This window comes from Mytilus trossulus, chromosome 13 (assembly GCF_036588685.1).
Source record: "Mytilus trossulus isolate FHL-02 chromosome 13, PNRI_Mtr1.1.1.hap1, whole genome shotgun sequence".
In the NCBI taxonomy this organism is placed as follows: domain Eukaryota; kingdom Metazoa; phylum Mollusca; class Bivalvia; order Mytilida; family Mytilidae; genus Mytilus; species Mytilus trossulus.
This window is the reverse complement of record NC_086385.1, coordinates 58,544,678-58,616,766: the sequence shown is the minus strand read 5'-3', so window position 1 is coordinate 58,616,766 and position 72,089 is coordinate 58,544,678. Positions and strand designations below refer to the sequence as shown.

At 31.8% G+C, this 72,089-nt stretch overlaps 3 protein-coding genes across 3 annotated transcripts in view; 1 reads left to right on the top strand and 2 right to left on the bottom strand.

Annotated features, from left to right (window-relative positions):
• Positions 1-162, top strand: part of LOC134694526 (heat shock 70 kDa protein 12B-like) — a 16,782-nt gene extending 16,620 nt beyond the window's left edge. Inside the window, exon 5 of the mRNA XM_063555538.1 lies at positions 1-162. This exon is cut by the window's left edge and continues 896 nt beyond it. Within this exon, the coding sequence (XP_063411608.1) occupies positions 1-162 (162 nt within the window).
• A 40,507-nt stretch (positions 163-40,669) lies between these two features.
• On the bottom strand, positions 40,670-54,861 carry LOC134694784 (uncharacterized). The gene is made up of 7 exons (XM_063555835.1): positions 54,798-54,861; positions 54,369-54,494; positions 53,406-53,539; positions 50,803-50,890; positions 48,775-48,885; positions 41,864-41,988; positions 40,670-40,736 (listed from the first exon to the last, which is right to left on the bottom strand). Exons 1-7 carry the CDS (start codon positions 54,859-54,861, stop codon positions 40,722-40,724), a joined length of 663 nt encoding a protein of 220 aa, XP_063411905.1. The 3' UTR covers positions 40,670-40,721.
• Positions 54,862-66,617: 11,756 nt separating this feature from the next.
• On the bottom strand, positions 66,618-69,989 carry LOC134694525 (uncharacterized). Its single transcript, XM_063555537.1, has one exon. The coding sequence runs from the start codon at positions 69,987-69,989 to the stop codon at positions 66,618-66,620; it is 3,372 nt and encodes a 1,123-aa protein (XP_063411607.1).
• Between the last annotated feature and the right edge of the window lie 2,100 nt (positions 69,990-72,089).

Sequence of the window (72,089 nt, the reverse complement as noted above, 5' to 3'; positions counted from 1 at the left end):
TGCACCCTACTTGGGAAATTATCATTAGACATTTTGAATCCAACAAAACATATCCGCTATATTACAGCTATATTTCATTTCGGTGACACAGAATTCTCTGTAAAAGTAGTAGATGATGAATCTGGTTCGCGAGAGAAAAAGTTTTTCGAACTTAAAGATTAGCTTATAAAGTTAGTTACAAAAAGCTGACCACCTTTATTAAACAGAGCTGTAACAATAACGCTGTTTGAATATAACATTATAATTACATTAGATGTAAGTTTCATTATGATACGTTATTCTGATTGGCTAACATGTTATTCCGTTAACAATTGCATCAGACAATAACATTTATCATGCATGTTGACACGAGGTCCCACAAAAAAGTGCACAGGTGAATTAAATCAAACTGGATAAAAACCGTGTTTTCATGATTTCAGCTAAAAAAATGTAATTATAAGTATTGAATGCTTCTTTTTGAAACTTTATAAGGTTTAATTGTAGTAGTTAACAATAGCGTTTATGATATGGCATATATTGCTGTTCAATCCTATCCATATAGTATTTATTTTATTTTATAATTTATTTAGTGTTGAATTCTTCCATTTCAAATAAAAAAAAGAGGCGAAAGATACCGAAGGGACATCGAAATTCATAATTCGAAAAGAAACCAACAAAGCCATGGCTAAAAAAAACAAAGAAGAAATAGACAAACAACAGTATACAAAAATATAAAATAACAAAATACCGAACACAAAGGGGAAAAAAAACCCGGAAAGTCCCTTATAAAATGGCAAAATCATAATCTTAAACCAATCAAACGTATGCAAAACAACAACTCCTGAATTGGTACAGGCCTTTCCTAATGTAGAAAATGGTGAATTAAATCTAGTTTTATAGCTACCTAAACCTCTCACTTGTAAAACAGTTGCTTAATATCATAATTTGTGAACAAAACAAAGGTAAAAATTGCAAACAATAGGGGTTGTCAACATTGTAAAATAATCTTAACGAATATGTAAATAAAATGGAAAATAGATTAAGCACTCAAGAAAACAGGAAAGACAGGAAAACAGAAAATGACCATAGCACAATGGCTGTAAAAAACAACGACTCATTCCGTGCCTACTGTTTGAAATGGGTGAAACGGGAAAAAGCTGACAAAAATCTTTGAACTATTTTTGTTAATTCAGTAATGAAGATAGTTGAATTTTGATAACAACATTTTTAAGAACATTTTACTTTTAACAACAACTATAAAAAAAAACTATTTCGCGTATCAAACATAAACTAAAAGAACTAGGCAAGGCATTTGTTGTTGTTCTAGCTGATAAAGCTACTTATAATGTCATTAATGGTCGACGACAATTTTAAATAGAGGTTCTGTAAAAGGTAAAACGAATTCATCAACATTCCAATGGACTTCATTTTCAGAAAACGACATTTGTCCGAGAAGGTCTACTTTCACATACGTTCTAAATTTGAGGGAATAATTGGTGGTATGACATCTAAAATCGAGTCGGATTATATTATATTGGTCCTGCAAAGCGTCACGTCAAGTATCAAATGGCATTCAAAACATATTGCATCTTAACTGTACCAACAGTGTATATGATAAAAAAAAAATCAGGATACAAAGGAAGCCAAAAAAAACAAAAAAAAACCAATCAGATACAAACATATTATACTATTAAACCTACTATCTACAAATACAGCTGTTTCTCAAAACACGCCAATTGTGGGGAGAACTTGAATATTTATAGAAAATTTATTTTGTTTACATACTGGTTCCCAGTTATGCTCTCTGTGTTCCATCTCACAGAGACATAACTTGGGAATGTTACCAGTAAATTTGCATAAGCACATTGTTTACATTGGAATAAGTGGTAACCTTTCGAGGTAGGGGTAGTTAAGAAAATTAAACTCTAAGAAATTCAGAGCATATAAACGTTGAAAATGCCGCACAGCCCTATATTTTGACCTTTGAATAGATTGTGGTGCATATGAACTTTCAATTCTAGGATAAGATTTTTTTCAAAACTTCAAAGTAAAAGTTGTTAGTTTTAGCCGTAAAAGAAGTTACTAAGGGAAATTGCATTGTCATTATTTACAGAATTGCAACCTATAGAAAGGGTTATATATATTCAAAAGCTACTTGTAGTGGCGAGTTAAAACGTGTTTGCATTTTATATTTTAAAAGAAAAAAGAAGGTGAAATGACCAACACTTGTCTACACGGCACTATATATGAAAGAGACTTAATATAAAATAAGGAGTTAAGACTTGCAGACTAACGGAGGACATGTTATTGCTTATTTTCTTCCATCATTATTTTTTATAAGGTAGAAATTTTCAAACATGTCGTTTTACTTAAATCATATTTAATCACCATGCAAGCAATTGCACCCATAGGAACTAAAAGTGCACCAGCAAATTGTCTAGTCTACTTACTAGTACACTTGGTACAATAACAAACCTGATAATAATTGTCCAAATAAGGCCTTTTGAAATAGTGGAATTAATTGATTTTGCAGTGTCAAAAACTCGTTGGAAGTACTTGATAAAGTACATGTATATATTGGTGATTTTGAATCTGTTCAAAGTTTTGATTTGTCATCTCTAGATACCCCTTTGCATCATATTTTTATTAAGAAAAAAATCACATCCCTTATTAACTGGGTATTTAAAATGTCAGAATGGAAGTACAAATGTTTAACTCTTTTATGTCATTTTAAGTAGCTGTAAATAGAAGAACTATATCAAGTATGTATACTAAAGAAATGTTTCCTGTTGAACTTACTTACATAAAGCTAATACTAACAATTACCACTGCCCTTTCCTCGATCTTAATATCTATATCAGCAATGGTAGGCTTAATTCAAAAATTTATGATAAAAGAGATGATTTTGTCAAATCTTATCGTTAATTATTCATTTGTAGATGGTGACGTTCCCTTGTCACCATCTTATGGTGTTTATATATCTCAACTTGTACGATTTGCTCCTGTATGAAACAAAGGATTAGATTTTAGCGAGAGAAATTTATGTATTACTGAAAAAATATTACACCAGGGATTTCGATATCACAAACTAGTCAAAACATTTATTAAATTTTATCATCGGTATAAGGAAATAATTCGTAAATATAACTCTACATGCAGACATCGTATACGTTCAGGTATTTCACACCCAATCTTGTATGGCAATATTCTTTACAAAACACAAAATTTCTGTATTTACCTCAAACGCTTACAAAACCTCTAAACAGACTTATTAAGAAGTGATATAGTTACGATACTCTTGTCAGGTCATTCAAGGTTGCATATTTTGGCTTTTATATTGATTCCCTAATAGGGTCTTTGCATCGGAACTAAACACATTTATTTAAAAAACAGTTGTTGGCATGACACGGGTTATGTTCTTCTCATATATTTTATGGTGGTATGATACTAAACCCCTAACGGGAAGGATTGTGCCTGATATTCATATAATGAAAACATAATCTTTCAATCAGTTTAATTGAGGTAGTCTGTTGTGATTTATGTATTATTGTCATTTTATTTATTTTCTTTTATTACCTCTTCTGACATCGGACTCGGACTTCTCTTGAACTGAATGTTAATGTGCGTATTGTAAAGCGTTTACTTTTCTACATTGGCTAGAGGTATATACATCCTTGTTTATCGCGACCGTGACTTAATGCAATACATTTTAAACAGATTTTTCTTTTTAAATTTAAATATTTGTCCGTGAAGTAGCCAGTACTTGGAGTCACGATTAATGGCAGATTACAGTCAGTGAAGTACTTGTTTTCAATTCTCCACCTGGGCTACCACAACTGAGTAAAAGGATCGCCCAGGTCATTTTCTGGTCGCCATTTGAGACTGGGCGACCGTTAATCTTTGTCCCTGTAATAATGGGGAGCGTTGAGATCTTATAAACATGTTTAACCACGTCGCAATTTTGCGTCTGTTCCGAGTCAGGAGCCTCTGGCGTTTGTTAGTCTTGTATGATTTTAGATTTGAGTTTCTTGTGTATAATTCGGAGTTTAGTATGACGTCCAGTACCACTGTACTAGTATACATATTTTTAAGGGGCCAGCTGAAAGACGCCTACGGGTGCGGGAGTTTCTTGCTACACCGAAGACCCATTGGTGGACTTCGGCTTTTGTCTGCTCAATGGTAACACTAGTAGCACGATTTCAGTCTGAAACGGTCATTTTGGTCTGATCACATCTTGATTGACTGGATTTACCGCTAGAGGAAATCGTCGAGACTTTTTAGACCGTTTAAGACTCCGTTGCGATCGATAGTCACATCAGGTAAATCAGTCCGTTAAGGCATGTCAAGATTATCAAGACTGAATCTCCTAGCGAGCTGTTAAGATCCGTTACGACAGTGTCAGACCGAAACAGACCATGGATACAAAATTACGTTAAGATGTTGTCAGACCGTGTTTAGTCGTGTTCAGATTTTATTAATTTGGACAGAAAACGGGTGTTTATCAGGGGTTGCTCCCCTTTTAAGAATAAAATTAAAATTGAAAAAAAAGACGGTTTATGTTAACTGAAAGTCTGCCATGTTTTAATTAAATAAAGAAAATAATCAATTCTAATTCATACCTCTTCCTATTTAATTATTTAACATTTTCTATATTAAAAAAAAACATAAGTGGTTCAAAGTCATACTGCTGCGCAAACCGTGGTGAATTGAGATTAAAATCAACAGATTGCCAAAATTATATTTAATAATTATTCATTGAATATACACATCAAAAACTTTATATTTAATGGTTTACAAGTGATTGTAAATAAATATTTATGCAATTACAGACTGGTGCTGTGGAGGAAAATGTGTCAACTTGACGTTACAGATAATTTGTATACCCTTAAAAATTACGGATGTCGGGATTAACACTTGAAAACGTAATCTAAATATGTTTATCTAAATATGTTTAATTTATTAAATTTTTGATGTTACTTTTCTTTAATATTGTAAATAATATGCATTATCATTTAACTTTTCATGTTTTCTATATAAATTTCATTTAAGTTATTGTAAACTTAAGACAGGGAAAAACTATAACAGTACTATGTATGTCTTTTGTCGTTTTCTGTTTATTGTCATAGCATTGTCCGTTCATTTTTGTCAGACTTGTGCGTTTGATTTCCATTTTTTTTTTTATTGTGTCTATAATCCAAAAAACATTTATAACTTTCTTACATACCAGATTTAGAGGCGTTCGTTAAAAAATAAAGGTTAAATATTATTGCAAAAGTCTGTGAATTATTGAAAATATGACGTTCCGAAAACACAAGTCGCTATATTAAATGCTTGTAAATCTCCATTACATGTGGTGCGCTTTTATTCAAATACCTTTCTGTTACATAAAAAAAGTGTAAAAACAGTTATTGAAATCCAGCTGAAAAAAAGGGAAAACGAATAGTGTCTATCTAACTTATTTTTCAAATATATCGAATACACAAATAAATCTCTAACCATCAACGCTTGCAATTTGTTTTTACTGACAGGTGTCTGCTGGCATTCGATTGGATATCAGTTTTATGTAGGCGTATCAATTCATCACACTTATCCAATCAGCTGTCTTGTGTGCGATCTCATAAGGTCCACATAGTTTAGTTTTTTATACATGTAATCAGACATGTAATGGTAGCGATAAAAAATATTCGTGCAGAATATACATATACTATGAAACAAACAATATCCTGTCCAAAAATGACTTACGTGACACCATATTATACCAAATAACTATTTAAAAACTGAGACAGCATACATACATGTATAAACTATTATCATTCATAACAATTACTATTTAAAAGTGAAATATTTTATAGTATCATGGTCCTAGCAATTTAAAAAAAAATATCATAAAAGGACGTTGTTGCAATGGTGTGACAGGGACTTTACGGTGCGTCTAAAAACAACCTTGGCCGCCGTGGTGCACTAAGGTCTCGAAACTGCACTAAGACCATGATGGAACACTATAGCGAACTTTCTATACTTATGAAATGTCCATGTGTGGAAAAGAGATCTTACTATACACTGTACGGACATTTAGACTTATTCACTAGCTGTGATATACAGCAAAAGATTTAGCAAGGATAGCAAGGATACAAAAATTACGATTTTAATAATGCTAGAAATTAAAAGGAAAGTGTACGGAATTCGCAAAAAAAAACGTATTTTAGAATCACGAAATAATTGAAATCGAATTTAGATTAGATTTGTGATCGTTGGAATTTATTAAGACTGTTTAAAATATCGATCTCTTTATAATTATCTTGTTTAGATCGAAATTAATGAGGTTCATAATATCATATATATATATAAGTATATATTAGTATTGAATTGGTCTATACTCATGCAAATAACCCTTTCAATAAAAATACTTATAAACTGATTTTAAAGTAATCAAACGGAACACATACTACAGGAGATGTGGGATATATTTCAATTTGACAGCAACCAAACGACAAGACAAAAAACATAGATGATTCAAGAGCGCATGTTTATTCTTCAACAAGAAACAGGTGTCTATGCAAAAGGTCACGGTCTGAATGATCAATCGTCATAAGTTTGTATAAAATTTGTAAATACAATAAATAAAAACAATTGTATGAAATAGTCTTAACAACTTAATATCCATTATTTACACAAGTTCGAATGATCTAAATAATCTACATTGTTTTTATCGTTAGAGACACGTTTGTAAAGCTCATTTTCTGTTCTCTTAATTTTTTTTACGGTCTTCTCTTTTTTCATTTATAACCCACAAAAGTTGCTCAACCTTTCATTCTGACAGCGTGAAAGACCAGAACCAAGGTAACACACTAATATAAGTTTTCACAAACCGGTAATTTCTTCGCCCAGGGATATGAATTTGACATTTAAAGTCCCTCAACAGCTTTACAATACCCGGCCGTGTCACTTCCGCGTATATTGTAAATGGAACGGATAATATACACAATGAATTTCATACACCAGAAATACTAATACAGGGGAATTTTACCTTTTTGGAGGACTCCGAAGAGGTGGTGCATTGCATGTGCGCTAATTTTGAAAAAAAAAACAAATTTTTATTTTGGGTACGTCTAAACACCGGTAATGACCTCCTTAGTGCACTCAGGACATACAATGTGCACTCAGGATCCTTCATATTCATCCTATTTGCACACGGGACGGGATGGGTGAATATATTCATTACACGCTGCTTATTTAAGAGTATAATAGATTTTTTTTTTATATAAGATGACCGATTGTGCTGTCTCAATTCAGAGATAGAACATTAAAAAACATGATTAAGTATATATATAGTACAGAATAGTATAGAACGTGAAAGCGATTCGTTTGATATAAAATTTGCAGCAATTATCCAGTATAAAATGTCTGTCTATCTATAGCTACATCCAACGCTTTACATGTCATGATATAATGATATTCGTCAACTCTCAATCGAATGCTCAGATTAAACGTGTTGCCGCATGATTCGAAGTGATCAGACTATCGCTAGGCCATTTCAACTCAAAATATATAAAAATATCGTTGCATCGGTAAAACTTTGAATCTTTTTTGACAAAACTATTAGAATTTAAGGCTGCCCTGCTTTTATAATAACTGTTATCTTGTTATCATTTCAATGAATAACAAGTAATATTTGTCGATGAACGGTTGTTGAGTTAATGCACGGTATTGTGATTTTTTTTCACAATTGAATTTATAGAACCTTTTGTTAAGATTCATTGTCCTATGCATCAAATTAAAATAGCTTTCTATTATCAGTTCTTTGGCGTTGCAACACCACTGCATGGTCATCCAATGAAAAAAGGAAAGTCATAATATTTATTTTATTAATAATATAATCTTTTATTCGTAAGCAATACAACTTACAGAAAATAATTATTACAAATATTCAATTACATCAGTGAAATATATTTATATTAGTCAAATAATCATATATTAAGTAAGTATACCCATTTATATAACAGTACAGCACAGTATAATCAAATATAACACATTTTCAAATGAATTTAATTTTGTGCCTTCACAGTCAAAAATAAAAATTTCCCTTTAATTGTTAAGTTGCTTTACATAATGAACAGATACTGGTGAGCACCCAGTCACTTTAAAAGGGGGTCACAACCGAGCATCAAAAAAAGGGACGAACTATATGTCCCTATTCAAATGCATTGATCGTCTAAAAAGTCTAAGATTCGACGGTTTTCTTCAACAATATGGTTTGATAAATTTCTCATTATACTTTTCACATACTAAAATAAAATGATATTCATCTCCAAATACTTGTTTATCACACATATTACAAAATTTTTGATATCTCTCAATATTATAAAATCGACAAGTTTCTATATTCAAACGGTGAGCAGATGTGTGCGGTATTTTCAAATAAATGATTCTATAAATATAATTTTAATACAGCATGATCTAAATAAAATTGTTGGGGTCAAATACATCTATGCAACAAACATTTAGGCGAGTCTTCAAAAAATTAGTTCATTTCACTATTAAAGCTACCGTTTAATCTATCTTTGAATTCAATTAATAACAAATTCACATTTTTTACACCCTGATGTAACCGTACTTTTAAAGCGTAGTCATCCGTATCAATAAATTGTTTATTATCAAAATTGAAGTGCATGAGTATTATTAACATCTGGGATGAGTGTGAGAAATCTCTGTTGATGGGAATAAACAAAATTTAGCTGAATTTGTATTATTCAAATTAATGAAAAGGCAAGCTAGTGTGTGTTTAAAATGATATTGTTGGAATGGATTTATAACATGAAAAATGTGTGAAACCGATTTAACGTTGACTTGGACTGCGAATTTGAAAAAAAATATATTTGTGAAATCACATTCTACAAGATGACATATTTTGTAAGTACTTTAACCTTTGATTCTAATAATTCAATTACTAGTATCTTTGACATGCATTTTATAGCTGACTATGCGGTATGGGCGTTGCTCAATGTTGACGGCCGTACGGTGACATATAGTTGTAAATGTCTGTGTCATTTTGGTCTCTTGTGGACAGTTGTCTCAATCGCAATCATACCACATCTTCTCTTTTATATGTATATAGTTATTACTTAAAACTGTCATATGTACATGTTCCAGGCTCGTGCCGCTGAAAGAGGTCTCCTTTCAAGTTTGAAAATATCGGAAAAACTATCAGAAATATATATGATAAAAAAAATCAGTAAAGTTCCCAATACTCTTTTTGTGAACTTTCTTGCTATTCCCGAGTGTGTTTTAATCGAAGAATTTTCTCTCTAATGACACTATGGTTATGTTAACCAGGATTGCAATTTAATATTTACGGAAGACTTGCGTTTCTTCTTTAAAAAAAGGCTCAATACACTAGTGCGCTCGAATCAAAAAATTAAAAAAAAGGCAAAATAAAGTACGAAGTTGAAGAGAATTGAGGACCAACATACCTAAAAGTTTTCCCAATTTCATCCTCCGTAAGGTTATCTATTCCTGAGATAAAAAGCCGTAGTGTTTCAAAAATACAAAATTTTGTTAACTATAAATTTATAATTATGAACATATCAATGATAACTCTTCCATCCTGCAATTGCAAACCACATAAAACCTAAACAATTCAAGTGCACTTATAAATTAAATGATGAAATGATGTAAAGCAAGACTTTAGTTAGCGTGCTTGCTTTGTTTTTTTTTTATTGTACAATCATTATGATAACACCAAATTTAATTCAAATATAATAATTATATAAATACAGGTTAAACTATGCCGATACATATTGTTTAAAGATGTCAATCTTATTAACAAAATTTGTATAAACAATTATACAAACAAAGCAAGCAAGTAAACCAAAGTTTTGCTTTACATGCATTAGGAAACTAGATGTAAAGCCTTAATTTAGCCGACTTGCTCAAACAATAGATAAAGTAAGAGACGGATTTGATAAAATTTAACATATGGAGGAAAGTTTTGGTTTAAACTATATATAATACTTTAGCTATTTGACCAACAATGTATAAAAAAAAACAGAACGAATTTAATGTCATCTTTCCCTATTGTTTAATGTTATAAGTCTGTTTCAACTGGCAAGAATACCCATAAAGCGGACAAGCAGTTTGTTCTTTAAATTGTTGTCATTGAATATCAAGAAAGAAAATAAATCCCGAAATTGATTTGAAACTTTGATACTCTATAGTTTTCCTGGAAAATATTCACATCCCTTAGGGATTATTAGTGTACGTCCAGTTGCGTACATATAACATGTATGTCGGAACAATTGTGATGATGACGAATGTCTTCCTTTATTCGAGAACAATCTAATTGATATATAAATGTCCATAAATGAGCCAAAGAAAGTTTTATATCGACCTGGGGCCTGTTTATCGAAGCTCTCTTATGATTAGGACGTGTCCTAAGACCAACTTATGACACATCTTAGTCCTAAATGGGTTTATCAAACATGGCGCAACTTAGGAAAATCCTAGGAATTGTCCTAACTTTAGGATACAAATTTAGGTGTCTTAAGATGGTCTTAGGATGGTCCTGTGAACGTATATTTGTTCCACCTAACAGAAGTTCCAGTGGAAACTTTATTATAAACAATGTCATAATACCTGTACCTGTTGGAACAAATATTCTATACCATTTATTCCGTTAGGAACATCTACTGTAATATTTATTCCTGTGGAAATAATATTCCAGAATAGTTTTTCCATTTGGAACTTATATTATGAAGGAACTTCTATTCCGTGACAGTCCTTACTTTAGGATACATTCAAATTTCATCTTTTGTTCATTTCCGCGCGTATTATTTTTACAGCAGTAGTAAAAATAGTTGAAATTCTCCGTAATGATATGAATAATGCACGAGATTTACATTTGAACAGTTAAAGAATGAAAATGTGACACTTCGAATTCAACTCACCCCAAAACATGTTATGAATTTTAAGTATTATATATCTTGTTTACAGGTATGATAGTTTGTTATTTTTTTTATTTGTGTGTCATGTTTTGTTTCATACATTTTAAATGTACAATTATTTTACAAAAAGATATTTATTACCTTTAATTTAAAACTACATATTAGTTTTAGATTCTAATTAACCATATTTGAAATAAAATTATTGATAAAATACATGTATGATATCATAATATATATTTTTTTCATATTCGGTTTATATTTTCTTTTCCGCCAAAACTTAAGACATAGTTAGGACGTCCTAGCTAAGATAATCCTAAGATAGCTTCGATGTGCATGCTGAGACGTGTCGTAAGTCGGTCCTAACTTTATCCTAACTTCTGTCCTAAGAAATTCTTAGGACCGATCTTAGGACAGTTTCGATAAACAGGCCCCTGTATTTATATCTCTTCTTCTTCTTTTGGTATACAATAGTCTTTCGACATTTGATGATTACATACTGTTGGCATACGTGGACTAGTCTACTACATGTAACAAAACTTTTATCCCAATTCATACAAAATGTATGTTTCTTTCTTATGTACAATTTATACATGTATATATTTGAATTTGCGCTATAGTTCCGTAACTTTTTATCCTGGCGTATATACGAATGGTCGACAAGTGCGTACATTTTTTTTAATCAAAATTTCTGGTATAGTCTGATCTGTCCTTCACCATTGACAAAAAATATGTATATAGATTTTTATTTCATCAAATCTGTTGTTTATTTTTAGGTATTATCTATATTTTTATAAATAATTTTCTTTACATCAGAAATGTTATTCATAAACAAGCGTATGAGTTTAGTAATGACTAGTATATATAATATCACTTTCGGACACACAAGATAGAGATGCATATTATACGAATGTAGGAAAAAAAGTCACAGGAAAAAAAGTCACGGAAAAAAAGTCACGGAAAAATAAGTCACAGGAAAAAAGGTCACAGGAAAAAAAGTCACAGGAAAAAAAGTCACAATATATATTTTTTGCATGAAATAGTCATATGTTCATATGATGAAATCATAATCTTTCAGTCAGTTTAATTGAAGTCTGGAGCTGGCATGTCAGTTAACTGCTAGTAGTCTGTTGTTATTTATGTATTATTGTCATTTTGTTTATTTTCTTTGGTTACATCTTCTGACATCAGACTCGGACTTCTCTTGAACTGAATTTTAATGCGCGTATTGTTATGCTTTTACTTTTCTACACTGGTTAGAGGTATAGGGGGAGGGTTGAGATCTCACAAACATGTTTAACCCCGCCGCATTTTTGCGCCTGTCCCAAGTCAGGAGCCTCTGGCCTTTGTTAGTCTTGTATTATTTAAATTTTAGTTTCTTGTGTACAATTTGGAAATTAGTATGGCGTTCATTATCACTGAACTAGTATATATTTGTTTAGGGGCCAGCTGAAGGACGCCTCCGGGTGCGGGAATTTCTCGCTACATTGAAGACCTGTTGGTGACCTTCTGCTGTTGTGTTTTTTTATTTTGGTCGGGTTGTTGTCTCTTTGACACATTCCCCATTTCCATTCTCAATTTTATTATAGGGTCTGCACATACATGTATTAACAGGAGAAACATTCCCAATTTGTATTTTTTTTCTTATGGAAATGGTCGTAAGGCCGCACATATATATGGATATATTAGCGAAACATTCCCAATAGATATTTGTTTGGAAATAGACATTTGTTAATTCATTTTATACGACTAGCTTTGGAAATTTAGATATAAATTGCAAATCATTTAAATGGAACATGTTCATGCTGGTGTACTAGATTGATACATGTTTTCAAGGATTTGTTGTAATTATTTTTGTTTTATATCTCTTAGAGATGTGAGTTTAACAGCAACAATTTCCCCTAATTTTAATAAAAGTTAGAAGTTCAGTATATAACTTGAGCACATGTTTTTTGGATTTTTATAAAGATAAGTATTCTGTAATTTAGTGTTAAACAAACAACTCATTGCCATTAATAATAGCTTAGCATTTTAGACATATATATCTAGGGACTGTTGATATTGATGTGTGGCTTCTTGTGGCACCTCCCCCCTTTGTAGACCTTTTATTTCTTGTCTTCGTAGGAAGCCATATCAATGAAATACAAATTATGCTTAATATTAAATAAAAGGACACAATCAGTTTTCCCTGTTAATTAAAAAAGTCAATTTTGAAAAAAAGAAAATGATTTATTCAGATACACTTTTATTAGTATATATATCACGTATATAATTCCTTTATAGTTTTAAAAAAATAATCCGATACAAATATATTATGACTTTTTCAATGCATTCGAAAACTACAGTTTAATTATTTATTGCATACATGTACATAGTGACTTTTTCACATGCATTCCAACATATTTCTGACAAATAAGTTTACTTAAACAAATTGTGACTTTTTTTCTTGTGACTTTTTTTCCTGTGACTTTATTTCCTAGGGATATTGTGACTTTTTTTTCCTGTGACTTTTTTTCCGTTATACACCTCATAGTTCAAAATGGAAAGTTATAAGTTACCGGTACGTCTAAACACTGCTAAGGACTCCTTAGTGCACTAAGGACTATACAATGCCACTAAGGACTAGAAGGACTACTGTTATACGTGTTATTTTTGCATATTCTGTTAAAGATTGATATTTAATGCATAAATTTCAAATTTTATAGAAAAATAATCATAAATAAAAAAGATATACAACATTTTCTAGGCACGTGCCCATTTTTCTTTGATATACCGAAAATCAATGAACCGATTGACACGTGTCAAATAATATAACAACTGATTAAACAATCATATATTCTTTAATTTAAGAAATTGACAATTGTATCGAAAAGATTAATACTTGATTATCATAATAAAATGTGTTGTTCTTATTTAAAAGTTAACATGATTAAAAGGACAAATAATTTTGCTTTTGTTTCATTTATTTCCCGACATAGTTATTTGCCATAGGTTTTAATGTTGATGTGCGCCAACTAATAAGTAAGAGTGTGGTCAGCTTGGTAAAATGTTTATGTAAGAGACATGAAGACAAAATGAATATATATGTTTATAACTTTTTTGTTTTTATTTTAATTCCGACAAAGATGCGTTACGAGTGGATTCACTAAAACATGAGTAAATTCCGAAAAAAAACCTATAAATCATGATTTTTATTTGTCCACTTTCTATTACTGGTTTTTACGTACTAGTGATTTATCAAACCCACTAGTTTTCAACCAGTTTGATATCAGTTTACAAAGGCGGTACTTATTAATTTGAAATTGTTTGACATTTGTTTTTTTTTCTTCTAAAAGTAAAAGAAGTTTAAAATAATCATTTAACGAATTTTAGTCAGATTAGGTTTTATTTCTAATATATGAAAGAGAAATGTTTTTCAAAATGTTCCACAGTGTTTAGTACATTATTTACGAATAATTTCCTGCATTTGTTAATTTAAAGTTAAAGATATAATGTTGAGAGTGCTTTGTAAAAAATACTCACTGTTGAAGGCCGTATGGGTAACTTAAAGTTATTAATTTCTGTGTCATTTTGTCTCTTGCGAATAGTTGTCTCATCACCAACCCTACCACATCATTTTTCATATTGGTTGCAAAAATTTATTATCGTATTGAACTCGTTTTTGTCCAGAAATATATTGCTCAAACGTGTTCTTCATATGATAATAAAATTTGAAAATGAACCATAGCATACGCACAAAAACATGATTTCTGTCTAAATCCGTCTGTTTACTTGTAGCTTGCATTAAATAAGTTTGGTTACATGTAGTAAATATTTTTTATCAGATGGATTTTTTTGGTCCCCAAATACATTGCTCAAACGTCTTCATATGTAAATTAAAAAAAAAGATAAAATTTTGAAAAAGTACCATATCAAACGCACAAGGGTGGTTGCATGTAGTAAAAAGTTTATTAACTTATTGATTACGTGTTGTCCAGTAATACATTGCTTAACGTCTCCATATAAGAAAATACATTTTGAAAAGTGCACCACAAGAAACAAAATAATGTGTTTCGGCTCCATACATGTTCGAACGCATGTCCGTCGTCGCCCGTATTCTGTCATTTATTAATATATGAACATCAAATTAAAAAACCTTCAATACACTTGAGAAAAAATACTTCTTCATTCTGAAAAAAAACCCATTGATAGTATTTCAACAACAATTCATTTTTTACCAATCTTGTCCATTAAATACAACAAATACCATGATTCCCGTGTAATCAGTTATGTAATATGACACGTGTCAAACGGTTCATTGATTTTTGGCACATCAAAGAAATACGGGCACGTGTCTAAATAATGTTGAATATCTTATTCATCTATGATTATTTTTCTACAAAAATTGAAATTTATGCATTAAATATCATTCTCTACCATAATATGAAAATAAATTGCATGTAACAGCACCCCATCTAGTCCTTAGTGGCATGTAATAAGTCCTTAGTGCACTAAGGACTCCTTAGCAGTGTTTAGACGCACCCATAAGTTACAGGCCGTTTACACTGACCAATACCTTAAGACGTGAAACGATGCACGAATTTGCAAGCTCGACAGGAAATCGCCTGAATACCTGGACGTGTCACACCCCCTGCAATACCTTTGGGAGTAATACCTTTAGCCATGCAGGTGATCAGTGGAACGAAGATCCTAATTTATTTGAATAAAGTTTATTACATAAAAGAATTATGAACTAATTAGATTTCCGAAAACAATTCAAGTTTCACGGAACAATTATTTATGATTTGAAATTTTTACTATTTAACTTATCCAATATTATCATTATTGTTAAAAATAACAGATCATGGTTATTAAAAAAAAAAAGATAAGAAAATTTTCCGTATCAACATAGTGTGTAATATAATAGTTAACTAGTCGGATAAAACAACCGTACGATTGACAAGATATCGACACGCAATTACGACTACATCGGGTTACTGTGGTTTTGTTCCTTAGACATATCTTGGGTGCAAAGCGGAGAAGGTAACAAAATGGCCGACCGGAGAGAATTGATACTCTAAATTCAAAATCGATGGTGATCTCTTATCTAGCAGAATTAAACTTTAATATTCATGCATTTGAGCATTTTCATACAGAATGAACATAATATCATTTTTTTTTGTTGCGAAGTTTCCCTTTAATGAAAATTCCCAATCATCACAATAAAAAGGGTGAAACAGCTTGTATACTTTGAGCTTTCGAACTAAATGGTAACCCCAACCCCCAACATAGAATGGTCCAAATTTTGAGTTGGAGCCGGTAGACTGCTCTATAAATTGATATAATTTGTCTCGGTGGATCCAGGGGGGTTCCGGGGGTTGAACCCCCTTTGTTTGGCCGATCAATGCATTTGAATAGAGCATATACTTGGACCCCCCCCCCCCTTTTACTCTGGGTTAAGACCCCCTTTTTTAAAATGGCTGGATCCGCGCCTGATTGCAGTACACTGCACTGTGAGTATTTGTTAGATAATCACGCGCGATTTTATCATTTAAAGGAAATGCTTCACGAAATAACTAAGATCAGTGTATGTGAACTCGTAACACAAAGAAGAAAAGATTGGGCTGCCTCTCTTCAATTGTGTCTAGTTATCAAAGTAAAATCTAAATTTATAATTCTCTGACAATGCACCTGGTGATATATTGTATATGTCATTCCAACACTTACACTTGTTCTTTTATTTGTGTGGTTATTTAATGACCATTTTAATTCAAAGCTTGGTCAGTTGGATTTGCATCCTTCATTTTCCAGTACTCCAGAATTTCTACATACATATCACAGTAAGTAATTATAGTTGTGTGTTAAACGTCAATGCGAAAGCAAAAAATCCATAATATTTTTTAGAGGGCACATATGTTTCTTTCGTCTGACAGCAGGTATACACCACAGTTATCGTAAATTATAAAAACATATATAAAAAAAATCGAAATGAAACCATTATTTTTTTTAACACAAAACAGAGAAAAGAACTGATAAGTGCGGGGAATCCATGCGCCTTTCCTCCCTGATGTTTCGATATTTTAAAAAATAATTATTCTTTTATCCATGTTAACACGTGAAAACTACACCAGTGAGTTCCATATATGTCATAAACTTACAGCTGGTCCTGAATATGCATGAAGTATTTGCCACTGGACTTTAAACAACCAACAATCAATCACACTACAACTTATAGTATATATAATTGTGAAATACAAAATGTATATTATAATTATACAATTAGCCAAATAAATAGAATACAATGATACACACTACTTTATATACTAAGTAACTGACATAATTTAAAGGAATAATCTCTAAACTATACAAGTAGAGAAGCGAAAAGTTTCTTTTGAATAGTAAACAAACTTCCGAACAGTACATGTTTATTAATGATTTTCCCTACGGCGCTCAAATATTTTGCATGGTCTATTAGTGTTTAGACATATGACATTGTAAGAACCTTTAACGTATAATAGATTCAAATTCGTTATTTTGTTCAATATAAGAAAAACAAAGACATGTATATTAAAAACTGACGGTCAGACATCACTATTTAAATACGTGTATACACAAATTCATTAGTTCTTTATTAACGTTTAGCCCTCCGGCACCTTTTTATTAAGAATGATGATGAGAGTAATTGTAAAATATAATAGGCATGTTCTTTTTTACGTTATGGATCATTGATTTTGTTACCTGTTGACCCGGTTGATTACTAGCACGTGCCATTGAACTCGACCATTTTAACTAACACAGATTTTTTTTTTTAAATTAACGACATACATATATACTAAGTACTATATACATATTATATGAATTAGAAAATAAATTTTATAAGGATACAACATTGTTTGAATGAACATTTTTATACGGTGATACTTTAACACGGTCCCGACAGAGACTGAATGCAGTATCATGATCAGCTTTCGGGATCCGGGAAGTCTTTTTTTTGAATTTCCGGATGTCGAGAATATTTTTTCCAAGTTTAATAGAGTAACTCGCACGAAAAAAACATAAAAAAGCAACAGCTTCCACGGTAAACTATGACATATATCAACAGATAACGAATTAAAGCAACTGTAATACATAAAACAAAAATATGCATGTGTTAATTTGCCTCCGTTGCATTTCTGTGGATTGTCTCATTGGCAATCATACCACATTTCCTTAACTTTTTAAGGTAACGTTTAGGATTGTCCGTTACATTTTAATCTTCAAATACGAAACACATTTTCACCGGTGTTCACATTTTAAGGTTAAATTGATGGCATACATTTTGCTGTGTATACAATAAACATACGTCCTTGCATTTAATTATCAATATATATTTTCATATAAACTAACATTTATTAAAAAATAAACAATTATATAGACGAATAATTTAGTAGTTTTTCAACAAAACAAGAAAAGAAATAAAGAATCAACAGAAGATTTAATCCTTATTTATCTTTTAATTAACCAAAATATACTTCAAATTATAATTATATTAAAATACATGTATATTAATCTAAAATGCATTATCGAGTAGAAAGGGGCGCAACTCGTGGTATCAAACCGATATACTGAACGGATCTAAACAGGGTCTGAAAATTTTGAACGTAATTTTGTATCCATGGTCTGTTTTGGTCTGACACTATCTTAACGGGTCTAAACAGCCCGCTAGACGATTCAGTCTTTTCCGTCTGATTATTTATAGAAAATCAATATAAATTATAACTATATATAACTATATATTTGTCATGTCTATAAAATCATTTATGTTCTGTAAAACCATACAACTACAATTGTCATGTTAAAAATATTTCAAGATTTGAAAAACATAACCATAAATCAAGAATATAAAAAAAACTTTCAAAGAAATCGACGAAGTAAGTAGCGGTCGACAAGAAAATTACAACACAGGAATTGAGAAATCTATGTTGATTAGAAGCTGCAAAAAAAACAATATACAAAACAGAAATGAAATTATTGAGACAATATCATCAAACACAATTCTCTGCTACAACCTTATTAACCACCAACGTGGAAACTATTCAGACGAATTGATGAGCTTAATGTGGATGACCTTATTCATAACACACCGGATCAAATAATGGAAGGTTTGAAGATACATTAGCATAAAACACCCTTGATGAAATTTTGATTTCAACTATATAAAGAGTACAGAAAATGAATATAAAAATAGCATTGAACTCTGCAGTGTGCAATTAATACATGTTAATGTTACATAGAGAGACAGTTTCAATGCTATTAAAAGCCTTAATCAACAAGTTCTTTCAAAAGCAATCTATTTCTGATACTTTTCCTGCATTTGGCAAAACTTTTAGAAATTTTTGGTCCTCAATGCTCTTCATTTTCGTACTTTATTTTGCCTTTCTAATGTTTCTTGACTCGAGCGTCACTAATGAGTCTTTTGACTACGAAACGCGCGTCTGGCGTAAATATAAAAGTTCAATCCTGGTATCTATGATGAGTTTATTTAAACCTCTTTTCGGTATTTAAAAATAAGGGTGAATATAAAAATGCAAAAACTACAGAGGAATCACTGTAACACCAATATTCCCAAAGGTAATTGAAAAAATACTTAAAATGAGAGAGAGCTGTCAATAATGTTATATCAGAAACCATTACAAAGAGGTTTCACAGAAAATTTATCGGCATTCCTTATTTTCGATGCAGTTGTTCAGGCAAACTTGATCAAAATAATTCATTACAATGGCTTTTTGAATCATTGTTGATTATTGATAGAAATTCTTTATCTAAATGCAGTTTCACGTGTCAATTAAATGGGACAATAACTTTTAAGAAGATTACTTTAAAATAAAAAAGGTGCCGACTTATTTAAATTATATATAAAACCTCTTTTGAATTTTCTATGTGATTTAGGACTTGGTGAAAAATTAGAAAAATTTATTGTTGTACACCGATTTGTGCAAACGATGTTGCACTACTTGTTTGTAACCCTTTAGACATACAAGCAAAGGTAGACATTGCCTTAGATAGCAGTAAGCGCAAAAAAATACCATCTACAACCTTCAAGCGCGTCATTTTACCTGTAAAAAGCAAGGCAAAAACTATAGAAAATAAATTAGGATTTTGGAAATCAAACAAAACTGTAATTCCAGTAGTAGACAAACTATACACATTAACGGGATCGCAAATCAATTCGGCACAAACAAGACAAGAAGAAAAATTGAAAAGAAACACAGAAGAGCTATCTTCAGTCTAATGGAAACTGGTCTGCATGGAGAGAATAATCTTGATCCTGAAACATCAATTGCAATATTGATAAATTATATTCTTCCAATACTAAACTACGGACTTGAAATTTTGTAACCAAAAGACAATGTTTTGCTCCAAAACCAAAAGTTACTTAAGCGAACTCTTTCGTTTGTACATTTCTTTGTACATGGTGTACAATTTTTGCAAATACAGGGTTTGGTCTTAGGCACCTGGTGACCACGCCTGGATCCGCTCCGGATCTTTTTGCGATATAATTATTCTAAATATATTGTTGCAAGGTTTATAAGAACTTGACTGACATTAAAATTTGAAAGTAGAAAGTGGTCTTTAATCATGTTAATGTTTGCAGCACACGTATTTTTCTGTTCTCTCTCTTAAAGATGGGTAAAGTATTTTTGTCAAAAAAAAAAAGACGATATTAATTATAAATTGTTGTCGTCATAGACTAATCGAAATAAACAAAAACATAACATTTATTTGATGTTAAAATATATTTTTTAAATTGAGTATTCTTAAAACAAAGCGTTAGCTACGTAATAACAAAAGACATCTACCTTGTTCATTGCATTTCCCGTGACAATCTGGAATATACATGTTATATTATAAACTATTTCTTGTCGACTGGTGCTTTTCAAAACTACTTTGAGATTTAAGAAGCTTAAAATAGAATTGAAAATGAGAATGTTTATTATTGTCAGTTTTCTATATTCCTTCAGAATCCATTTTAGCTATTTATTTGGTCATGACGTTGCTGTTATAATCCTATCTAATATTTTTAAATGAATATAAAACAAATGAATTTCTATCACAATTAGATTAACTATAGCGCATAAGGTAAATAGTTTTCAAAGTCTGAAATTTTTCAGCTGATTTATTTACTTTGGTGTGCTGTACCCACTCAAACAAGACTTATGCGGTGTTCACACCAAACTCCGTGTGCAGTAAACATGTTCATATTGGTTTAATGTAATGTACACTGGTTTCACATTAAATTTGTTCCCGTCTATACACGTTGTTAAGCTACCTGTGCATGCGAATTGTTCACACTTGTAAACTATATGTCATTCAAATGTTTATTTTCAAACATTTTTTCTAGCAGTTAGAGAACGACCATTTGACTTTTAAAAAAGGGGGTGGGGGTATTTTCCCACAATTTCATTTAAAACAAAATCGGGTCATACAGATGATTAGAAGGAACAAAAGTTCTGAATCCATAGTTTCCCCATCCATTATAGTGTTAAATATTGAATTTGTACCATCGAAAAAAAATGTATATAAACCTTCGCGCGAGAAAAAAATCGGACTCAGCCCCCCCCCCCCCCCCCTTTTTTTTTGTTGTGGTTCCTCCTTGTAGAATGTCATTTTTGATGATTTGCAGTAGTTTATAGATGTCTCGATTTCGTATTAAAAAAGAAGGCTGCATCAGCGTATTTACACATGCACGAGAAAAAAAAATTATATCTTCTCTGTTTGTTTCAAATGGTATTTTAACTCCAAGGAGTATTTGGCACAGGGAAGGGGTAATGTTGTTTTTTATTTCTAATTGTATTTTAACGGATATGAGATACTACACAAAGAAACTTTCGTTTCTGAAAGACTTTTGTGTCTAGATAAGAGGTTAATAAGGCCATGTAAAGTTATTTTATAACATATAAATATATCAAGTTTAGACAACTATTTCTGGAAAGAACTTTATTAGTAAGTGTTATAAGTATCAAGTTTACATTTTTTTTTTAAATATACATAGGAACATTAAAGTTCTGAACGCCTAGTGTTGTGTACACTTAACCTACACAAGGCCTACATCGACTATCGACTGCATGTAGACAAAATATGATTTTAACTACATGTAAACATTGATTTTTACCAATAGGAACGTAAATAGGTTTAGTTTACATGTGAGTTACACTAAGACAACACCGAGTTTATGTCAATGTGAACACGGCCTTACAATGTCAATCTGATTTGATAAACAAAAGTAAAATCAACCAAATACTGACAACAGAATAAAACTGAAAAAGAAAAGTCCTTAATTATATTACAAAATCAAAAGCTCAAACACATCAGACAGATATAAACATATTATAATCCTGACTTGGTACATGTATTTTCTCATATAGAAACTGGTGGATTAAACCTGGTTTTACATCTAGTGTATCACAGACGCATACAATTTGAAGTAAGTGCTTTAAAATATGAAGATGGAATTGAAAAGTGATATAAAAAAACAATTACAGTGGGGGGATTGATGTTTAGTAAAATAAAACTCTTATGTGGGAAATGTTTGTAAAATACAACTAGTATGTCAAACTGATAGTGGACGCATAGGTGACTAACTGGTACCATTCGACGAACCAAATTATTCGTGTTTACTTAAAATTATGATATTGTGTCTTACCTTCAATAAATACCTGAGCTTCACGGGTATAAAGCAATGCGACTAAAACGGATAAGGTCACACATATTTTCATAATGTATGAATATCAATAACAAAACATTTAAAAATGAGTTCATAGGCAAATTCGTTGTTAATTTTCAACAGTGAATTATTATACTTCAATACTTTATTTATCATGCACTTGTGCCATTACCGTATTAATGAATCCTTTGTAAATTTTAGAATTCAAATAATTTTACATGTACAATAAATGCATCTACATGCTTTGGGGAATGCGGAGAAATTAACATATATTATGACTATTGAGACTCGGGATTTAAGGATTAATTTATCGAGATCCGGGAAAGAATACTATATTATGTCGTGAATTCTTGATGACAACCTATCCTGACCTCTTCCCCTCGCACCCATAACCATAGATTGCTAATCAAAAGTCTTTGATCAAGGCTTGACATAGATTATCTAATATTCAAATAAGCAGAGCTATCAAACAAAAAAGACCAGAAAGTATAGCCAAAGTTGACGAGGACTAAGAGATATGTAAATTGTATTTTGTTAATCCTTAATTTAGTATAGGAAAATGAAGAAACAAATAAAGGCAACAGTAGTATACCGCTGTTCAAAACTCGTAAATCTATGGACAAAAAAACAAAATCAGGGTAACAAACTAAAACTTAGGGAAACTCATTAAATATAAGAGGAGAACAACGACCCAACATGTAAATGTAACACACACAGAAACGGACTAAGCATTAGACAAAATCCGATGAGAATAACAAATATAACAGCAAAACCAAATTCATGAATTTGGGATAGAAAAGTACCGTGATACGTCTCATAGTAATGTGAATTCACGCTCAAAATATAAGTGGAAACAAACGACACAACGGAAACACAACGTTAAAATGTTACACGCACAGAAACGAATTATAATATAACAATAGCCATTTTCTTGGTCCAGAACATTTATAAAGAAATTATTGGTAGGTTGAACCTGGTTTTGTGGCATGCGAAACCTCGCACTTTAATGTCAATGTTTAATATAACATTAAAATGACAACATAATATTACAGGACTACAATACAAATAAATAGGAGAACGTATTAGACAAAGAAACGCTTGAATAAACAAATTACTGCTGGATTTTATTGTAATAATTATCAATCAGATACAATAGAAACCAACGTGTTGAATTCAGTGTAACTGTCAAGTTTATTTGTTTTTAAATTTATGAATCGCATATAAAATAATTCTACGAAAACAGAACGTAGAACAGAGTTATGTCAGATCCTTTTAATCGAAGCTTGGTCGCATGATCTGCATGTGTTTTTCTCAGATTGGTCACATGATCTGTGTTTTTATCAGATTAGTCACATGTTCAGTGTTTTTTCTCAGATTGGTCACATGATCTGTGTCTTTATCAGATTGGTCACATGGTCTGTGTTTTTATCAAATTACCCATGATTTGTGTTTTTGTCAGATTGGTCAAATTATCTGTGTTTTTTTCTCAGATTGGTCAGATGATCTCTTTTTTAATCAGATTGGTTACATTTTTATTTTATCAGATTGGTCACATGATCTGTGTCTTCATCAAATTGGTCGCATGGTCTTTTTATTTATTAGTTTGGTCAATTTATCTGTGTTTTTCTCAGATTGGTCAAATGATCTGTGGATTTATCAGATTGGTTTCATGATCTGTGTTTTAATCAGATGAATCACAAGTACTGTTTTTTTTATCCGATTGGTCACATGATCTGTGGTTTTATCAGTTTAGTCACATGATGGGTTTTTTTATTAGATAGGTCACATGATCTGAATTTTTATCAGATTGATCACATGATCAATGATGATATCAGATTGATGAAATAGGTCAAATGATCTGATTTTTTTTCAGATTGGTCACATGATCTGTGTCTTTATCAAATTGGTCGCATGGTCTTTTTATTTATTAGATTGGTCAATTTATCTGTGTTTTTTCATAGATTGGTCACATGATCTGTGGATTTATCAGATGAATCACAAGTTCTGTTTTTTTATCCGATTGGTCACATCATCTGTGGTTTTATCAGTTTAGTCACATGATGGTTTTTTTATAAGATTGATAACATGATCAGTGATATTATCAAATTGGTCACATAGTCTGTGTTTTTATCAGATTGGTCACATGATCAGTGTTTTTATCAGATTGGTGAGATTGGTCAAATGATCTGGGTTTTTATCTGATTGGTCACATGATCTGTTTTTCTTTCTCAGATTGGTCACATTATCTTAACTGTGTTTTTCTCAGATTGGTCAAATGATTTTTTTTTTAAGCAGATTTGTCACATTTTTATTTTATCAGATTGGTCACATGATCTCTGTCTTTATTATATTCGTCACATGATCTGTTTCTATCAAATCGGTCTTTTTTTTCTCAGATTGGTCACATGATCTGTGTTTTTATCAGGTTGGTTACATGATCTGTGTTTTAATCAGATGAATCACAAGTTATGTCTTTATATCAGATTGGTCACATGATCTGTAGTTTTATCAATTAAGTAACATGATGGGTTTTTTTATTAGATAGGTCACATGATCTGAATTTTTATCAGATTGATCACATGATCAATGATGTTATCAGATTGATAAAATATGTCAAATGATCTGATTTTTTTTCAGATTGATGAATTATGTCAAATGATCTGATTTTTTTTCAGATTGGTCAAATGATCTGCGTTTTTATCAGATTAGTCACATAGTCTGTGTTTTTATTAGATTGGTCACATAGTCTGTTTTTTTTTATCAGATTGGTGAAATTGGTCAAATGGTCTTCTTTTTTTATCAGATTGGTCACATGATCTGTGTTTTTATGAAATATGTCAAATGAACTGTTTTTCTCAGATTGGTCACATGATCTGTGTTTTTTTCTCAGATTGGTCGCATTATCTTATCTGTGTTTTTCTCAGATTGGTCACATTTTTTTTATTTTATCAGATTGGTCACATGATCTGTGTCTTTATCAGATTCGTCACATGGTCTGTTTTGATCAATTTGGTCGCAAGGTCTTTTTTTTATTAGATTTGTCACATTATCTCTGTTTTTAACAGATTGGCTACATGATCTGTGTTTTTATCAGATTGGTCACACGATCTGAGGATTTATCAGATTGGTTTCATGATCTTTGTTTTAATCAGATGAATCACAAGTTCTGTTTTTTTATCCGATTGGTCACATGATCTGTGGTTTTATCAGTTTAGTCACATGATGGTTTTTTATTACATTGATCACATGATAAATGATATTATCAAATTGGTCACATAGTCTGTGTTTTTATCAGATTGGTCACATGATCAGTGTTTTTATCAGATTGGTGAGATTGGTCAAATGATCTGGGTTTTTATCTGATTGGTCACATGATCTGTTTTTCTTTCTCAGATTGGTCACATTATCTTAACTGTGTTTTTCTCAGATTGGTGAAATGATTTTTTTTTAAGCAGATTTGTCACATTTTTATTTTATCAGATTGGTCACATGATCTCTGTCTTTATTATATTCGTCACATGATCTGTTTTATCAAATCGGTCTTTTTTTTCTCAGATTGGTCACATGATCTGTGTTTTTATCAGGTTGGTTACATGATCTGTGTTTTAATCAGATGAATCACAAGTTATGTCTTTATATCATATTGGTCACATGATCTGTAGTTTTATCAATTAAGTAACATGATGGTTTTTTTTATTAGATAGGTCACATGATCTGAATTTTTATCAGATTGATCACATGATCAATGATGTTATCAGATTGATGAAATATGTCAAATGATCTGATTTTTTTTCAGATTGATGAATTATGTCAAATGATCTGATTTTTTTTCAGATTGGTCAAATGATCTGCGTTTTTATCAGATTGGTCACATAGTCTGTGTTTTTATTAGATTGGTCACATAGTCTGTTTTTTTTATCAGATTGGTGAAATTGGTCAAATGGTCTTCTTTTTTTTTATCAGATTGGTCACATGATCTGTGTTTTTATGAAATATGTCAAATGAACTGTTTTTCTCAGATTGGTCACATGATCTGTGTTTTTTTCTCAGATTGGTCGCATTATCTTATCTGTGTTTTTCTCAGATTGGTCACATTTTTTTTATTTTATCAGATTGGTCACATGATCTGTGTCTTTATCAGATTTGTCACATGGTCTGTTTTGATCAAATTGGTCGCAAGGTCTTTTTTTTAATTAGATTTGTCACATTATCTCTGTTTTTAACAGATTGGCTACATGATCTGTGTTTTTATCAGATTGGTCACACGATCTGAGGATTTATCAGATTGGTTTCATGATCTTTGTTTTAATCAGATGAATCACAGGTTCTGTTTTTTTATCCGATTGGTCACATGATCTGTGATTTTATCAGTTTAGTCACATGATGGTTTTTTATTACATTGATCACATGATAAATGATATTATCAAATTGTTCACATAGTCTGTGTTTTTATCAGATTGGTCACATGATCAGTGTTTTTATCAGATTGGTGAGATTGGTCAAATGATCTGGGTTTTTATCTGATTGGTCACATGATCTGTTTTTCTTTCTCAGATTGGTCACATTATCTTAACTGTGTTTTTCTCAGATTGGTCAAATGATTTTTTTTTAAGCAGATTTGTCACATTTTTATTTTATCAGATTGGTCACATGATCTCTGTCTTTATTATATTCGTCACATGATCTGTTTCTATCAAATCGGTCTTTTTTTTCTCAGATTGGTCACATGATCTGTGTTTTTATCAGGTTGGTTACATGATCTGTGTTTTAATCAGATGAATCACAAGTTATGTCTTTATATCAGATTGGTCACATGATCTGTAGTTTTATCAATTAAGTAACATGATGGTTTTTATTAGATAGGTCACATGATCTGAATTTTTATCAGATTGATCACATGATCAATGATGTTATCAGATTGATGAAATATGTCAAATGATCTGATTTTTTTTCAGATTGATGAATTATGTCAAATGATCTGATTTGTTTTCAGATTGGTCAAATGATCTGCGTTTTTATCAGATTGGTCACATAGTCCGTGTTTTTATTAGATTGGTCACATAGTCTGTTTTTTTTATCAGATTGGTGAAATTGGTCAAATGGTCTTCTTTTTTTTATCAGATTGGTCACATGATCTGTGTTTTTATAAAATATGTCAAATGAACTGTTTTTCTCAGATTGGTCACATGATCTGTGTTTTTTTCTCAGATTGGTCGCATTATCTTATCTGTGTTTTTCTCAGATTGGTCACATGATCTGTGTCTTTATCAGATTCTTCACATGGTCTGTTTTGATCAAATTGGTCGCAAGGTCTTTTTTTTATTAGATTTGTCACATTATCTCTGTTTTTAACAGATTGGCTACATGATTTGTGTTTTTATCAGATTGGTCACATGATCTGAGGATTTATCAGATTCGTTTCATGATCTTTGTTTTAATCAGATGAATCACAAGTTCTGTTTTTTTATCCGATTGGTCACATGATCTGTGGTTTTATCAGTTTAGTCACATGATGGTTTTTTATTACATTGATCACATGATAAATGATATTATCAAATTGTTCACATAGTCTGTGTTTTTATCAGATTGGTCACATGATCAGTGTTTTTATCAGATTGGTGAGATTGGTCAAATGATCTGGGTTTTTATCTGATTGGTCACATGATCTGTTTTTCCTTCTCAGATTGGTCACATTATCTTAACTGTGTTTTTCTCAGATTGGTCAAATGATTTTTTTTTAAGCAGATTTGTCACATTTTTATTTTATCAGATTGGTCACATGATCTCTGTCTTTATTATATTCGTCACATGATCTGTTTCTATCAAATCGGTCTTTTTTTCTCAGATTGGTCACATGATCTGTGTTTTTATCAGGTTGGTTACATGATCTGTGTTTTAATCAGATGAATCACAAGTTATGTCTTTATATCAGATTGGTCACATGATCTGTAGTTTTATCAATTAAGTAACATGATGGTTTTTTTTATTAGATAGGTCACATGATCTGAATTTTTATCAGATTGATCACATGATCAATGATGTTATCAGATTGATGAAATATGTCAAATGATCTGATTTTTTTTCAGATTGATGAATTTTGTCAAATGATCTGATTTTTTTTCAGATTGGTCAAATGATCTGCGTTTTTATCAGATTGGTCACATAGTCTGTGCTTTTATTAGATTGGTCACATAGTCTGTTTTTTTTTATCAGATTGGTGAAATTGGTCAAATGGTCTTCTTTTTTTTATCAGATTGGTCACATGATCTGTGTTTTTATGAAATATGTCAAATGAACTGTTTTTCTCAGATTGGTCACATGATCTGTGTTTTTTTCTCAGATTGGTCGCATTATCTTATCTGTGTTTTTCTCAGATTGGTCACATTTTTTTTATTTTATCAGATTGGTCACATGATGTGTGTCTTTATCAGATTCGTCACATTGTCTGTTTTGATCAAATTGGTCGCAAGGTCTTTTTTTATTAGATTTGTCACATTATCTCTGTTTTTAACAGATTGGCTACATGATCTGTGTTTTTATCAGATTGGTCACATGATCTGTGGATTTATCAGATTGGTTTCATGATCTTTGTTTTAATCAGATGAATCACAAGTTCTGTTTTTTTATCCGATTGGTCACATGATCTGTGGTTTTATCAGTTTAGTCACATGATGGTTTTTTATTACATTGATCACATGATAAATGATATTATCAAATTGGTCACATAGTCTGTGTTTTTATCAGATTGGTCACATGATCAGTGTTTTTATCAGATTGGTGAGATTGGTCAAATGATCTGGGTTTTTATCTGATTGGTCACATGATCTGTTTTTCTTTCTCAGATTGGTCACATTATCTTAACTGTGTTTTTCCCAGATTGGTCAAATGATTTTTTTTAAGCAGATTTGTCACATTTTTATTTTATCAGATTGGTCACATGATCTCTGTCTTTATTATATTCGTCACATGATCTGTTTCTATCAAATCGGTCTTTTTTTTCTCAGATTGGTCACATGATCTGTGTTTTTATCAGGTTGGTTACATGATCTGTGTTTTAATCAGATGAATCACAAGTTATGTCTTTATATCAGATTGGTCACATGATCTGTATTTTTATCAATTAAGTAACATGATGGTTTTTTTTATTAGATAGGTCACATGATCTGAATTTTTATCAGATTGATCACATGATCAATGATGTTATCAGATTGATGAAATATGTCAAATGATCTGATTTTTTTTTCAGATTGATGAATTATGTCAAATGATCTGATTTTTTTTCAGATTGGTCAAATGATCTGCGTTTTTATCAGATTGGTCACATAGTCTGTGTTTTTATTAGATTGGTCACATAGTCTGTTTTTTTTATCAGATTGGTGAAATTGGTCAAATGGTCTTCTTTTTTTTATCAGATTGGTCACATGATCTGTGTTTTTATGAAATATGTCAAATGAACTGTTTTTCTCAGATTGGTCACATGATCTGTGTTTTTTTCTCAGATTGGTCGCATTATCTTATCTGTGTTTTTCTCAGATTGGTCACATTTTTTTTATTTTATCAGATTGGTCACATGATCTGTGTCTTTATTAGATTCGTCACATGGTCTGTTTTGATCAAATTGGTCGCAAGGTCTTTTTTTTATTAGATTTGTCACATTATCTCTGTTTTTAACAGATTGGCTACATGATCTGTGTTTTTATCAGATTGGTCACATGATCTGAGGATTTATCAGATTGGTTACATGATCTGTGTTTTAATCAGATGAATCACAAGTTCTGTTTTTTTATCCGATTGGTCACATGATCTGTGGTTTTATCAATTAAGTAACATGATGTTTTTTTTATTAGATAGGTAACATGATCTACGTCTTTATCAGATTGGTCACATGATCAGTGATTTTATCAGATTGGTGAAATTTGTCAAATGGTCTGATTTTTTTTCAGATTGGTCACATGATCTGCGTTTTTATCAGATTGGTCACATAGTCTGTGTTTTTATCAGATTGGTCACATAGTCTGTGTTTTTATCAGATTGTTCACATGATCTCTGTCTTAATTATATTCGTCACATGATCTGTTTCTATCAAATCGGGCGCATGGTTTTTTTTTCTTTCTCAGATTGGTCACATGATCTGTGTTTTTATCAGATTGGTTACATGATCTGTGTTTTAATCAGATGAATCACAAGTTATGTCTTTATATCAGATTGGTCACATGATCTGTAGTTTTATCAATTAAGTAACATGATGGTTTTTTATTAGATAGGTCACATGATCTGAATTTTTATCAGATTGATCACATGATCAATGATGTTATCAGATTGATGAAATAGGTCAAATGATCTGATTTTTTTTCAGATTGGTCACATGATCTGCGTTTTTTATCAGATTGGTCACATAGTCTGTGTTTTTATCAGATTGGTCACATAGTCTGTGTTTTTATCTGATTGTTCACATGATCAGTGATTTAATCAGATTGGTGAAATTGGTCAAATTTTTGTATCAGATTGGTCACATGATCTGTGTTTTTATGAAATTGGTCAAATGAACTGTGTTTTTCTCAGATTGGTCACATGATCTGTGTTTTTTTCTCAGATTGGTCGCATTATCTTATCTGTGTTTTTCTCAGATTGGTCACATTTTTTTTTTATCAGATTTGTCACATGATCTGTGTCTTTATCAGATTTTGTCACATGATCTATTTTTATCAAATTGGTCGCAAGGTCTTTTTTTTATTAGATTTGTCAGATTATCTCTGTTTTTAACAGATTGGCTAACATGATCTGTGTTTTTATCAGATTGGTCACATTATCTCTGTTTTTATCAGATTGGTTACATGATCTGTGTTTTAATCAGATGAATCACAAGTTATGTCTTTATATCAGATTGGTCACATGATCTGTGGTTTTATCAATTAAGTAACATGATGGGTTTTTTTATTAGATAGGTCACATGATCTACGTCTTTATCAGATTGGTCACATGATCAGTGATTTTATCAGATTGGTGAAATTTGTCAAATGGTCTTCTCTTTTTTATCAGATTGGTAGCATTATTTTATCTGTGTTTTTCTCAGATTGGTCACATTTTTTTATTTTATCAGATTGGTCACATGATCTGTGTCTTTTTTCAGATTCGTCACATGGTCTGTTTTTATTAAATTGGTCGCAAGGTCTTTTTTTTATTATATTTTTCACATTATCTCTGTTTTAACAGATTGGCTACATGACCTGTGTTTTTATCAGATTGGTCACATGATCTGAATTTTAATCAGATTGATCACATGATCAATGATGTTATCAGATTGATGAAATAGGTCAAATGATCTGATTTTTTTTTCTTCGGATCGGTCACATGATCTGTGTCTTTATCAGATTCGTCACATGGTCTGTTTTTATCAAATTGGTCGCAAGGTCTTTTTTTTATTAGATTTGTCACATAATCTCTGTTTTGACAGATTGGCTACATGATCTGTGTTTTTATCAGATTGGTCAAATGATCTGTGTTTTTATCAGTTTAGTCAGATGATGTTTTTTTTAATAAGTTATTTCACATAATCTGTGTTTTTTATCAGATTGGTCACATAGTCTGTGTTTTTATCAGATTGTTCACATGATCTCTGTCTTTAATATATTTGTCACATGATCTGTTTCTATCAAATCGGGCGCATGGTCTTTTTTTTTCTCAGATTGGTCACATGATCTGTGTTTTTATCAGATTGGTTACATGATCTGTGTTTTAATTAGATGAATCACAAGTTATGTCTTTATATCATATTGGTCACATGATCTGTAGTTTTATCAATTAAGTAACATGATGGTTTTTTATTAGATAGGTCACATGATCTGAATTTTTATCAGATTGATCACATGATCAATGATGTTATCAGATTGATGAAATAGGTCAAATGATCTGATTTTTTTTCAGATTGGTCACATGATCTGCGTTTTTTATCAGATTGGTCACATAGTCTGTGTTTTTATCAGATTGGTCACATAGTCTGTGTTTTTATCAGATTGTTCACATGATCAGTGATTTAATCAGATTGGTGAAATTGGTCAAATTTTTGTATCAGATTGGTCACATGATCTGTGTTTTTATGAAATTGGTCAAATGAACTGTGTTTTTCTCAGATTGGTCACATGATCTGTGTTTTTTTCTCAGATTGGTCGCATTATCTTATCTGTGTTTTTCTCAGATTGGTCACATTTTTTTTTTATCAGATTTGTCACATGATCTGTGTCTTTATCAGATTTTGTCACATGATCTATTTTTATCAAATTGGTCGCAAGGTCTTTTTTTTATTAGATTTGTCAGATTATCTCTGTTTTTAACAGATTGGCTAACATGATCTGTGTTTTTATCAGATTGGTCACATTATCTCTGTTTTTATCAGATTGGTTACATGATCTGTGTTTTAATCAGATGAATCACAAGTTATGTCTTTATATCAGATTGGTCACATGATCTGTGGTTTTATCAATTAAGTAACATGATGGGTTTTTTTATTAGATAGGTCACATGATCTACGTCTTTATCAGATTGGTCACATGATCAGTGATTTTATCAGATTGGTGAAATTTGTCAAATGGTCTTCTCTTTTTTATCAGATTGGTAGCATTATTTTATCTGTGTTTTTCTCAGATTGGTCACATTTTTTTATTTTATCAGATTGGTCACATGATCTGTGTCTTTTTTCAGATTCGTCACATGGTCTGTTTTTATTAAATTGGTCGCAAGGTCTTTTTTTTATTATATTTTTCACATTATCTCTGTTTTAACAGATTGGCTACATGACCTGTGTTTTTATCAGATTGGTCACATGATCTGAATTTTAATCAGATTGATCACATGATCAATGATGTTATCAGATTGATGAAATAGGTCAAATGATCTGATTTTTTTTTCTCCGGATCGGTCACATGATCTGTGTCTTTATCAGATTCGTCACATGGTCTGTTTTTATCAAATTGGTCGCAAGGTCTTTTTTTTATTAGATTTGTCACATAATCTCTGTTTTGACAGATTGGCTACATGATCTGTGTTTTTATCAGATTGGTCAAATGATCTGTGTTTTTATCAGTTTAGTCAGATGATGTTTTTTTTAATAAGTTATTTCACATAATCTGTGTTTTTTATCAGATTGGTCACATAGTCTGTGTTTTTATCAGATTGTTCACATGATCTCTGTCTTTAATATATTTGTCACATGATCTGTTTCTATCAAATCGGGCGCATGGTCTTTTTTTTTCTCAGATTGGTCACATGATCTGTGTTTTTATCAGATTGGTTACATGATCTGTGTTTTAATTAGATGAATCACAAGTTATGTCTTTATATCATATTGGTCACATGATCTGTAGTTTTATCAATTAAGTAACATGATGTTTTTTTATTAGATAGGTCACATGATCTGAATTTTTATCAGATTGATCACATGATCAATGATGTTTTCAGATTGATGAAACAGGTCAAATGATCTGATATTTTTTCAGATTGGTCACATGATCTACGTTTTTATCAGATTGGTCACATAGTATGTGTTTTTATCAGATTGGTCACATAGTCTGTGTTTTTATCAGATTGTTCACATGATCAGTGATTTAATCAGATTGGTGAAATTGGTCAAATTTTTGTATCAGATTGGTCACATGATCTGTGTTTTTATGAAAATGGTCAAATGAACTGTGTTTTTCTCAGATTGGTCACATGATCTGTGTTTTTTTCTCAGATTGGTCGCATTATCTTATCTGTGTTTTTCTCAGATTGGTCACATTTTTTTATTTTATCAGATTGGTCACATGATCTGTGTCTTTATCAGATTCGTCACATGATCTATTTTTATCAAATCGGTCGCAAGGTCTTTTTTTTATTAGATTTGTCACATTATCTCTGTTTTTAACAGATTGGCTACATGATCTGTGTTTTTATCAGATTGGTCACATTATCTTGGTTTTTATCAGATTGGTTACATGATCTGTGTTTTAATCAGATGAATCACAAGTTATGTCTTTATATCAGATTGGTCACATGATCTGTGGTTTTATCAATTAAGTAACATGATGGTTTTTTTTTTATTAGATAGGTCACATGATCTACGTCTTTATCAGATTGGTCACATGATCAGTGATTTTATCAGATTGGTGAAATTTGTCAAATGGTCTTCTCTTTTTTATCAGATTGGTAGCATTATTTTATCTGTGTTTTTCTCAGATTGGTCACATTTTTTTATTTTATCAGATTGGTCACATGATCTGTGTCTTTTTTCAGATTCGTCACATGGTCTGTTTTTATCAAATTGGTCGCAAGGTCTTTTTTTTATTATATTTTTCACATTATCTCTGTTTTAACAGATTGGCTACATGACCTGTGTTTTTATCAGATTGGTCACATGATCTGAATTTTTATCAGATTGATCACATGATCAATGATGTTATCAGATTGATGAAATAGGTCAGATGATCTGATGTTTTTTTCTTCGGATCGGTCACATGATCTGTGTCTTTATCAGATTCGTCACATGGTCTGTTTTTATCAAATTGGTCGCAAGGTCTTTTTTTTATTAGATTTGTCACATAATCTCTGTTTTGACAGATTGGCTACATGATCTGTGTTTTTATCAGATTGGTCAAATGATCTGTGTTTTTATCAGTTTAGTCAGATGATGTTTTTTTTAATAAGTTATTTCACATAATCTGTGTTTTTTATCAGATTGATCACATCATCTCTGATGTTATCAGATTGCTCACATGATCAGTTTTTTAAGGAAACCTGAGGTAATCTTCAGTGTATGAAGACTGTTTGAAAGAAGGTGAAATCAGATAATCTGAAGTATATGAAGACTAGTTTAAAAAAATGATGTAATCTGTTGTGAATGTGAATGAAAACTGTTTAATTGAAGTCCTCAGGTAATCTGTATAGGCAGATTTAATAAATAAAAGTGCCCTCAGGTAATCTGTTGTGTATGAAGACTGGTTTCATTAGAGCTTTCTTACAAATTGACGAAAGGAACGTATGCTTGACGAATCATACGTAAGACTCGTTTAAGGGATAATTTATAATGAGATGATCACATAATCGTCATGGCACCTATATGGCATTCACCCTTAATATTAGTCTACTAAGGACCATTACCCTACATGCAACGACACTAATCACATTAGATTTGTCGTGAGATATAGGATTTCCGGACATACGATAGGTAAAAATATAATACCACTGGTTAAAGGAGATAACTGTACAAAGTATACAACATATAGGGATCACAGAAAAAATATACTCCTGAAAACAAAACAAAAAAGGCGTCCAATCCCCCCCCCCTTTACTTCCTTGAGAGAAAAAATAGGAAAAAAAAGAAAAAAACACTTCCCTAATTCAATATTTGCTACGCCCACAATAATAAAATGAAGAAAAAAAGTTGACCTTCATATGATACTATGTCATATACAGGTGTTCATTTAATAACTTGTAAATAATCGCCTCTCCCTGTGGATGCAATGTCACCTTTTAGTAGTGATATGTCCATACATCGGCGGTTTTCTCTTTCTTGGAACCGTTTTTATAGCGTATGATTGCGTGTTGGTACTGAACATTCATGAAATACTAGCCACTGAACGTATATGCGTCTATTTCCCAAGCATGCTGTAATGTTTAAACGTCATTACGAAATCCACAACCATAACCCCCAGCCCCTTTTGAAGTTAAAAGATAGCTCCCATAACTTGCTGTTTGGTTTTCTTCTCTTTTTTTTTTTTAGTCATTCAAGGCTTGTTTAACAATGTGAACTTTGTTATGATCATATTAAACTGAATTTGCAATTAAATATAAGTTTCACTTTTGTTGCCTGCGATCACAAGATTCACATTACTTTTCGTCGTTTAACATAAAATTAATTTTTAAAAACAGTTCTCCTACATTGGTTGTTAAGTTTCAAAAAATTGTAGCATCCTTGTTTTGCAAATCTCGATAATCCATGTTGAAATTTTGCTGAAACGGTACACATAAAAAAATAAATGTGAACTTGTCGTTAATCGTTTAACGCACTACAATAGTGCCATAAACATATTAATCGATAAACTCGTGCTTGAACAATTTCCGCGAAAATATATGTTATCGTGTTTCACGTAGGTATCGTGTTGCACGTACGTGTATTTGACACTAGTTTTCTTTATTTTCTGATACTAAAAGCGTGTATTATTTGCAATATGCTTATTTATGAAAAATAAATTTGATTTAGAAAAGAATGCTGTTATACCGGATAAAACAAAGACCCTTTTTACTGTTATTGTGGAAATGTAATACGTGCTCCCTATACGTTCGTTCGTACCATTCGCCATTTTGTAAGAAATCTATAATAAGGGGACCTCAGGTAATCTGTAGTATATGACGATTTGTTGAAAGTAGGTGAAATCAGATAATCTGAAGTATATGAAGACTTGTTTGATAAACCCCTGATGTAATCTGTTGTGAATGAAAACTGGTTAAATAACGCCCTTGAATGAACTGTAGTGTATTTAGATTTGTTTTATAAAGGTGACCTCAGATTATCCATGTATGCAGACTGGTTCAAGAAAGGTGAACTCACATTATTTGTTGTGCATGTAGGCTACTTTAATAAACAAACCCATGATTTTATCTGTTGTGAATAAAAGCCAATTAAATCAAGTCCTCAATAAATATATAGTGTATTCATATTTGTTTTGAAAAGATGACCGCTGGTAATCTGTAGTATTTTGAGATTTGTTTGATATAGGTGACGTCAAGTAATCTGTTTATAAAGACTGAATTATTAAAGGTGACCTAAAATAATCTGTGTATGCAGACTGGTGAAACTAAAGTGATCTCTGGTTACCTACGGAAAACTGTAGCGTGTGTGCTTGTTGCTTTTATATTTTGCTTGGACTTATGGTTTTGTAAGTTCATTTGATATCTTTTGATTGTTTTTCTAGCATTGTTAACACCTTTTTATTCAATTTACCTTCAATTGTTTTTTTTATGGTAACGTTACTGTATTTCTTTTACTTTATATTACTGTTGTCAACATCGCAATGTTCCTTTTACTATCATGTATAATCGATAGAACGTCGCTACATTCCTTTAACATTGTCTTATTGTTGTCAACATCGCCATATGTATATCAAATGCTGTCTATTTGTTTCATTAAAAAATAGAATCACAAACATATCGAACTCGGAAGAAAATTCAAAACGGAAAATCCCTAATCCAATGTCAAAATCAGAAGCCCAAACTCATCAAACGAATGGATAATAATTATGGTACAGGCATTTTCTTATGAAGAAAAGGGTGGAATGGATGGACCTGGTTTTATGGCTAGCTTAACCTCCAACTACTATGACAGTCGCATCAAATTCTTTTTTTATTGAGTCTATATTGGACATTTGATATTCCCTAGTCATGCATTGTATTAAGGTAGGTTCTCCGGTTTACTGTTCAAGGGAATGTTCATTGAAGCCATAAAGGTCAAAATGTCATGCGTGTCAAACTGTAGTTGGGAGTTCCTGAGTGCTTATTTGTTTCTATTTCTTTTATAAGACACTCGTAGCATTTACATGCATACACTGTTTGCAGCTATATCCACAGGAACATCACCAATTATTTCGTTCATTGTTGATTCATATTTCACAGCATCTTTTTCTCTGTTTGCGGATTTTGGGTCTATCACAGTTTTTCAGTTCACCAAATTTTAGCCATCTTACATAGATTGAATATGATTTTTTTTTATTAACTTAATAAAAAAAGATGATACAAGATTGCCAATGGGACAACTTTCCATCAACGTCACACTTTTTAAGAGTAAACCCTTACAGCTCAAAGTTCGGTCTTCCGAGCAGTACACTAAACCAAACAGCAAGCTATAACAATGCAAAAAGGGTCTGAAAAATGACAAATATTACACTATATAAACTGGAAAACCAACGGTTTTGTTCATATAAAGATGAGAACGAGAAACACTTATAAACCACATCAACAAACGACAACCACTGTACATCAGATTCCTAACTTAGGACAGGCGCAAACAGATGTGCAGTGGGTTTACACGTGTTGATAGGTACGACATTCACCCTTTTATAAAACAATAGTGTTACATCACAAAATAGAAAGATACACTAAAAAATATCAACTGTAATGGCCTTACTCAATCAACATACATATTAATACAAGGGAGCATAGACTTATTGAATAAATTTAATGTATGGCATGTAAACACCTATTTAAAAAAAGATACCAAGTCTAGTTGTTTGAATTGTTTTTTGTGTGTATAAAGTTTTAACTTTTATTGCGTATGAGTTATTTGACTTTAAATTTCCTAAATTTCTATTTTCATTTTCCTTTAGTGTGTTACACCTATAAAAAAGCTTTATAAACCAAGGGTTTTGTTTTAGTTTACGTTTAGTGATTGCAATTGAACGCATTGCAACTGTAGTCATGGCTTAATTTCTCCTTTTCGAATGTTAGTGTCAGCATAGACTACGAATATATGCTATCGACGTGGCCACACTTCTTTGATTTTCTCATCGATTACGGGGATATAACTTTATAAAAACAGCTGAACGTTTTTATTACGTTCTATAATGAAACATTAAGCTTCTCGATGACCAAATAAGTGTGTGTCAAATTTCAATAACATTTTCCTAGGAAGTGTGTGGTTCGCTGGTTGACGTTTGGTCGCCGAGGTTATCATCCTTCTGTGTTGACTTGAATATTAATTATAAGGTTATTTTTATAAATGTCTCGTTAGCAAAATTATGAACTTTCCGAACTACTAAGGAGTTTTACAAACATAGATTACCTTAGCGGTATTTGGCATAACGCTTTGGAATGATGTGTACTTAATGCTACTCAACTTTGTACTTGTTTGGCGTATCAACTATTTTGCTCTAAACGTCCCTCATGAGTCTTATGTAGACGGAATGTGCGGCTAGCGAATTCAATTATAAGTCTAACGTCACTAATGAGTCTTATGTAGTCGGAACGTGTGTCTAGCGAATTCAATTATAAGTCTAACGTCACTAATGAGTCTTATGTAGACGGAACTTGCGTCTAGCGAATTCAATTACAAATCTGACGTCACTAATGAGTCTTATGTCGACGGAACGTGGGTCTAGTGAATTTAATTATGAGTCTGATATAACTATCTATTCTAAAAACAGTTGTTGGCATGACACGGGTTATGTTCTTCTTATATTTGTTATGATGGTATGATACTAAACCCCTATCAGGAAGGATTGTGCCTGATGTTCATATGATGAAATCATAATCTTTCAGTCAGTTTAATTGAAGTCTGGAGCTGGCATGTCAGTTAACTGCTAGTAGTCTGTTGTTATTTATGTATTATTGTCATTTTGTTTATTTTCTTTAGTTACATCTTTTGACATCAGGCTCGGACTTCTCTTGAACTGAATTTTAATGTGCGTATTGTTATGCGTTTACTTTTTTACATTGGTTAGAGGTATAGGGGGAGGGTTGAGATCTCACAAACATGTTTAACCCCGCCGCATTTTTTTCGCCTGTTCCAAGTCAGGAGCCTCTGGCCTTTGTTAGTCTTGTATTATTTTAACTTTAGTTTCTTGTGTACAATTTGGAAATTAGTATGGTGTTCATTATCACTGAACTAGTATATATTTGTTTAGGGGCCAGCTGAAGGACGCCTCCGGGTGCGGGAATTTCTCGCTACATTGAAGACCTGTTAGTGACCTTCTGCTGTTGGTTTTATTTGGTCGGGTTGTTGTCTCTCTTTGACACATTCCCCATTTCCATTCTCAATTTTATTTTGATTTTGTTTTCTTATTTTTGACAAAGTATCAAAGTAAATATTTCGTCAAAATGTCATGAATGTTTTGAAAATTATACGAGCAACATTAATTTAAGTCGAGGTGTTAGCCGAATTTGACATACTATTGAAACACACGTATCTGCAAGAATGGCATGACCATACCAACCAATTGTCATAGAAACTGATCACTCTCGTAATTGATTCTTTTTGTTTTGTTTATTTTGCATTGATCAGGTTGATATAACATTTCCATTTTTGTTTCAAAGAAAAGAAAAATCTGCTTGGACGATTTAATTACATCAAGTACTGCATGCAACGGCATATATCCTCTCTACCGACAAGGTCTCTGAAAAACACAATACTATAAATCAGCAGACACATAAAAATAACTACTATCTGAATTAAAAATTGAGATCACATAATATGTATTTGTACTAATTGGAAAACATATGTCAACAAGTGATTGTCTGCGCTATTGCTCACTAATGATACCCCCCCCCGCCTGTCAATTCATAAAATAAATGATATTTTTTTATCAATATTTTACTAGTAGTCGATTCCCTACAGCCACGACCAAACAAAATAGTTATTTTGTAAATTGGTGCGCTATCCACAATTATTGAGATCGTTGGGCAAATACACCATTTTCGTTCACATATGTTAATAATGAACATCACTCGACCTTGACTTAACTACATGTTGTGAGGATTATTAAAAACAGAGTATCAATACAAAAGGAGATTAAGCATTTATTTCAAATAAAAAAAAAAATGTATAGTTACCAAAAAAATGCCTGTTTATTGGCATACAGTTACATGTTTGATTTTGAGTGTATGAGAGATATAGTATTTTTCACTAATATTCTATATATTGAGAAATGTTGGTAAATGTTTATCAAGGGACTTCAATTTGCCGGAGTAATGGCTAGAAAATACCAAGGTAGATTGGAGGTACTATGTCTTAAAATACCGTAACTTCCAAAGCCCTCAGCTAGACTTGTCATAAGACGTGAAGAATACATGATTACAATGAAACAATTTAGAATGGACATGAGGAATGTGTCAAAGAAACAGCATCCCGACAAAAGAGCAGACAAAAACCGAAGTCTACCAATTGGTCTTAAATTACCATTCCAAAATGAATTAGAAATGCTTTTGCTTAAATTGAAATAACTATATCATGCTTACAAGTCGCATCTGCCAAAAATGACCGATATCGAGGTTAATCATTTTTCTCGTGCCAAACGTTTTTAAAAATTGCTTATAACCAGGGTAATGAAGCAAATACCCCTAACACAAATACGACTTCCAATATTTTATTTCTTACATGGGTATAAAATGCCAGACGATTGTAGCCTGTCTGTAAATTTTATTGAAGTCTTCATGATACATGATAATGAAGCAGTTATATGTCAATATTTTGAAGGAAGTAATATTATTTCCAATTAAAGGCTAAACGGAGGAGTATACGTACTTTATACTCGCATACGTAGAGGTGATAACGACCGAAATACCTATTCTTCCAAAGCCATCTGTTTCTATCTGTGTCGAACTTTATCATTACACCAAATAGTATATCAGGATCAGGATCGAACTCGCCTGAAATAATTAAAAACAAGCTATCTATACAAGTGTCATTAAACTCGATGCTTTCTCCTATAACTATTCATATGTCATTAAACCCGATGCCTCCCCGATTACTTTTCACATGTCATTAAACCCGATGAGTTCTCCGATAACTATTCAAGTATCATTAAACCCGATACTTTCTCCGATAACTATTCATATGTCATTGATCCGGATGCTTTCACCGATAACTATTCATTTGTCATTAAACCCGATGTTTTTTCCAATAACTATTCAAGTGTCATTGAACCCGATGTTTTCTACGATAACTATCTTCTGAATTTAAAAAAAAGTAATTGCATTCATTGTTTATATGGAAATACCATCACGTCATTGATTAAATTCCGAATGTTTATGACGTATTTAACCAATCAATACGCTTTTGTGTCCTCTTTTTAAATATAATGTCATTGAAAAGTTCCCATCTAATCTCTTTTTAAAAAAATATCATCTAATTTGTCTTTGTTATACATGTTATATGTTTATCTTTCTATTCAAGTGAGCTCACGGTTATATAACGAGACAATGTATTTGTAAGCAAAACATCGATAAATTGAATTATATGGACATCAGTGAAAACTCTGCAGATGCTTGGACCTGTTATAAGTTAGAAATCTGCTGTTCAGTAGTTGTCGTTTGTTGATGTCGTTCAATAGTGTTTCTTGTTTGTTGTCTTATATGTTAGGATATACCGATTGATTTCCCATTCGAATGGTTTTACACTTGTTATTTGTGTGGCCCTTTATGGTGAGGTTTGCATGAAACCTGTATTTTTTTCTTAGTGATATTATATTAATAGATATATCATTTTGTTTAGGGATGACTACCCAATCATTTAATGAAAAAAATCGAACATCGCCCGTCTCGTTTTTTCAGGTGAAAAGCTCAAAATTCCGATTTTTTACGATTTTTAGGGAAAAATGTATTTGAATTCTTTTGAAATAATAATGTTTGCGAGTGACTATAGAAAATATTAAAATAAATCAAAAAACATGTATAAGTTATTGTGGTCCTTTCATTAATAAATGTTAATTAGAAATATCATATAAAAAATCCTAATAACAATATTTTTTTTTATTTTTGGGTTAAAAAAAAAACCGTTGCCATTGCAACACAAGGCCAAAAATATCCCTTTCCGGGCCCACCGTTATTGTAAAAAACAGTGAACTAAAGGAATTTCCTATCTGCATTACAATGAGCTAATAAAATTTGTATGTCCCTTAACTCGCTTTTACGGAAATGTACGTTATATGTGTTTATCTGCCATTTCTGTAAAACAGTGATCTGCAAAGAACAAAGTCATCTTTAATAGCATCTTTTTATAAACAATCATTTGGAATTGAACATAATCAATGAGAAAAAACAGTGATTAATTTAGGGAGGACATCCAAAGATCAATGTAGGATAAAAAAACTTAATTCAAATAGTTTTGGGGTGGGGGTTGGGGGAGGTAAAAGTTGCTGCAAGTTTTGTTAATTTGACATCGATTTTACATATAGCCATATCGGTTTCCCAAATTAAGTTATGAGGGGGGTGTGGGTCAGTGAACAAACTATGTGAATTTAGTTGTTTCTCAGTTTTATCCTACATTAAACTTTTGATGTCGTCTCTTACCTTTAATGCCCACAACGATCAGTCGGAAGGGTCGGTGTTTAACTTTGGTCATACTTGTGTATTAATATATGTACAAGACTCTGGTTTTGAAGCAAACACTTATATTCTTTCAGTGGTTCAAACTGTAGTATTTTAAATCTTAGAAAAGCATTTAAATTGTCATTAAAAGTAATGAACATTACTTCATTGCCCCATGTTTGGTAATTTGTTTGTGTGCAGTAATAGGATGAAAAGACATCAGTTTTGATTATAGTTAAGTTATTTACAGTAGCCGTGTTTATTCCATTCATTTAAATCTAGTCATCAACAATTGTTATTCAAATATGATCAAACATTTATGACTAAGCAGCGGAAAGCCTTGCGGGAGAAATATAAGATCACTGGTATATTTTTTCCAATTGTTACACATGATGTTCAGATTTGGGTCTTTGACCAAACACACAAACTACATGCTTAAAAAAGTAAACCATTATAGGTTAGAGAACGGCCTTCAACATGGAGCCTTGGCTCACACCGAACAACAAGCTATAAAGGGCCTCAAAATTACTAGTGTAAAACCATTCAAACGGAAAAACCAACGGTCTAATCTATATAAACAAAACGAGAAACGAGAAACACGTATATATTACATAAACAAACGACAACTTCTGTACATCAGATTCCTGACTTAGGACAGGTGCAAACATTTGCAGCGGGATTAAACGTTTTAATGGATCCAAACCTTCTCTCCTTTTCTTAAACAATAGCATAACATCACAACATAGAAAAACACACGATAAAATATCAATTGGCAGACTTAACTCAATAAAAAAAAAAGCTTGGAATAAATGAATAATGTGTCAATTGGACACTGATGATGCCCCCTCTTACATAAACATGAAACATTATTAATTGTACGTATACATTTTATAACATTTGGTAAAAAGCAAACTAAAGTTAGAGAACAGAAACGCAAAATTCAGAAAACGACCTAATAAAAATACTCTGAATGTCGTCACTACTTTATTATGAATTCTTATATAAGGAGAAAGACTAAACACTAATAATTTCCCGGATTGTATAGTGAGTCCGTATGTAGAGACCCATATTACCATCCTTGTTTTAGATACAATGATTCAAAGTTGACTGATATGCATAGACGTTCGTTTGATTAGAGGTTTTGACATGTCCAGTGGCACATACTTCAGGCATGTTCAGGACGACACAATACAAAAGTTGTGTCTTCATGCATCCATTCAAATTAATATTAAAACACTCTGTCAGATGTAAAAGTGATTGATAGAAATAAAATAAATTTTGAATGATGTAAACGTGTGGATTATGTGCGGATTTGCGGAAAAGACCAAGTTCAACATTCTGTCATTCGTAAAAATTATGCAATAAAAAATATTTGAGAATATATATATATATGCATCCTCTATAAGTAAAACACATGGCGCAATATGTAAATTTTTTAACTAAATTGAGTAAAAGTGTCACAAAAATGTGCCGTTTTCATTCAATCCTGCGTGTCTATAATTTGTATGTATACTGTATAAAAAATTGGAAACGGCGTGCATCAGACTTACAAATTTGATAAATAGACAGCCTAACAGTCAGTTCAAAGTTATCGGGGTTCTTGAAGCAAAATAAACAACACTTCTATATTGTGAAAGGACAAGACGGGGACAAGTCATAAAAACAACACAAGAAATAAGACCGGTTTCTATTGAAATCAGCTTCCCGAACATTAGTTTGTTAGGTTTTATGACAGGAGACAAAAGACAGAGGACGGGAGAACGGTCACATGATCCCCTGTCCGACCATTAATAAATCTAGAACTGTTAAAACGACGACATCAAAATTCAAATCAATGCTGTTGTTTTGTGGCAAAAAGCATTGTGCATAAGTTTTATATTAGTTGGTTGAGGAAGATTAAAGATAGAGAATGGAAACTAATTTTGCAAAAACGGACGTACACTATGATACGTACAGATGGGTGCGGTCCTAACCTTGACAAAAGTTAACTTAGAGTTAACTTGTTGACTGCTTTCTAAGTTAACTTGATAATTTTTAAGCAGGCAAGCAAGTTAACTTCGTCGTTGGTGGACCAGACCTACGGTCTGCTTTTTTTAGGACTGCTGCAGACCTATCGACAAGTCTGCTCCAGACCAGACCTGTGGACAAGTCTGCTTTTGACCAGACCTGTGGACAAGTCTGCTTTTGACCAGTCCTGATGACAGGTCTGCCCCAGACCAGACCTGTGGACAAGTCTGTTTTTGACCAGTCCTGAGGACAGGTCTGCCTCAGACCAGACCTGTGGACAGGTCTACTCCTGACCAGACCTGAGGACATGTCTGCTTTTGACCAGACCTGTGGACAAATCTGCTATTGACCAGACCTGAAGACAGGTCTGCTTATGACAGATTATCGTTATAAGAGTTTTCACATCAGACTTGAGCTTTCATTTAAATATGTAAACAACATTCGCATTGTTTTTCCACAGATATCATTTATTATTTACTCGCTAGACTCTACTAGATATTATACAAATGCTTTCTTTTATTTGATATACATGTATTCTTATATAAATAAAAAATGGTTATACGATCACACAGAGTTTTTTTTTATTAGAAGGCGGATAGAAAGGTTATCCAACGCATCGGAACAATGTTCTTATATCACGGGATATCGGCAACATTGTCTACGTTACTTCGTTCCCCGTTGTTTACCTGTCCCTTCCTAAATTTTACTTTATGCATAAATTTATACGTGCATGGATATTTAATTGACATTCAACTTGTTTGCATTGGATTTACTATTCTATTTCCCGCAGAATATTCTAACAAAACGTGTACAGTGTCCGTAAGCATACGGTGTGGTAAAACTATCAACAATCTCGTCAAATTCGTCAGATTTATTTAGAGATTTGTCATTGCCGATATTTATATGGGACGTCCTAAAATTATACTCAATGCGCACTTTAATGAAATAGTTGCCACTTGACGTTTAACTATAAACAAAATCAATCAACCGACATAATAGATTCCAAGAAGAGAACCTCGTATAATTTTTTTTTATTAAATCATTGAAAATAGTACAAATGAATTCAGACATGTCAGTGTTGGTACTTTGATGATGTGGCATACTAGTTTTGTTTTACATGTACACCATCATGATCTCCTATATATGATGTGACTGTTATAATGAATAAAGAGATGAAATTCTGACATTCTCAATTTATTCAGAATATTTTTTGCATTAATAGTTTTCCAATATTATTGATTACGTGTACATTTACGGTCCTACTAAAATGTGAACAGCAGCGACAGGAGAAGACATTAAGGCGCTCGGTACAATGGTAAGCGGGTATATAGATTTGCAAATAAAAGTGCACATATGATCAGTTTTGGTCAAATAGTTTTGTTGTACAAATCAGCTGGAGGTATCAAAACTACTGAAATTTTGTTACGTATCAATATTTTGAATAAAATGAGGACATGCTGGTATCCTAAATTTATGCGAACCAAAATTTGTTGTTATTATATTGCAATATTGCTGTCCATTGTCATGATTGTATTATACATTAAATCCTGACATAAAAATAATGACTGATTTACTGTCCGGGTATAAAGATTTTTAAATTAAAGTGCACATATGGTCAGTTTTGGTGGATGCGGTCAAATAATTTTGTTGTACAAGTCAGCAGGAGGTATCAAAACTACTGAAATTTTGTTACGTATCAATATTTTAATTAAAATGAGGACATACTGGAGTTCTAAATTTATGTGAACAATAAATTGTTGTTATTATATTGCAATATTGCTGTCCATTGTCATGATTGTATTATACATTGAATCCTGACATTAAAAATAAGGCTGATTTACTATGCTGGTATATATATATTTACAATTTAAAGTTCACATAGCAACGTACAAAAAGACAAGGATATAACTCAATGCCCCCTTTGCTACGGCGGGGGCATAAAAATGTACATTTATGAAATAAAATAAAAATCCGCGAAACTTCGTGAATTGTTTTTGCACAAAGACGTTATGGCTAAACGTGACGTCATATAAATGAAAACTAACAAACTGAAGGCCGTTATGTTACTTGTACGATTGAAATTTTGATTAAATTACTTCAAAACGACAATTATGAGGTAGGTGTTGTTTTATTTTCGATAATATTGTAGTTATCAAACATTGCTTAATGAAAGCAATTTAAAATTGCGGGTCCCTCCTTTTTCCAATTATTTGAATTCGAGTTATCTCCCTGTGTACGCAAACTTTACCTTAAAGCTTACTGTTTGGTGCCGCGTTGAAACCGTACTAAGACCTATATCGATTTACTTTTATAAACTGTATAAATTGACTTGGATGGAGAGGCATCTCAAAGTCACTCATACCACAATTTCTTATATAAATCCATGATATCATTTTATTAAAGAATGTGGTTTAAAATATATAAACATCAGAACAAAGTACCAACATGGTGTGTAAGTACAACATTGAAGTGTACTATTTTAATATGAGGGATCTCACTATAAATTTGGTATCGTAGATGAGAAATTGCAAGATCTTAGTCAATAGCAATGTCGGGAAAAAATTTAAACGCCTACATTTTCGTCATTCAAGTAGATTGTGTGCTCAGATGAAGCATCGTTGATATTTCCCTTTATTTAACAGTACTTGAAATGAGATAAACAATTATTTAAACACTAACTTAAGGTATTTGAACTTATAGCATAGCTCGCTTAATTATTTCTTATGATGTCATTTGGGGTTTTCAAAGTTACTTAACTTAAAGTAGTATATGACGTTGCTCTATTCCAATTTGCAAGAGAACTATTTATGAATATATGAGTATTTTAACATTATTACTAGTATCGGTATTGAACATAGTTATTACTTGTAGGTTAACTCGATTTCCAAAACTGGTAGCAATATAGGGGACGACATCAAAAAATCAGTGAAGGATACAAAAATCCATTCACATAGTTTTTTTGGGGGGCCAAAGTTGCTGCAAGTTTTGTTTTATTGACATCGATTTTATATATATCCTAATTGGTCAATCAATTGTTCCTAAATTATGTTAAGAGGGGGTAGGGGGACGTATGGTGTACAAATATAATGTTGCTTACTTATCATAAAAAGTCAAACATACCTAATCCAAATGGAAGAGAATTAAATGAAAATGGACTGTTTTCTATGTGAAATGTATAGTTCCCAGTCTTGTCCCAATCATTTGCACCAGTCCATATATAAGTATCATTGGCTGAAAGTAGAATTACATATAAATAAGCTCTATTGAAAACCAGTAGATTAGGAACCAACAAAAACGTATCAACATAAATACCAACAATGATCAAAATATTAATTCCGCTCCTCTTTTCCATAAAAACCAGCATTTTAAAAGAATATTATAGATTGATAGAATATTATTGAGGAAAAAAAGTAGGAAAACAAGGAAGGGTCCGGTTGCTTGTTTTCGAGATATAAGCCGTAAACCATTAGCAGGAGTTGAATCTCTTTGCACTTTTCGTGCATATAACTATCTGTTCATGACACTAACTGTAGTTATAATGATTCCAAAAACAACATTAGATACAGACTAACGAAACAGGCTCTTTACAGCCTCTAGCAGCTAAAATAAACCTGTGATCAGTAATCTCACAAAAATGAACGCAGAGGGATATTTAAAACGAAACGTTCCTTATCAAATGTCAAATCAAATGTTCAAACATATCAAACGAATGAATAACAACTATAATATTGTTACTGGGTACAGACATGTTCTTATATAGAAATCAAATTGCATCATATTGACAACGTTGTGTGAACAAAACATACAGTTATAATAGGTAAAAAAAGGTTAATATCATACTTGTATTATATATCCTAATAATAATTAAGGCAAAGTTTGGTGTAATTTGGCTGGGTAATTAATTAAAAGCAGGTCATACCATTGTAGTCTTACAATAGCAGCTGCACCCCCCGTTACTGTTTGCAAAAGTATGAAATATTCTAAATAATAAGGATGTTCTGTCCTAGGCAGGTTACCCTGACCGTATTGGTCACAACTTTTTGGAACTTTTGGTCCTTGAAGGGTTCAGCTTTGTACTTGTTTTGGCTTTCAAACTTTTCATCTGAGCGCCGCTGGTAAGTCATACATGGGCGTGGTGGGCGTCTGGCATATTAGATTTTTACTATTTTTTTCCGGTCCTATATTTGCTCCCATTGTTTTGTATTGTTGTCCTGTCATGTAACATTGTTATCATAATGTTATGTTTAACATTGCCATTAAAGCGGGCGGTGTGGTATGCCACAAAAGCAGCTTCAACCCATCACTTTTTTTATTACAATTCCCTGTTCCAAGTCAGAAAAATTACCACTGTTATATTATAGTTCGTTTCTCTGTGTGTTTTATGTTAATGTTAGGTTTCTGCTCTGTCGTAGTCTCTTATATTTGATACCTCTTCCTCGGTTTTTATTTGTGGTCCGGTTTTTTGTTCTCTATCGATTAATGAATTTCGAACAGCGGTATACTAATGTTGCCTTTATTTGTCATTTTTCAAATAAGTTTTCAAGTTGTGACCATTAGAAACTAGTTTTAAAAGTGTTTTTAGCCTTCTTTAGTTTTCAAGTTCTGGCTAGTATTTTCAATCTTCTTTAGTTTTTTAAGTTCTGACCGTTTGAAACTAGAAATTACTGGTTTTATTTATAACTTTATTACTTTTTAAAATTGTGATCAGTTTTTTAACCTTCTTTACTGTTCAAGTTGTGACCATTTGAAACTAGTTATAATAGTTTTTTTAACCTCCTTTAATTTTCAAAAAGTGATCATTTTAAATAAGTTCTCACAGTTTTTTAACCGTCTTTAGTGTTTTTAAAGTTGTGACCGTTTCTATCCTTCGTTCGAACGTCTTTTGGAAAAGATTACTGTATCTTTTTATAATCTTAAAAACTGATTATAGTCCGTATTACGTATATGTGACAAGGAATATAATCAGTTTTAATCTTCTTAAGTTTTTAAGTTTTGACCGTTTGAAACTAGAAATGACTGGGTTTTTTTTATAACTTCATTACTTTTAATATTCCTTTTTACATATACGTAATACAATATAACGGATTAAACTTCATTGATACTGATTAACTTAAAGTAAAAACAATTGCTTTTACATTCTCAACTTACGCAAATTAAATAAATCTCTAACAGCATTTGCTTCTTGTGCAGTGTTTGGTCTCCACGAGTAACCGTTTGGTGGTTTTGCACAGTGAACCTGAAATTTAGTAAGATGACATTAATTTTACTTTTTACATGTTGGTTTTTTTTTGGATTTCGTGGGTTCAGGTGCACCACGAAATATAATCTTCAACGAATGACAAATTTTCGATCCAGCAAAATTTCGAAACTATTTGTCAAGGTAAATACATTCCGTAGTCCAATAAAACCGACTATTGATTCCGGATTTTACATTTGTTTTCGACATATTTTCACTGTGGTAGATGATCAGGCAATAACGAGAAACCAAAAAGAAGTAAAATTAAAAACCAATTGTTCAGAGAACAATTGAAGGTCTTTCCATCAAAACAATGTATTTTGATATGAAAAGTTGTGAAACTAAGTTTAAAATGTCCTTTCAATCGTCAAATGATAGCTCCCAGTAAGCTGATTCCAAAAATATATTGTTTCCATACATTTTTTTTAAATAAGGGAGATAATTTGTTACTTCCGGTTTGAAAAATGTTACTTCCGATTATATTTGAATATTTACTTGACACTAATTCCAAAAATGTCTGGTTCTATATACTTTTATATTAATAAAGTACAAAAAAATAGCTACTTCCGGTTTGCAAAAGGTCACTTCCGGTTGTTTTTTTCAAGGTTAAATGGTTTGATACCTTTTTCTAAGAGTTGTATATCTTTATCATGTATACATATAGAATAAAAGCAAAGGTCAAAATCTAGAACGTCAAATTAAGCTATGACCTTGAGATCAATTTCAAGGTCATAAACCAAGGACCTCAAATCAAAAGACCATAGGTCTTAATTATATTTAGTTAATGAGTTATATCACCAAACGCGTATTTTTAAATACAAGAGGGGAGAAAACTCCCTTTTTCATTCAACGTACGCTTGCAATCAAAATTTACATCTTATGACATGTCGCAACTAACAATTTAGTAAAAATAATTTGTTGATATCTTATACAGTCTTTGGATATAAGTGAAAATAAGCCAAATTCAAATATTAGAATATGACCTTGACCTTTGACCTTGACCTAATTTTCATTTTTTGGGACCAAGGACCTCAAATCAAAAGATCCTAGGTCTCTTTCACTTATGATTTATAAGATAGAAATTCATATCACTTATATCAGATGCATAAGGGGAAATAACTCTCATATGGAGCGGTCATATCGCTTCGGTCAAAATAGGACAAATCATGCCAAGGATATAACAAGCAATTTTGTAAAATAAATTTGTCATAATCTTTTACGGTTGCGAAGGAGATGCGCTAACAAGGAAAACAGTGTTTGGGGAGATAACTCCTACAAAGAAAAGTATTCGTTTACGCAGGGTAAATTTCAAAAGCGCATAAACTGTTTGATATCATATACCAAATATCTAAGCGACATATTGCGAAACAAATGTTTTTCGCAAGAACAAAATTAGGCGGAAGAAAAAAAAAAAAAAAAAAAAATAATCAGAAGAAAAACAATAGGTCTTTCCACAGAAAAGTGGAAAGACCTAATAAGATATAAAAGTGGTGCAATTTTGGGGCGACAAATTACTGTTTTCCTCAAAATTGTACAGATTGAAATCTTGAATTTACAGATTTTCTTTTGTTTTGTTTGACCGAGAACCAGTATCGATCCAAAATATCATCCAGTTATTTTGTTCTACTATTACTAGTAGGATTTTTTGTCAAAATATCATGGTTAATTCAGATAAAATTTTGTCCAATTGATTAAAGTTAATTTCGACTCCGTTTAACATCACAATAAACGTCACGTGGTTTTCAAATTTAAAAGAAGTAGTTATTAAAAGTACCCGGACTTAAAATAACATACTGTCTAAATGAAATAAAATGCCAATGAAATAATTATATACAATGCAGAAAAAAACTTATACCATTGGGTTTGAAAGTCGTTATTCTTTGTTATAAAATCTTTTATTACACTAATAATGTAATGATAGCATAGGGAATTACTTAAGGATGTTCGCTTGTCATTTTTTTTTAATTTTTTATCAGATATTCGGAATCCTCTGGTTTTATCCATTTGAATTTGAAAATTCCCATTGATCCCTATTTTTCTTTTAGAAATATGTTGCATGTATAATTATAACCATTTGTCAAAGGCTTATAAAATCTTATTTATATTTTAATAGTTTTGAGAACTAACTTGCCAATGATAAAGCTATAAAAAAAGTCAAGAGAGAACATTTTCCTTCTAAATTTCCAATAGCTTATATTTCGAAAACAAGCACATTGACCTCGACATTTCTTTTTTTTCCTTTTTTGATTCCTTAATCAATCCCCTGTCCATATATACTAGTTTTATGAAAAGCTATTTATTTTGAAACTGAGAATGGAACTTTCTTAAGTCAGGAATAAAGAATTCTGAAATGTCACTTGATCAATACATTAAACCTATATCGTTATTTCAATCTTTTATTAATACTATAGTTTCCTTATAGATTAAATTATGTAATGTATACGGTTTGTTATTCTTGTCGGTTTTCGAAGAAGCAGGCATATTCTTGCAAAAAGTGATTAATTGCAATACTCACAGCAGCTTCCACCCATCCTTGATTATGTGTACCTTGATTAAAAACTTTATAGCAATGATCACTACTGGCTTGGTTTGGTAACAGCCTGTAACCCTCTAGGCAAGCCGTTTCTTGAATACACGGCGGTTTTGACACTAGAAAAAACATACGAGTTAAATTTAATCCACAATCGCAATTAAAACACAAAAAGAAACCACAATTGCATAATAACAATAGCGTAGTGAATAAATCAGCGTGATGAAATACAGAACGTCATCAAGAACGAAAACAGTCATAAAAGAAATAAAAGGTACCAATCGTCGCAGCAGATGTGCATTTCGATAGTCAATGTCTCGTCAGAGATGCTGAATGCCAATTAAAGTCACAGTAGTATAACGCTATAAATGAAAAGCCAAACCTTTTTTTCAAAAATTGAACCAAAATAAACACTACAAAGTTGGACAAAGAATCAAAGCTTTGTATGCAGAAAATATATTCCTGCAATTTGAATAAAACAAACATCATATGAGAATATATAAATGCAGAAAATATACGTACTTAAGAAGATTTGGAATGCTTGTCAATAAAACAACTCTCCACCACAGACAAATTTGGTGTGCATTAGACCGTTGGTTTTCCCGTTTGAATGGTTTTACACTAGTAATTTTGAGGCCCTTTATAGCTTGTTGTTCGGTGTGAGCCAAGGCTCCGTGTTGAAGGCCGTACTTTAACCTATAATGGTTTAATTTTTAAATTGTTATTTGGATGGAGAGTTGTCTCATTGGCACTCACACCACATCTTCCTATATCTATGTAATGCATAGACATTTTTATTTTACACACCACTTTATTTGTTTTGGAACAGAATACCGTCATTTTGATGTTTTGTTTAATTTCCCATATTGCAATCGGGGCAAATAGTGAAATAATCATTCGATTTTATCATCAGTGACAAACTTTTGCCTGAATAATGTGTACACTTACATTTGCAACAAGGTCTGTTATTGCAGCATTTTCCGTTATACATCCAACCAGACCCGAATGTAACATTACATTGAACACCTTTTAATCCACAGGTACCATTGGAGGCATGGCATTTTCCAGAAAGAACTGAATAGAACAGTACTCAGATACAATATAAAATGATTTACTTCGACATATACATTAACACTACACAATAGGAATACATATGTAAAATCAGTGTGTATTTCTTAAATTGATGTGCTTAACCATGTTGAATATAGGACGCAGAGAAGAAGCTTGGTAATTTAAAGTAAACACTTTTATATTGTTGGTGCGATATAATTTCTCATGAATACAATTTTCCAAATTTGCTCGAGATGAAATATCGTTCCTTTTATAGTATTAACATTTAATCTTCAATAAAGCGTTTTAAACATACAGGATACTTACTGCCGCCTTTTGACACACCAATTGTGAAAAAAATGAAAACAATCAAACAACACCACTTCATCATTATTTCTGAAATGAAAACTCGTTTATATCAATTTATATTCCAGGCTATTTAGATATAAACTAATCATCCAATTAGGATTGCAATTTCATATCGGCGCCATTTCTAAGGGTGTAGAACTTTTTTCAGGTTTATAACTCCTTAAATCAGTGATGCGTTTGTAAAGTCATGTTTTATCAATATATGTTATCTAAGCTATTACATGAATCAGATTTGATCTATGTCACCTTGAAGCTTAGAATATAATAATGAAACGGTTGACACAAACGTTCTAATAACTGAGTTATTTTCCTTACTAAGGTTTAATTCCTCGAGTGATGTAAGATTTTTGTCCTTCAATTAAATTTTACTTCCACATTTTCTTTTTTTGTGAGTGTCAGCAAACAAGATGGCGGTTGTAAATTTTACGAAGGGATGATTTCAACCTTACCATTTGGAACACTAAAGCTCTCAGGAAACAAGATAAGCCAAATTTCATCTGATTGAACACTCTGTTATAACCTTTTCAATTGTATTGAATAATTTTAAACAACTAGACTATCGTTTGTACGAAAATAAGTAAAAACTTACCAATTATTATGTGTAATAGAAGAGCTGTAGATAGAAGGATGATTTTTAAAATACAGTAGCTACTTAAATACTAAGTTAAATAAAAGTACAAAGTGAATGATCTGCAAGGTGATTATCATCAATTAGTGACACATGTTGTTTTTCTGTCTTGATATTAACTGAAAAAGCAATATTGTGAAACATGTTACTTTCTTTAATTGTAGATAAAATTCTTTTCAATTCTTGATGGATGTTGTAATTTTATCAGCAAATAGTAAAATCACAAAAATCCTGAACTCAGAAGAAATTCGACGGAACAGCTCTAATCGACTGACAATTTCAAAAGCTGACACATATCCAACAACTGGGGAACAACTGTAATGTAAGTGAGTTGGTAGAGGCATTTTTTGTCAAAGGGAATGCTGGATCAAGCCTGGTTTCATAGCTAGCTAAACCTTTTGATTGTATGGCAGTTGCATGCAATTTAATCACTTTGAAAACGATATGTGAACAAGACAAAAAGACACAACAGGCAAAAATGAAGAAAAAATAAATATACAGAAGAAATTATTGTGTTATAAAAAAATAATCACCACAAAACAAACAAAATTGTAACAAAAAAGCACAATTAGATATAAAGACAATACACAAAAGCCAAACTCGAGTTTCCTCTCAAAAGAACACTTTCAGGGCGCTCAAATTCAAGGAGATGAAATGTGAAGTTGAATTAATCAAAGCTGCATACAATTGATAACTAGGGGAGGGTCGGGATCTCGCTAACATGTTTAACCCCACCACATTATCTGTGAATGTGCCTGGCTCAGGTCAGGAGCCTGTAATTCAGTGGTTGTCGTTAATATAAATTACATTATTGTTTTTTGCTCTTTTTTACACGAATAAGGCTGTTAGTTTTCTCTCTGAATTAATTTACATTGTAAGTTCAGGACCTTTCATAGCTGAGTTAGCGATATTGCATGTGCTTATAGTTAACAGACGAACGGTGTCATTTTAGTCTCGTGCGAATAAATATATCATTGACATTTAAACCATATCTTCTTTTTTTTTTAATCAATTTAAAAAAAAACAACCATCTTCGTCTAGATTAGACCCAATGCGGAAAAATTTATATTTTTAATACATGTTCACTTCCTTTTTTTTCAATGATTTCTACATACAAAAGTAACTTTATGGTTTATACAATTGTGATACTCCTTTGCATGCTAATGTAAAATGTTGTCCTTTAACTTAGTAGGAAAGTAAATTGTTTTATATATGTGTGAATTATGGTTTACAGAAACTCTAATATTTCATAATATGTTATAACGATATTGATAATACATTCTAATAGATATTCAGATGTAAAAGAAAATTAAAAGTACTTAGATGATGCAAGCTAATTATGCATAAATTAATAGTGATTTTGCAATAAATGTACTTCTTGCTAATGTACGTTCATCTTTCATACTTCGTTATGAATATATATTAATTATGATATAGTCAGCGGAATTTCACTTCGATCTTTTAAAGTACACTAGAAATATAGATAAACTATATACAAGTCTAAATTGAAAACAACGTTCAAACCTATGATTAAACTATCAATATGTATAAACAGTGAAATGAAATAACTTATTCCAACAGTAATGTGACAGTAGGTTTTAAGAAGTTGTTATCATTCGTTAAATACATTCAATCATTTAAGAAATTGTGTGATATATGAGTAGAGTATTGTTTACCGAAACTGTAATATTTCATTTATTCATTTTATAGTATGTTACTATGATATTGATAAGGCATTCTTATATATATTCACTCATGATAGCAAATTAAAAGTACTTTGCTGATACTAACTAATCACGCAACATGGAATAGTGACATGTTTTGTCTTTCATTGTTAATAAAATTGATTTTTCACGTTATGTACGCCTTGATTATGTACATGTAACATCTTTCTTAATTTTTCTACAATATATTAATTATGATAACGTCAGCGGAATTGTACATGTAACTTTTAAAGTATATCATAATAAGGATAAAATTAATTTATATATTTTATTAGTAATTTTTCAAAGAAACATACCAAGACACATGAGTTCTTTATAGGAAGTGTCGGGTAGGTATATTCTGAGTTGCATATGAATGGTTAAGGAACATACAAAGACACATGTTTCGTTATCAAGCAGTTTATGTAATGTAATTAGTATACACAAACGATATGTTGTTTGGAGCAGAATTTGACTTCATCGAAGATCGGCTGGGATGCGTTATTATAAATAGATTAAGTTCTGATGTACACCATCGACCTCAAAGATTTAAAACGTTCGGGAATTGTATCAACGTTTATTTTTCCTTTAGCTTACTGCATGACAGTATCCTTAATATGAGAAATGCGCTACCTACCTTAAATGTCAGCTGTATACAAAGATCATGTGTGTGCAGGATCAGGTCAATAGTTTTTTGTCTAAAATAAAATAGTAAATTCAGATGAAAAGTGTTAATGGAAAGATCATCTAACTTAAAAGGGAGACTGAGGTATGGTAATTTTCCTGTCCATATAATTATGACGTCTTTTTTATTTGATGGGTTGCAGGCAGACATCAACAGCAACAAAAAAAGAAAAGCATACCAAATAGTTATCTTTGCAACATCGCAGGAGGTGTCTGACAATGAAAAAAAATAATATAGCATTTTAGACAGCAAAAACTTTTTTACATCAATTAAGTTGTTGGTTTTCTTGTTTAAAGTTTTTTTCATTGTCATTTCTGGGCCTTTAATAACTAACTATGCGGTATGAGCTTTGCTTATTGTTCAAATCCATACGTTGACTTACAGTTAACAATTTCTGTGTCATTTCGGTGTCTTGTGGAGAGTTGTCTCAATGGCAATCATACCTCAGCTTTTCGTTATAGGTGCAATAAGGATGTTTTCACTTGAATTCGTAAATATTGGGATCATGAAATTGTATTTATAATTGACCATTATACGTATTATTGATTTGGTATAGGTATACTTTTATATATATCAATACTATTCTTCAAAGAAATGGTTTAACTAAACTGTGGAATTTCATTTTTTATTATTAATATAGTATTTTATCACGATATTGATATAATACTTTTAAAGATTTAAATATAAAAGCAAATTAAAGTACTTGGTGATATTAGCTAATTATGCAACACTTTCTTCTTTGTTAATATAATTGATTTTGCACAATATGAATATACTGATGTTGTTTGTGTAACATCTTTCTGACTTCGTTGTCAATATATTAATTATGATTTCATCAGCGAAATTTCACAAGTATTTTAAAAACTACACTGCAAATATAAACAATACGCATATATATTATAAGATATCTTTATATTCCTTATTTTCAAGACGTTCCAGTATATCTTTATGTTTCTTTTTTTTTCTTTTCATAGACATATACATATCACGTAGTTTGTACAGTTGGTAATTAATTTATATTTAAGAACAAATCAATATCTAGGTGGTTGTCTTGGTTGAAATTTCAAAGGAACATACCAAGACACATCAGTTCTTTATAGGGAGTGTCGGGTAGGTATATGCTGAGTTGCATATGAATGGTTAAGAAACATACAAAAGCCACATGTTTCGTTATCAAGCAGTTTTTGTAATGTAATTATAATACACAAACGAGATATTGTACGGAGTCTGCGATATCAACAAATAATTTGTCATAGAGACACCGTAGCATAATTTGACTTCATTGAAGATCGGCTAGGATGTGTAATTATAAATAGATTAAGTTATGATGTACACCATCGACCTCACAGATTTAAAACGTTCGGAAAATGTATCAATATTTATTTTTCCATTAGCTTACTGCACGACATTATCCTTAATACGAGAAATGCGCTACCTACCTTAAATGTCAGCTGTATACAAAAATCATGTCCTATATATTGACTGAGAATGGGGTATGATAATTAATTATGACGTCTTTTTTATTTGATAGGTTGCAGGAAGACATCAACACCAAAAACATAGAAAAGCATACCTAGACGTCATTATATAAATTATTGTTTTTCTTTGCAACATCGCTGGAGGCATCTGACAATGGAAAAAAATAATATTGCATTTTAGACAGCAAAAGCTTTCGTACATAAATGAAGTCGTGTGTTTTCCTGTTTGTCATGATTTACATGAACATTTCGGCAACTTCTATTTTCAAAAATATTCATTAGGAAAAGTGATATCGGGCAGGTGACTGTTTATGACTATAGAAATATACAGTCAACGTATTTTGACTGCTCAAATAGAACGAGTGCAGTATAAAAGCAAATTAAATCTAGTAAGAAATCTAAGACAATGTGTGACATTCTTGTCCATGCTTGTGTCTTTTTCAAATTGTCTAACTGTAAAAACTTACCTCATTATGTATTTTGTGGCAAACTTGGGGGAATTATGATTATAAATTATTGTTGAATTATGTAGTACATGGTTTGTTACTGACTGTTATTTGATATCAATGTGCTAGTTGGTTCTTTTTTCTATTTTGTTTTGGCTCCGATTTTGACTGAGGCTTAAAGTGTTATAAATATAATTATCTTGTAACAACCTTCATTCTGTATTATACTTCACTACATAATACTAGTCTCATGTACGTCATCCCATGATATTGTATGCCTTTGAAAAACCTTTACCGTGAAAGTATAAAAAAAATACAAAACTCATAATTAAAGTACAAAGCTACATGACAACGCCGCTGCTGTGTCAAAGAACGGGAGAGATCGTATTAAAAATAGAAATTTATTCAAAAATATATCTATAGACCCAAATTTAGTGAAACCAACATTCTGTCGGAGGAGTTCTTCACATAACCATATTTCGCAGTCTGCGATTTCCATCGTCCATGCCTTTTAAACAGTCTATCGGATATTCCAAAATTACAATTGCAAGCTACAGATACTCCACCTGCTCTCAAACTATAAGGACCAAATGATTTTATGTTCAGCACAAACGAAGTAAAAACTTCAATGTATAATATATGAAAGAAGTTTGTTGTCTGTACGGATTGTTAAACTATCCTTGTATTTCGTCAAATCAAGAAATAAATATAAATCACAATCCGTTTGATTACTTAATTCAAAAAACTTCTCTAAATTCTTTACGGGGCACAATTTATTCCCGGTTCTAGCGATAATTAATCTATCATCATCTCTGTAAACATTGTAAGTATCGGATTTACTTTTCTTTATAAATACGCCCATGTGACTTTGCAAAAAAAACCATCACAGGTTTTAAGATTCAACAATGCGGACACACGTTAGAAACCAGAATACGATAACAAGCAAACACAAATATAACGCTGGTTATACAGATTATCTTCGCAATAAAATTTATCAAACATATGCGAAAACATGTCTGGAGTTATGGGCTCTTTCTTCTTATCCAGAACTGATAGACGTCTCTTGCAAATTGCTCCTTCCATAATATTTTTCACTAAATCGGAATCAGTAAGATAAATCTCACTCCTAATGGTATGTGCCCATCTAATACAAATAAAAGCTTGATTGATAGGACTTGGCGTATATGATTTTGTTGCACTAAACATGCTAGATATTTAGCCACATGAATTGGTTTGGCCGAAGAAATAAATTCACTAGATATTCCATTCGACAAAGCCCATTTTTCCATCTTAAAAACCCATAATAATAATGTTGAACTGTATTGCTCGATTTACTCTCAGTTAATAAATCAGGAAGTTAGGAAAATGTTTCATTCAATGAAGCAGGTAATTCCAACAGGTCGCTTTTGAAAGCCCGCAAAAACATACGTAAAAACAAACACACATTACTACACTATACATACAAACAATTCAACTAATTAGATATAGGAAGATGTGGTGTGAGTGCCAATGAGACAACTCTCCATCCAAATAACAATTTAAAAAGTAAACCATTATAGGTTGAAGTACGGCCTTCAACACGGAGCCTTGGCTCACACCGAACAACAAGCTATGAAAACCAACGGTCTAATCTTTATAAACAAAACGAGAAACGAGAAACACGTATATATTACATAAACAAACGACAACTACTGTACATCAGATTCCTGACTTAGGACAGGTGCAAACATTTGCAGCGGGATTAAACGTTTTAATGGATCCAAACCTTATCCCTTTTTCTGAAACAATAGCATAACATCACAACATAGAAAAACATACAATAAAATATCAATTGGCAGACTTAACTCAATCAAAAAACGTATGATTACACAATGAACGAATAAATTTGATCTGCGATATCTGAATACAAATGCACAGTAAATTAAATATTAGAGACAAACATTCATGACCAAAAAGCTAAAAAAACAAATTCAAACACACTGAGAAATATTTAACCAATCAATGTTCACTTTAGAAAAAAAAACGTTTTTTTATAATCTTGCAGTTTATACAAATGTTGTAAGAATCAGTGAAAAATTGAAGATATTACAAATAATCAAAGCTGGTGTACAGACAAGATCCATATAAATAAAAAAATAACAAAAAAGCATTATAAACAGTATCAACAGGTCGAATTAACAAGAAAATACGATTTGAGAGTACTCGCAGTTACTGACAGCTAGTTAAAAGCCAAAACCAATTAATAGTAAAAAAATCATGCATCAGAGACTAAAATCGACTAAAACACATCACAGGGATTTAGTATTTTAACGTCATTAATAGTCAAAGAAGACATGACTTGTTCAATGCCAAAAATAAATGTATCGACAAGTAGTAGTATAGTGAAGAGCGACTTCTATAGAAATAAAAGTTAACGTGTCTGTGCCTCTATACATCTCGCCTCAAAAGATAATGAAATTTAGTTATGTTTTAATTTGCTAATGACAAAATCAATATTAGTGCTAATGTGAACTACATTCAGAGATCTAATTACAATATTGGTACGATAACCCTTACTTATAAGTTTGTTTAAAGGTTCGATGAGTTTACAAGGATCACATAGTGATTTCCTCGCTTTAAGTACAATATTACCATAAAATTTAGGATGTGAAATACCATTTTTAATAAGCTTTCTACAGGTATAGCCAAATTTACTTATCAAATCTTTGTATCTATGAAAGAATTTAGTAAAAGTTTTAAGAAATTTATGGTATCGAAATCCCTGACACAACAATTTACCAGTGATGCATTGATTACGTTCGTTAAAATCTATGACATCAGAACACACACGGGCAAACCGAACGAGTTGCGATATATAAACACCGTATGATGGAGCCAACGGCACATCGCCGTCTAAAAAAGGAAAATTAACAATAGGAAATGAAAAATCGTCTCTTTTGTCGTAAATTTTAGTGTGAAGTTTCCCGTTTGAAATTGAAATGTCTAAATCTAGAAAAGGACAACTGCTGCTGTTTATGTTAGATTTAGTTAAAGTAAGTTGGTTTGGGTAAATTTCTGAAGTATATTAAGAGAACTCTGGATTATTCAACGAAAAAATATCATCCAGATAACGGTAGGTATGTTTGAATGTATCAACCAAATGTAACAATGATGGGTCTTTACTGAGTTTGGTCATAAACTGAGATTCATAGCAATATAGAAATAAATCTGCTATTAAAGGGGCACAGCTGGTGCCCATAGGAATACCTACTACCTGACGATACACTTTATCGCCGAAACGTACATAAATGTTATCAAGCAGAAAGTTTAAAGCTTCAATCATATCCTCACATTTCCAGTAAGTGTATCTAGCATACTTTCCTTTTTCGTTAAAGAAAAAGGCCTTAAACGAGTTACAGCAAATAAAATTACAATGAGATTTTTCGAAAGACCATTTTATCAAATACGAAAACTTTTTCTTTATAAGATTGTGTGGAAGTGTAGTGTACAGAGTAGAAAAATCATAACTGTCAACAGAATTGTAAGGACCATTGAAAGCATGTATTTTATCTAAAACCTCTAAAGAATTGTTAACACTCCAAAAATAATTAATACCATTATTTTCATAAGCTTTATTACAAAAGTTAATAACCAGTTCTTTGATAGTAGTAAGGGAGGTGGTTAGAAGCACTGATAGATTAGTAGTAGAACACTTACTCGAAGCGGAGATGAAACGGAATTTAAATAGTTTTTTGTGTAATTTCGGTAACCAGTACATGGTAGGGACTTTCAAATGGTCGGAAGATGCTTTAAGCTGGGCAGTGGCAGTGGTATGCTTGTTAACGATTTGACTCTCTGTGGTGCGCACTGACCTGAATGTAGAGTTATTTACCAATGTTTCATGAGATAAAAACCACCACCACCACTGTCATTCAGACTGTCAAATGACTTGTATAACACACTTACATGATTTAACGTGTTAGTAGCTGAAAGGTTCAGAAACCATTGTCAAAGCCAGCACCCTAAAAGTTAAATCGATATTCCCAAATACTGATTTATTTCCTTTACCAGGGTATAGTATTCCTTGTTAGTGGGTAGGTCAATAAATCCCTTCACCTCTTTAACATGTTTAATAAACCACCAATATTATGTCCCACTGGTGAAGGGTTTATTAAACATGTTAAAGAGGTGAAGGGATTTACTACGTTCTGGTTGTCAATAAACCATTTGATTCGTTTATCTTTTAAAATATCTACCATAGATAAAAGAATATGCTTGACGGCATTGAGCTCTTTCCACATAGAACTTTTAGTAGACTCACATTCGGACCACATACCATGAGCTATATTTAAAAGTGTTTCTATAATGTAATCACCATATCTTGTATTACTAGCGTCGCTGTAAACTACGGACTGACATGAAAAATCGGAAGTAAATGATTTTACATTTACTCTCCCTAAATTTTCTTTCAAGAAATTAATTTGTATCAAACTTGCTTTTGATAACATAATACAACTATTCCATGAAGTTTTCTCTCTCTTGACCATGGTACAAGGCTTGTCCGTTGTACTATGACTGGGGGTCACGAAAAGTTTGATTTTTTATTTTGCTGGAAAAATAGCATTAAATTGAGAAGAAGAGGTCGATTCATAATTAAAGTTAGGCTTAGCAGCCGCCTTTTCCCCTTTTGAAATGCGTTTACGTAACGCCTTGTTTTCTGCTTTTTTTTTTGTTTTGCTCTTATCGTAAGAGTCACCTGCTACTGGGTTAGTTTCATACTGTCGAACAGTCCCCCCATCCCCCTGCGCTGCTATCAACGAGTTAAGTAAGTAAGTAAGTACTAAGTAATTTTTATTGGTTTAAAATCCAAAATCACAGGATTGACAAATTTGTTATACACAAACATACAAACATATATATATATATCATACCAAATTTATAAACATTATATGCGGAGGTGGTACCACAAAGTTATTTAGTGCTTAATAGAGCATTTCTAGAAATGTACATGTCGCTTATAAATTTAACAATAGTTCTAATTACATCAGTCTCAACACACGTATACAAAAATTTAAATCTTGCTTCATTAGTCATATTGAAAAAAGAGGGAACTATTTCACTAATTCTGGAAAACAGTTGGTCTCTAATTATATTTAGTTTTGTACATTTTAAAGTGAAATGAAAGTCATCTTCTACTTCTAAGAGACACAAAGGACACATTCTTTCTTCTACAGGGGTTTTAGTTTGATAAGTTTATTTCGCCTTTTGATCTTATTAATAACTTCTTTAATAGTATCTCGTGCGTAATCAATTTTTGAGTTATCAATTGCCCAAATGGATTGTGTGAGATCTTTTAAAAATTTAGTGTTAAAAAGGAATTGAACTTTATTTCCCTCTTATTTCCAATTATACTGGGATTCAGTTTTTACTTTTTAACTTGGGAAGCAACAAAACCAATAGCCCCGTGAACTTCTTGTCTTAAATCAGAAATATCTTCCCTTTACAGCTTGTATCACATCACTAAGTAATTACATTAGATGTATATTTCATTATAATACTTTATTCCGATTGGCTAACTCGCAATTTCGTGATACGCAGGTAGGTTAAGGCACTTATGGGTGTTTTTTTCCTTTAAATCGGCCATATTCATTTAATCAGATTTTTGTATTTCATCTTGCCATATTTCGTTACCTCAATTATAATGAAAAATGTTCATACTGATGTAATAAAAAAATTGAGAACACCGGTTTATGTTTACGCACACCTGTAATTTCATATCACGTGATTTCTGTGGTATGTCTAGTGACATTTACAAATCGGAAAAGCACAAGTTGTTCCTCACCATTAAATTGGGATTTTTTTTTACACATCACTTCAGAAATTAACACACTTTAGAAAAAATGATACTCGCAGACACGGCTACCTCAAGTATTATTTAAAATAAAAAATGTTTTCTGTAAATAGGTCCGTTGTTGTTAAATTGCGTGAAAAAGATCAATTTTGTACATTAATCGTAATCTCTTAAAAATGCGAGTAGCAATTTTTAAAAGCAGAACAAAATTCTGAATAAAATGGTATAGACATCCCGTTATAATAACATATGGAACAACTTGTACTTTGGGATTCTTTATGTTTGTCAACAAAGGTAAAAATTTCATCGCTTGCCGTCAACCTGTTACCTGTTACCTATTCTGTACATTCCACCTTTATCAGATGAACCACTTCAGTCGGAATATCCTCTTGAAGTGTAGAATCCCTTATATTCACTATTGGATTAAAACATCTTCTTTATACACTTATATACACCGCCACCACACTTATTTAAAAGTATTCAAACTGTATATACAGTCATATTTAAAAATCTAAAACTTGATAGATTCATCCATTGTTATTTTGTCCTTTATCTCACTCGAGTCTCTCTCCTCATCGATAGAATATATATACATCACATCTATCCACCAATCACATAGACTGTGAAACTTGCTCAGCTCAGCAAATGTCTAATTCACAATCCTTATACTTAAACATACTCATCAAATGCAAACTGTAAGTCCTAACCCTTACACTTACACTTAGTATATACCCCTAATCAGAGAGCCTTATTACATAATAAGATTATTCATAGACTTAAGGTTATGAACCATTACATTGTTATTTGTACTTAAGACTTAGCACCAAATAAACATTTAAAATCTAAAAATAATATGTAAAGTTATTACTGATCATATAAGCGTTAAAAAGACCACTTAACTTTAACAGTCAGTTTAAATCTTGACTTATCATATTCATCTATACCACACTCAAAAAATAAATTTCACTATATATGTCTCTTTAACTTGGAAGACTATATGAACAGTCTTTATAGTAACAAACTAGTTCTCTTCTGATGTAGACCAAAACATAAGCTGCTTGACAGACGCTCAATTGTTGTCCATAATTGTTTTAAAAACTGGAATTTTGTACAGTCCACTATTAATTGTAATAGATTATCTTCAACGTTAAATAAGTCATCCACAAGAAGAGCATTTATCTTATCATTTAGTAGATTTCTTAGTAGCATAATGAATTTCCTTCTCACTCCTTCCAAAGAGTTACATTTTATAAGAAAGTGCATTAAGTCTTCAGATTGTTTAAAACACAGAGGGCATAAAGAACTTGATCTATTTCCATTAAATTTTGCTCGATCAGCTTGAAGAGTGTAAGTCCCACTTATTATTTTGGCTTTGACACATGCTCTTTTAACGGATAAAAGTTCTGAACCACAACTCTCCCAGATATTATGAACTACACCAGCTTTAAAGTTATCAACATTTAACATTTTCATAGATACTTTTGTCCTAGCTTCAAGAATTAAAATGTTTTTCCAATAGTCATTCACTGCGTTATAAACCAATTTTTTCCAAATATGCTTTTCTGGGACTAAGTCCATTACCTCTATAGGGGATGGTAATTCATACATTTCTGTTAATTTTATAATTTGAATAAACCAGCTTTCAGAGTCTCTTGTTTTTAAAGCAAGCTGTCTTTGAGCGATACTGCGTTCAACTGACCCGTGATTATCTGCAATGTTACGAAATAGGGAAAGCATTTTTTTGTGAATTTCAGATTCTATAGGAAGCTGACCAGTCAAGACTAAAACAGCAGAATTCGCAGTGCGTGACGGCAGATGCTGGATTTGTTTCAGCAATTGTATATAGTAAACAGATAGTTTTGCTATATCAGTTTTTGTTAATCGAATAATATCCAGGCCGTACAGTAGCCTCGGAATGACAAAGCACTTTATCATATGAACTGAGACCTTCGGATTTATCCCATTCAGGCCATAGAGACCAGCGCCCATCAATGCATACACTGTTTTACGAGCAGTTTGTATTCTATCTGGTACAACTTCTTTAACTCCAAATTTAGAATGTATGTCCCTTTTTATTCCTAAGTGGGTAGCATTAATTGGTGTATTTAACTTTTGGTCGTTCATATACCAGGAATGTTCTGACTTGTCTCCTATTTTCAATACACAAGATTTCTGTTCACTAATCGTATATCTAAATTTATTTGCATGGTCCATTTGAATATTAATCATAGTTTGTAGATCATATGGATCATTAGCTATCAATGTAACATCGTCTGCTACAGTTGGAGCACCACAGTATATTGAGCCTATGTACGATCCAATTTTGTTTTCCTCATAGATTTTCAGTAAAGAGTTGATAAAAACTTTATACGCAGTTGGAGACCAAACCCCTCCTTGACGGACACCTTGTTTTTCTTTAAACCCACGTGAATAATTTCCTTCCCATTTTACTTTTGTAGTTAAGTCTTCATACCAAGCCCTAAATAATAACCAATTATCTCCAGATATGTTCATTTTATGCATTTCTCTAAAAAGGCCAGCATGCCATACTATATCAAACGCTTTTTTAGCATCAGTTAATCCAATATATATGGGTAAACGTTTTTCTTTAGCTTCTATTCTTAGTTCAGTTACAACCAGCCCCGCTACAGTAGGGGATTCCCCTTCAGTGAACCCTTTTTGTAATCTACTTTGCTGATTTTTAATGGAGCTTTTGTTACGGGATAAATGTAGCTTTTCTATAGTTTTTCCAATAGCACTAGTTATAGTTATACGTCTATATGAATTTGGATCTTCTTTTGGTTTTCCTCCATTTTTAAACAGAGGGCATCCTATCCCAATTTTTAAATTATTTGGGACAGCAACAGTTTTAAAAATTAAGTTTATCAATTTAGTTAGTATATTTATAACTGTCTGTCCTCCATATTTCAAGTGTTCTATGGTGAATTTATCAACATCTGGAGCTTTTCCATTTTTAAAAGATAAAATACATTTATTCAATTCGTACTCAGTCACTTCCTGAATCGGTTCTCTTGTACTTAAGAAAATATCAGTTAATATTTCAATGTCATTATTAACCAAATTAAAAAATTTACTATCGAATCTGTCTTGCACAGATGGTGAGGCCAAATCTTCAAAGTATTCGGCCCAAGCTCCCAGAATAGAGGCTGAATTATTATACAGTCTATTATTAACCTTCAAGATTGAAGTAGTAGATGGCCTCGAGTTTCTCTGCTTATTTACTAATGCAAAAAATTGTTTATCATTATTCTCATTTAATTCCATAATTTTGGTATACGTATTTTCTCTTTTCTCAGCAGCCAATCGTCTTTGGGCAGAACGAAGTTTTTTCTTTTGCACTTTCATTCGGATATAGTTAATGCTAGATTTATTATCTTTATTACCTTCATTTTTCCATTTCCAATAGTGAAATTTACCCTCCTTAACAATTTCAGTCATTTCTGGGGTCCAATCCCTTTTTCTCTTAAATAGTTTTTTCCTTTTTGGGCATAGACTTTCAGCAGTAGTCACAATAATATCAGAAAATTTTGTTAAAATGTTCTCTATATTTTCAGAAGTTTCAACCACAGCCACATCATTAAATTCAGTTAATCTCTCTTGTAGTAAATTTTCATATTTTTGTTTATCAATTTTATCCCATTTTATACGTAAGGGTCTAGGATCGCTAGTGCTTATATCCATCCTATCAATACAACAGTTAATTGAAATCATAATTGGATCATGAGTGGATAGATTTTGAAATTCACGATTAAATGACAAATATTTCTTGACCAGTGCACTAGTTTCAACAAAATAGTCAATTTGAGATTCATCTCTATTATTGAAGTGAAAAAACGTACTCTGCTTTTTGCAAGTGGAAGGTATTGACAGTCCATTTGATTTTAAGAATTCATCAAAGACAATGTCACGAGGTATTTTACGCTCATTTCTATGCAGTGAGGCATTCATGTCACCTCCTATAATTATATCAGAAGTAGGTAGATATTTTTCTATAATTTCACTTAGCTCATCTAGTACAGATTTAAAATCTTCAATAGTGATATTTCCACCTCTAGTTGGCATATAGACACATATTAGCACAAGTGGCTGTTTTATGTTGAGACGGATAGCTATTACTCTATTACATCCATCCGGTAAAAGTTCAACAAGATTTTGTAATGTTTTGTTAACACAAATTGCAACCCCAGCATGCCCCCTCCTCCTTTCAGTTGGGTCACTAGTCTTATCATCATCAAAGCATTTTACAAGACATAAAAAGTCAGTTAAAAATTCCTGTAAAGCTTGTTTTTCCCTATTATGTAACCAATGTTCCTGTAGCATAATTATATCAGCTCTTTTCTCTAGCATAGATAGATACATATTATTAGATAAAAAACCTTCAATGTTAAAAGATAAAATGTTCAGCACGCTATCTGTACTTATTTCATTATCATGAGGCTCTTGTACATGTATATCCTTTCCTACATTTTTGTGGATTGACCCATTGTGGGCATCATTAAATTGTCTCTCTGTGTGCAACCCAACTTTTCCTGTTGAAGACGTAGGAACCTCGGCGGTACTTGTTTCATTTGCTTTCTTGGGGGTATATATATTTGCTCCGATTTCTCGTGAAATCTTTTCCTTGCTTGTGTTTGACATTTTGATTTCCCTCTGGAATGAATATTCCCTAAAAAATTATCACTATTGTTTGTTTGACCATTAACCACAGAATTGGTCTCATTTTCACTACCACTAGTATCAATGTGAAGACTATTGGGTTGGGATTCATCGTGCCGAAATGACATGCCCCCATTAAAATCTGCAAAATCATTCTGAAATTTACAGTGCTGGTTTTCGCTATGTCTATCAAATTGAGACCTTTCATTTCTACTGTACTTATTAGCATTATTTTGCCTCCCTCTATTTTGCCTTTGTCGAGACCGTGTTGATTGATTATTGTTGTCAAATCTCAAGTCCAACAGTTTATCACTTAGATTACTTATTTTATTATCTTGTTTACAAATTTCCAATTCCATTTGCCTCATCCTTTGTTCAAGAAACCAACTTTTTAAGTTTTCTGATTCGGATTTATTACTATTATCACTACAAGGGCTTTGCCTGTTAAAGTCCGCATTCACGCTTGAACTTTGTTTTTGTTTTTGAATTAACAAAGAATGTTCTAAATCCCTAATGTCATTTTCCAGTTTTATAGCATACGCTCTACTTGCTGCAAGCTCTTTTTTCTGAGTGGACACTTCTGTTTGTAACTTATAAATTTGACTGTCCTTTTGCTTGATTCCTTTATCTTTATTAGTAATTTCTAATTTTAGAGAGATTATTTCTTCTTTTAAAATGTTAGAACCCATTTGTACGGAACTATAGGAGCTATCACTTCTTGAATTATCCTTATTTATATCCGCATCATTTGTGGAATTATTATTAGAAATCAGTCTATTGTCTTTATGTATTATAGTAACACCAGAAACAACCGACCCCCGAGCCATGGGGTTAATATCAGCACTTGAGAGGGACGATCTTGGCATTTCTTCCCCCTTACTCAAGTCATTACTTTTATCAGAGATAGACCCTCCTACTACACAATCAGCCTGCAAGGCTCTCAACTGTTTGCAGCTTATACAGATATACTCTGCTGTTAAGTCATTTTCAATTACATGAATGTCACTTAGACCAAGTTTTTCACATCTATAATGGACCCATACATTACATATGTCGCACTCTACTGCCTTTGAGTCATTTCCACAGACCTTCTTACATGTTGGACATAAGATGTCACTTTGAATAGTTTTTAGCTTAATATTGGAACAGGTCCCCACTGTCTGTTGTTTAGAACTAACCACTGAAATCTTACTTAAACTTTGTAACCTTTTCTCATCATTACTTGCTGTGTCCAGATTACTTTGTTGCGTGTTATCTAAAAACATTTTACAATATTCTCTGATCTGATTGTTTATAAGACTAAATTTGGAGTTACGGTCAAGAATACACAATATGTCCCCGAGAGCAGTGGTTATAAATTCCTTTATATATGATTGGTTGCCATTCAGAAGGACTTTTGTTGTGGTGTTAAAAAAGTTCAAAACAAATAATTTTGTGCTTCCATTATGGATAGCCAGTGATTCAGATACAATGGCACCTAATTTATCCTTAGTCTCAGTCTTATTTATCTGCAGACCAGTGTTATTTACAACGGACTGTGTTATAACTTTGAATTCTTCATAAGCAGCAGCAGAGAAGATAAGGACCAGATTGCCTGGACTTATTTCAGTTTTTACAGTATACAACCGTTCGGCAGCATCGAGCTTCTTACTAACAGCCTTTCTTTTATTTAATTCATAATCAACAGTTTTTTTCATTTATACTACTATTACTACTAGACTTCTTGTTTTTTGTTGCAGTATTAGATACAGTTTACAGGGAGTAAACATTACTTTCTTTCCTTTAACTCGATCACTTCTTCTT

Excerpts from the sequence above, each read along its gene's own strand:
- LOC134694784 (XM_063555835.1), bottom strand. The coding sequence starts at position 54,861 with ATGATGAAGTGGTGTTGTTTGATTGTTTTCATTTTTTTCACAATTGGT. Across the intron at positions 54,495-54,797 it reads TGGTGTGTCAAAAGGCGGCA|TTCTTTCTGGAAAATGCCAT; the intron begins GTAAGTATCCTG and ends TGTTCTATTCAG. Across the intron at positions 53,540-54,368 it reads TAACAGACCTTGTTGCAAAT|TGTCAAAACCGCCGTGTATT; the intron begins GTAAGTGTACAC and ends TGTTTTTTCTAG.
- LOC134694525 (XM_063555537.1), bottom strand. The coding sequence starts at position 69,989 with ATGTATCTATCTATGCTAGAGAAAAGAGCTGATATAATTATGCTACAG.